Raw genomic sequence first — 72,089 nt, 5'->3', positions numbered from 1 at the left:
CACACACACACACACACACACATGTGGAGGGGGTTGGAAAAAATCACCATTGAAACCAATGGAGACTTTTTTTCTTTCTTTTTTAACAACTCTGCAACTACAGAGGGTGGGATTTCAGGATAAAAATGGGAGGTGAGAAAGCTTAAATCCTCCCTCTTGGAGCACCATGGTCCCGATCCAAATCTTTTATTTACCCAAGCATTTTTTTTAATTTATTCATTTACATAGCTGTTTATTAGTGTTTAAAGTCTGCAGATGTTTATCCCTCTACTACTAGTAGTAGTAGCAGTAGTAATTTCATGCTACAGAGTTGTGTTCCCTAGCTCTCTGTTTTTTAAGTGGTCATTTTTACTCCATGGTGTTTCATTCACTGCATTGCATTGTATTATTTTTATGGTAACTGTGATTATTTTAAGTTTAGGAAGAGCCCGGTTGGATCAAACCAAAGGCCTATCAAGTTCAGCATTCTGTTCCCAGCAGATGCCTATGGGAAGCCCACGAACAGGACATGAAAGCATATCCCACACGTATTCCCCAGAAAATGGTTTTCAGAGGCATACTGCCTCTATTTAGCTGTCATGACTAGCAGCCATTGATAGTCTTATCTTCCATGAATTTGTCTTGTTCTTATCTTGTAAACTGCCCAGACAACATCTGTTATAGGGCAGCCTAGAAATAGCATGTATCTATAAATAAGTTTTAGATCTTGACTGTAATGGTGCTCTCTATTGCAATTCACGACTCTGTTTTAAATTATTATTATTATTTTTATTATTATTATTATTATTATTATTATTATTATTATTATTATTATTTCTTACCTGCCTCTCCCTCTGGATCAAGGCAGGGAACAACATTAAATACAATAATACAACATAAATCAAATGCATAAGACTGATTAAAAAAGCATATAAAACCAATACAATATTAAAATAACAATCAGGACATCTTAAAATTCTTAGGTTTAAAATTCATCTGCGTAGGCCTGCTGGAAGAGATCAGTTTTTATAGTCTTCTTGAATTTGAAAAGACTATTAAGTTGATGAATCTCTCCCAGCAGGCCATTCCAGTCTGGGAGTGGCAGAAGAGAAGGTCCCCTAGGTAACAGTTGTCAGCCTAGGTAACAGTTGGGAATTTCCCAGAGGACCTGAGTGTGTGGTGCAGATTGTACAGGGGAAGGTGATCCCGCAGGTAACCTGGACCCAAACCATGTAGATCTTTGAAGGTAATAACCAACTCTAATTGGCAGCCAGTGGTGTGGTTTTAATGTTGGGGTAATATGCTCACCCCTAGGTGTACCAGTGACCAACCTGGCTGCCATATTTTGAACAAGTTGAAGTTTCCAAACTAGATACAAAGGTAGCCCTATGTGCAGCATATTGCAGAAGATGAGCATCGAAGTTACCAGCATGTGTACTACTGTCTTTAGGTCTTCCAACTCTATGAAAGGGTGCAGCTGGTGTTTCAGGCGAAGCTTATAGTTGGCACTCCTGGCCATCACATCTATCTGAGCTGCCATTTGGAGTGACAGATCCAGAAGCACCCCCAAGCTGTGAATGCAGTCTTTCAGGGGGAGTGTAACACCATCCAGAACTGGTTGACACAGCTCCAAACCCAGGTTAGAGCCCTTACAGTAAGCATCTCCATCTTGTCTGGATTCAGCTTCAACTTGTTTTTCCTCATCCAGCCCATTACCACCCCCAAGCATTCATTCGCTGGAGACACACTATCCTTATCTGACACTGTTATGAAGGTATAGAGAAATATTTTAGGGTGTCATCAGCATACTGATGATCTCTCCCAGTGGTTTCATGTAGATGTTGAACAGCACTGGGGATAGAATGGCACCTTGTGGTATGCCATACAATAGCTCCTTCTTTGATGAGCAGCTATCCCCAAGCATCACCATCTGGAACCTACCCGAGAGGTAGGACTGGAACAACTGGAGCACAGTGCCCTGATTCCCAATCCAGAAGGAAACTATTGTTCCAGAAGGAAACTATTGTTCTAGAAGGAAACTATTGTTGATGGTATCAAAAGCTGCTGATAGGTCCAAAGTAATAGGAGGGACACAGTCCCTCTTTCAATACTCAAGCGAAGATCACCCACTAAGGCGACCATAGCAGACTCAACTCCATATCCTGCTCTGAAGTTGGTTTGAAATGAGTCTAGAAAATCTGTATCATCCAAGACTGCTTGGAGTTGGAAGGCAACTGCCCTCTCGATTACCTTGCCCAGAAACTGAACATTTGATACTGGTATGTAATTATTAAGGTCCAAGGGGCCCAGGGAGGACATTTTCAGAAGCGACCGTACCACCGTTTCTTTTAAATATGGTGGAAAACTCCCCTCCCTGAGAGATACGTTGTAGTTGTAGTCTAACTGTATCTCCTCCCTGAGTGACCAGCCAAGAAGGACAGGAATCGAGAGGGCAAGTTGTTCTCTCACTCATCCGAGCAGCTTTAAAATGTCCTCAGTACTCACTAACTGAAACTGATCCAGTGTAATCCTACTTGCAGAGTTACTGGACACTCCATTGTCAGCTTCTGCTATAATGACAGCATCTAAGTTGGCTCTTATCTGAGAGATTTTATCTGTGAAATGATCGTTAAAGGCATCACAGTGAGCTACCAAAGGCTCTAGAATCAAGTTATAGGGGGAAGGTGTCTGAATTAGACCCCTCACCACCCTGAACAGTTCTGCTGGATGTGAATTCACAGATGCAATGTGTGCAGAGAAGAAAGCTTTCTTCACTGCGCATATTGCCACCCCATAGGAACGAAGATGTTCTCTGTGTCATGTCTTGTTGGATATAAGTTGAGTTGTCTGCCATCAGTGCTACAGTCATCATCCTTCCAACTTCAACTCCCTCAGATCTTCTGTATACCAAGGTGCCCAGTTAGAAGTAGTCGGAGAGGATGTTTGGGGGCAATTGTGTTGATGGCCCTAGTTAAGTCTTGATTCCATCTATTGAACAGGGCTTCAACAGGATTGTCGACGATACTCTTAGAAAACCCTCTAAAGCTATCTGGAATCCAAGAGGATCTATCAGCCTTCAGGGGCAGACCATCTTAATAGGTTTGCCACCCCTGAAGGGGTGGATAGTAGCCATGATACTAACCCTGACCAGAAAATGACCTGTCAGTGACAACACGGAGTTATTTATCACCTCCACCCACAGATCCATCTGTTTGGAACTGAAAACAGCATTGAGAATGTGACCTGCTGAATGTGTGGGTTCAGAGACCAGTTGGGATAGCCCCATGTTTATCATGGATGCCATGAATTCACAAACCACTGACAAACTGGTCTTGAATGGGATGTTGAAGATGGAACAAAAGCGTGATAGGTAGCAGAGTGGCTGGTATGCTAGCAGAATCCCCAGTCTATCCCTTGGTCTTCAGACGCAGAAACACACATTCAATGTTATTCAATTCCCAGACAGGAAGTCTGGTCAGGTTAAGATTGTCTTTGTCCCACCCCCCACTGCCCACTTTCCCTCGCCTGCTTGCTCATGCAGTACCCAGCTGGGAGGGTCTGGGCCTATACTGGGATATACTCAGGGCTAATACTCAGGCTTATGGGATCCATTTTGTTTTTGTCATTTCCCAGCCAGGCCTCTGTTATTTATTTTTATTGGTTACTATAGATTATTGATTATTATTCATTTTATTGGTTTTATGTAAGCCACTCAGGGAGCTCTTTAGACTAAAGAATGGGGTAAAATATGTTAAATAAAATAAAATAATCCTTGGTATCTGTAGTACGTTTCCCACCCAAAGCTCCCCTGTGTCTATGGATTGTTATCAGCAAATGGAGGAAATCAGCAATTTACCAACACATTGGTGTCAACTGCTGGCCTCCTTTCTCACCTTCCTTTGCACTGCAGCATAAAGAAATGGAAATAGCATAAGGGAATAACCTTGTGTCCCCTTGCTCTTTAAAGATTACAGTAAGATCAGAATACTTCACTGTTGTGCGGCTGCTAAATTAAGTCCATCTGTATCCAGGACATTTTGTCATAGGTCAGAGAGAGTAGGCTCAGCTTTGACAAGAGTTCAAATGCTGGGTTCCAAATTAAGAAACTTATAGCCCAGTGCTGGTGGCTCCAATGTCAGTGGGGCGATGAATCCACTTCCAGTGTTCAATACCGCCAACATTACATGGAAAGCACAGAGTGGCGGAGTTTTGCCAAAGCTGTATTTTAATCTTATAACAATTTTGCTGTGTGGTTTTATCCTGGTTGTGCTTTTTATACTGTATTTTGTATTTGTGTTTTTAACCTGTTGGTTGTTTTATTATGGTTTTCAATTTTGTGAACCACCAAGAGAGCTTCGGCTGTTGGGCGGTATAAAAATGTAATAAATAAATAAGCCCTTGAAGAATGCAAAAGGTAACTGGCAGAGAAACAACCCTACCAAGCTTCTTACATGCACTCCAATACAGGCTGCTTCATTTCAATTCACATGCACAAAGACATGTACACATAGAAATGATGTTTCCATTGAAAGTAATTGAGCAATCCTTGAAAGAGGAGGAGATCTATATGCTAATTGGTGTTCCTGCACTATTAAGAAATCAGTGACGTGGGGCCATAGTTTTTTGCAATTATTCCCTATGACAGGAGTGGGCAGAGCTCAGGCTTATGGGATCCATTTTGTTTTTTACTAAAAGCCTGAATTCTACCAACTGGAGCCTCCTACAAAAGGCAAATACTTAAATTTAGACAGGGATTTGTTTTGAGTACCAGAACAGAGGTCACAAAAATCCATTAGTATTTCTCCCAAGCTTTCTTATTTCCACACTACTCCTTCCAGAGTGGAAGGAGTAATTTTGTCACTGCTATTGTTAAAGAATTTGCAATCAGAAATTTTTGCAGATCTACTGCAAATATATTGGGATAGTGAAGGCAGGAAACCATATTTTTAAAAAGGTGCAAGCTCAGAATTGATTTGTCCTTTGAACTTTAAGACAGTAGGAACAATGACAAGGGCAATTGGTGGGAGATTCAGGAAAAATAAAAAGGAAGTTCTTCTTCACACAGTACATAAATAATGGAACTCACTGTGATGAAAGTGCCAGGCTTGACTCAGCGATTCCCCTGGCCAGCCCAGACACATGCCCCTTTGCTGCCACATTTTAACCCTTTGGGAGTCTAGGTTCTCAAGGAACGAAACCACACAGGAGATAGGGACCAAACACTTTTATTCTTCACACAAACACACTTCCTTAAGGGTCCACACATTAAGGTAAACATATAAGAGGTTTGGGGGAAAAACATGGACAAAGGAATGACACATTCCAGACAGCAGGGACTAATACCTCACCCTCACCCTTTTTGCACACTCAAACCAATTGGATTTGCACTCACTCCCCACTAACCACCCACCAGCCGAAACTCCAGCAAGGTCCCTTGCCCACTTGTACCCAAACCTATTCTAAAACAAAACAAACACTTAACACTGCAATTCAACCTCTGTTGCTCACTTCAACTCGGCTCTACGCCACTCAAACTAGGTTCCTTCCCTCAGCGGCCATGTGGGGCTTCTGCCATCCAGCCACCCCGGCCTGGATGCTCTTGCTCACCACACACACACTGGACTCCTGACACCCACAAGAAAGAGACTGGACCCTTGGGTGACCAAGCTTTTATCTCTTTCTGACACCCCCTTGTCACCAGACCCACCCTGACCAATTGAAAACCCCTAGCAACCCACACCTCACCCGAAGGGAGGGGGAATGCTCCCAGACATTGCACAGCTGCAACTTGTTACTCTCCCCCTGTACCAGCCCGGGGAGGCTTTATCAGATGCCAGGTGCTTCTCGTGAAAGCAGGCCTTGGCATTTAGCTTGCTACTTCCCTCTGGACACAAAGAAACCCATCTCCTTCTCTCTGGGATAATACAAAGATGTTTTCTTAAAGGGACCATGGGCCCAGCCCATGACACTCACTACCACAAGATGTAGTGATGGCCACAAATTTGGATGGCTTTAAAAGGGGGTTGGATAAATTCCTGGAGGAGAAGGCTATCAATGGCTAACAGCCCTGATGGTTATGTGCTACCTCCAATATCCAAGGCAGTAAGCCAGTGTGCACCAATTGATGGGGAACATGGGTGGGAGGGTGCTGTCCTGCTTTGTTGGTCCCTGGTCGACAGCTGGTTGGCCACTGTGTGAACAGAGTGCTGGACTAGATGGACCCTCAATCTGATCCAGCATGACACTTCTTATGTTCTTATGGTCACTCAGGGTGCTGAGATTATCATCTCTGGATGCATCAGAGGGTTTTTGGTGCAATCAGGGGTCACAAGGGAGGTGTTGCCTAGTAGACAAAAATACATTTCCCTTTTTTCCTGGGTTTCTTGTGCATAAGAAAAAACCTAGTATGTTCACTGTGTTCTTTGGTAGTATTAGTAGTGGTGATGGTTTCATTCTGTGAGAAGCCTGGCCTGATTTACTCTGCTGCTTTATAGCTCAGTAAACTCTGCCAAGACTTTCACTTTCTGGATTCAAGCCAGATCTACACGTTGTGTGAAATCATTATAAATGTGGAATAAAAAGCAGGAAATAATACTATGGAAGCCATATATGGAATTTGGATTGTGCCCCTACAGTTAACAGTGCACTTCAATACCACTATAAAGCAGTAGTGTAGATCTAGCCTGGGGCCGTAGCTAGACCTAAGGTTTATCCCAGGATCATCCTGGGTTCATCCCTGCCTGAGCGCTGGATGCCCTGTGTGGCACTTAGATGAACAGGTTTGACCCCAGGACAATTCTGGGATAAACCTTAGGTCTAGCTACGGCCTAAGTCTGCTTTATTCAGCCACATCTGTTAACAAAATCAACCGGAGATCTACCAATAGATCCAGATCTACCTTCTGCCCACCCCAGCCCTGTGTTTATCCATAATTAGGAAAGCATGGGATTGAATCCATACTCCTTTGCAAGTGTTCCTTATATTATCCATAGAAAGGATTCTCTGAACTGTTTGTAAAATATGATCTTTGGCTGTTACATTACTGCTATATCCAACCATAGCACAGTCTGTGCATTGTCTGTGATTCTCACCTACTATAAACCAGTAACTCTCCTACATCAATTTAAATCCCTGCCAGTGTAAACTGGTGCCTAGAACATGGGCAAATGAAGACTAAAATAAACTCAGTACTCAAAGGATTTCAGTTTGAAAAACAAATGCCACCAAGTTAAATTACTCATATGGCAGACAGCTCACATTTTGTGTTTAGCCCTTCTGTCTGTTTCTTTAAATGCAATATCTGTGATTTAATGTATATCGGCGGTATGGCCATAAAAGTAAAAGAAGTGTACTATTTTCCCCCATTTAAAAAGATTATGCTTCAATAACTGTGTTTTTCCTCAGGAAGAAACTAAAGTAAACTAAATGCTGTTAAAAGAAAACACACATACAGCAAATGTGAAGGCATGAAAAACAGAGCAGATAACCCTGGAAAACAACAGGTGTCATATTAAATCCTTTGACAAACACTGCTGAGATATTTTAAATCCATCCTGTGTATTCTAAGCAGTAGATTTGGTTGGGAAAGCAAGCAAGATTACATTGGGGATAAGAGCAAAGAGCATTCAAAGGTTTCAGAATTGTTAACAAACAGCCTTTAACAATCCTACTTCTTCATTCAGCTGTATGCTCTGACCTCAGAACATTGCACAACTTACCTGCGAAGGCAAAGGAACATTTAGAATAAAATTTTAAATCAATCTTTATGGGATTGATTTAAACTGTTTCCAACAGTTTATTTTTTAATCATGTACACTGCCTTGAACTCCTTGGGAGGAAACATAGGACAGAAATGTAATATCCTGTCTTTCCTCCAAGGTGTTCAAGACAGTGTGGTGAACGCACAGTCATTTTATCCTCACAACAACCCTGTGAAGTAGGTTAGGCTGAGATATAATCTGGCCTAATGTCACCCAGTGAGTTTCATGGCTGAGGTAGATTTACCTGGGTCTCCATCATCTTAGAGGATTCTCTTATTGTAAGACTCTAGAATTCCCTCCCCGAATAAACAATCACTTTAAAGTGAAGACATTTTTAGCGCATTGGTCTAATACTATAACCACTACACCACACTGACTCTCCCAGTGTAAGCATTCATGTAATTGCTGACATATTTAAAATTGTGTTTCCAACCATAGAAGCAATGTAATTCAGCACAGGAGGATTTCACTGGCAGGGGGTTGTTGCCTCTACCCATTCCTTAGCATACACATGAGTCATTCAGGGGTTTCTAATACTTAATCACTGCTTCGTCACTGAAGGATCCTCTGCTACCAGTGCAGGGTTAAATCTGACTGAGGAAACTAGCCAACATTCTGTAGGGTCTAGTGGTTGTCTGCTCTTGACATGTAAAAATCTGGGCCAGATCTACAAGCAGGATATAGCACTATGAAAGTGATATGAAAGCAGTATATAAAAGGCAAGAGCCACACCAAGCAAGATATAGCACTATGGAAGCAGTATATGGTATGTGTCAATGGGCCCCAACAGTTGACAGTGCACTTCAATACCGCTATAAAGCAGTAGTGTGGCTCCTGCCTCTTATGTACTGCTTTCATACCGCTTTCATAGTGGAATATCCTGCTTGGTGTAGATCTGGCCTAAGTAGAACCTGTGTGCTTTTATTATTTATTTATTTATTTATTTATTTAGCACCATCAATGTACATGGTGCTGTACAGAGTAAAACAATAAATAGCAAGACCCTGCCACATAGGCTTACATTCTAATAAAATCATAATAAAGTGGCAAGGACTTCACCTGGGCATGGCACCAGTGTATGCCTATGAGCACAGCACACAGAACATGCTCTGCTTGTCTAAGATGTAGACAGTGGAGTCTGGTGGCTCCAATTTTGTGAACCTATTCCAGGTTTCAGTCAGAGCCAGCCAGAATTCTAAGGGTGATATCTATGGTGGTGTGCCCTATCCCCAAAAATGGGTTCAGCACCTTGGTTAACTTGTCTAGACTTCTGGATGGTTCTGACTGAAACTAGAATGGATTCACATCCGCACCGAAATTGGAGCCACCAGTCTCCACTGGATGTAGTCCTGTTGCATGTGCTTACAAGTCCCCTACCATGAAGCATTACCATCCACTCCTGATATCAAGCACCCACATAACATAATTCAGACTACAACTGTGCCACAGTGTCAGAATTCCCCGTGGGGATTCCTCATTAGAGGAAGAGCTGGAACCGTCGGAACCATATGTCTCCAGGGAACAGGTTGCCTCAGGAGACTTTGGCACTATCCAAGATGGCCCTGGCCCTTCAGGGCTGATACTTTCAGCTCTGCCTTCTCAAGAAGCAGAAAGCTCAGTTTCTGAGGCGCAGAGGGATGCCAAGCAACCACCTAGTTCCTGAGCACATCATCACCTCAAGAGACACAGGTTATTAGGGCTCCTTAAAGAAGAAGTGCTCAGCTCCCAAAGAGGACTCCTCAAGAGAAAGGCACTCCATGGAAGCAAGGTGTGTAGCATGATGCAGCTGAGCCCTGGGTGGGGCTCTAGTAGCTCTAACTATATCAGTTCTCACTTGTAAGTTGAGAGCTGCTGGAAACAACATTTGATCTTTAGCTCTAGTCTTTGTATCCTGTTTTCTCCCTGACCTTCCTATGTGTTTGGAGCTCCATGCAATGGATCCCTGGATGTCTATCTGACCTGTCTTTTTGATTGCATTTTTACTTGATTGATCTCCTGGCTTTTGGCTATGCCTCAGACCTTGCTCTGAAAAAGAAAAGAAAAAGAAAAAACACTGGTATGTGCCTGTTGAAACTGTGCTTGACTTTTTGCTTGCTAAGTTGATTACTCTATTGCATGTGTCCCTGAGTTTGCTTAACAAAGAACCTAGACTCAATTTAGAGCAGGACACAGTCAGACTTTTGGGGAGAAAATGGGACATTTTTTGACATATTTGGAACTATGTGCAAATGAACCAATAATTAGCCTTTTAGGCTTATGTTAAAGATATCATTTGAAACAAATTGTGTAATAAGTAGAAAACTAAGGGTGCAATCCAATGGGGGTGGCCATAAATCTCCAAACCTAGAAGTTTACAGAAATCCAATGCAGAGCAGGAGGACTAACAGAGGCGATCTTCACCTTTGCACTCCTCCTGCTGCTCTACATTCTACCTGGATGAGTATTTTTGCCTTTCCAGATGAATTTATTTATTTATTTATTTATTACATTTCTATACCGCCCAATAGCCGGAGCTCTCTGGGCGGTTCACAAAAATTAAAACCATTCAAAGTATAAAACAACAGTATAAAACCATAATATAAAATACAATATAAAAGCTCAACCAGATAAAAACAGCAGCAATGCAAAATTACAAATTTAAAACCATGTTATTTAAAATTTATAGATTGTTAAAATGTTGGGAGAATAAAAAGGTCTTCACCTGGCGTCTAAAAGCATATAATGTAGGTGCCAAGCGAACCTCCTTAGGGAGCTCATTCCACAGGCAGGGTGCCACAGCAGAGAAGGCCCTCCTCCTGGTAGCCACCTGCCTCACTTCCTTTGGCAGGGGCTCACGGAGAAGGACCCCTGAAGATGACCTTAGGGTCCGGGCAGGTACATATGGGAGGAGGCGTTCCTTCAGATAACCTGGCCCCAAGCCGTTTAGGGCTTTAAATGTTAATACCAGCACTTTGAATCGGGCCCGGACCTGGACTGGCAGCCAATGAAGCTGGAAAAGGACTGGCATAATGTGGTCTCGTCGGCCAGTCCCTGTTAGTAAGCATGCTGCCCTGTTTTGCACCAGTTGAAGTTTCCGGACCGTTTTCAAAGGCAGCCCCACGTATAACGCATTGCAGTAATCCAAACGAGAGGTTATCAGAGCATGGATAACTGTAGCTAAGCTATCTCTGTCCAGATGAGGGCGTAGTTGGTATATCAACCTGAGCTGATAAAAGTGGCTCTTTGCCACTGAGTTCACCTGTGCCTCAAGTGACAGTTCTGGATCCAAGAGCGCCCCCAAACTACGGACCCGATGAAGCCTCGGAGAGGGAAGGAAAGAAAGTGGGGTTAACTTGTATCCTCCAGTTCCGCAGTCCTCTCTCTGCCCTCTTTCTGAGGTCTTCTCTGAGGTCACCAGTGCAGTTCTCTCTGCAGTGGCTGCCAGGGAGAGGGGGTGTGATCGCGGACTCATGGGTCTGAGGTTGGAGTGCTGTCTCTGACCTCAGATCCAGGAATCTGAAGCATCCATCCCCCCCCCTTCCAGACTCTCTCTAGGATTGCTAGATTAGATGTGTTATAAAATCTGTCTTACATCTGGAGAAATGTGAAGTTATTTCTGCTCACGCATGGAAACTTTTCAGCTACCCTCTTCCAGTGGTAGCCCTTTGCATACCCACACATACACCCTTTAAGTTAGGATCCCTCCAGAGCAACACCCAACATAGTGCATCAGTCTGTCATCAGAATCACTTCCCTGTGTGCACATGGAAGTCCACTGTGTGTGTTCTGGATTCAAGCCAATGTTTACCTCTTCTAAATTTTTAATGTTACAAAGCTGACAAAAATCAACTTTCAATCACACAGTGGTTATTTAAAAGTAATTACAAGCTTGCTGCTTGGAACGCAGACCAGACGAAGACTAAAATAAATCTACTAGTAATAGATTTTTGGTTTGAAAAACTAAGGCACAGAGTCAAATCAGTCATATGGCAGGCAGCTCATATTTTGCATCCAGCCCTGCTGACTGTTTCTTTAGATGCAATATCTGTGATTTAATATATACAGGTGGTATGCTTGCAAAAAAAAAATTAAAAAGCACATGATGTTGTTTTCCTCTTAAAAAGTTTGTTTCAATCGATAGTCAGGTTTCCTCAGGAAGAAATTCAAATAAGCTGCATGCGGTTAAAAGAAAATAATGAAAGCAAATGTGGACGTTTTCCCTCATAATACCTGGTGTATGAATTAACACTGTGAATTAAAATTAGAGTGGTAGTGTATATGGGATCTGTTAGATAATTGGCTACCATTTGTGAATTTTGGGGGAAAGTTATTAGGGAAAGGGAACAATTTTAGATATACCAGTATGGATAAATATTTGCCGGTGAACAAGTTATCTCCGGTCTTTTTCTTGATATATAAAATATTATAAAACCCATAAAAATCATACATCCATAACATGCATACAAATCTCATGGGATCCTATGCTCAAAACAAATTTGCAGTGGGCTTATAAAAAAAATAATCTCCCTGTAACTACACCAGATACATGGAAATCTAATCTTTTAGAATAGCAATAAGAGAGCCTTAGGTGCACAGCTGCCTGTTTTAAAATACGGATTCGTATAGCAAATAGAGAGTCCAAAGTTTTTCAAAGATTTCACAGCATTGCTTCTCATTTAGTAAGTGCACAAATGGCATACGTTTTGCCATCAGGGCTAAATGCCAAGTCTCATGAAGCCGCTCAATCATGGATCTTACAACCAGAAGTTGTTTAGAGGCAACTAACATTGCTGCAACAGTTAACAAACTGAATTCTCTAAGTATCCACATAATATATAAAGAAGTTTGATTGCAAAGGATATCCAGCCAAGCATACAGTGGAGGCTGGTGGCTCTGGGTTTGGTGGGGCTGTGAATCCATTCTGGGTTTCATTCAGAAACATTCAAAACTGTAAAGTGTACTGAACCATATCTCACAAATAGTTTAAGCATCTTGGATAGCTCCTTTGAAGTTCTGGCTGCTTCTGATTGAAACAAGAATGGATTCACATCACCACCAAAATCAGAACCACCAGCCTCCACTGCAGTCATATCACTGTAACATATTTCTAAAAGGAACCCATCTTCCCACCTGCTCACCACTTTTGCTTGAAGTCATCCTCTTCCTTACTGCACTTCCAGCATATTAGAATCTACTTTGGCCAATTGCTGTAGTGGCAAATACCAACAGTGCAGCATTTCAAATAGTTTGCATTTATGTTATCACAAGGCAAATCTACAGATGTAAATGCAACTTTCCAACAATCTTCAACCTTTTCATCTTGAAACAGCTTTATGTTTGATGTGGCTGCCTAGAAATGAGGAATGAAATCTTTTAACAATGCAGCACAACTGGTCTCAAATTAGTTCCACTGAGTTCAGTAAGACTTACTCCATAGTAAGTACATTTAGGATCACCTAAGAGAACTCCTAGCGCTACCAATCAATATTATTATTATTAATAATAATAATAATTAATTAATTACATTTATATATAGTCCCATAGCTGAAGTTCTCTGGGCAGTTTACAAAGATTAAAAAGAGTGAACATTAAAAACAAATATACAAATTTTAAAACTATAAAATGCATAAAAACAGACAATATCCATTTAAAACAATTATTCTGGGGTCAGTTAAGAAAAATGTTGTTAAATGCCTGGGAAAAGAGAAAAGTCTTGACCTGGCACCAAAAAGAGAACAATGTTGGTGCCAGCCAAGCCTCGTCAGGGAGATAATTCCATAATTGGGGGCCACCACTGAAAAGGACCTCTCCCTTGTTGTCATCCTCCGAGCTTCCCTCGGAGTAGGCACTCGGAGGAGGACCTTAGATGTTGAGCGTAGTGTACGGGTAGGTTCATGTTGGGAGAGGCATTCCATCAGGTATGGTGATCCCAAGCCATGTAAGGTTTAATAAGTTAAAACCAGCACCTTGAATCGGGCTCAGAAACGTACAGGTAGCCAGTGCAAGCAGGCCAGAGTCAGTCTTATATGTTCGAACCTTCTGGTTCTGGTTATCAATCTGGCCACTGCACTTTGCACAAGCTGCAGCTTCTGAACCATCTTCAAAGGCAGCCCCATGTAGAGCACATTGCAGTAATCTAATTTGGAGGTTACCAAAGAGTTTGGGGTGTAGCTGGGCCACCATCTGAAGTTGGTAGAAGGCACTCTGTGCCACTGAAGAGCTTTTTTCTTTTTTTGCCTTTCCCTCCTTAACAGATTTTCTGTTAAGATTAATGAAGCCATGGGAAAACAGGGGACAGTCAAAAATGGAAGAAAATCACACACACACACACACACACACACACACACACACACACACACACACCATTTAGTGAATGAAGTGATTGCATCCCTCATCTGGAAGCAACCTTAGGCAAAGTGCCCCCCCCACAAATTCCAATAGCGAATCACATGAAAATCTGTAGATACAAATGAACTTCAGTGAGCACCATTCACAGCCCTATATATGTTTGAAATTCCACTGTGCTCTGAAATTTACTCCCTCGCAAGTGAGGTCACTGAAATCATTGGAGGGAATGCTCCAGGTGGTTCCACGTGGACCTAGTGCACGATTGGAGTCCACCAGGAGAAGAGCCTTTAGTGTGTGGCCCCTTCTCTTTAGAACTCTCTTCCCTGGTGGTTAAACAAGCACTCTCTGCCCCTGGCAGGAAGGCAAGCTGTTTTCAGTACCTCCTGAAAATAGCTCTTTTCCAGAAAGCATTTCTCAACTGACCAGCCACCGTTTTTCCTTGTATTTTGTGTTAAGTTGAATAATTTTAATATGCTATCTTAATCTTTTTATCATTTTACTGTTTTTTTCCCCTATGTTCACCATTCCAGAATCTATTTTGGATATGGAGAGGTATTTAAATATTGCATATAAATAAACAGAGTTTAAGATTACAGCCTTTGCTTATCTTTTCTGATGGCCATGCTATTACAGTCCTGAGGTCTAGCTAACAAATACTGCACAGTAATGATGGCTGTGGATCCTGAATCCTTCTCTGCAAATATACCTAAAGGTTAAGAGATTAGCTCCTGATTGGCAGAGGTTCACTATTACTTTGACAGAGAATCATATTGCTGCTCCAGGCAAAGGCCTCAGCTGGTTTTACGTCAATGCCAATTAGATCTTCCAAGGAACTATTAAATGGAACAATTTACAGACATGCCACAGGAAAGCCACTTGAGTGTCAAGGATGTACATGTTTCCTGTATGTCAGGAAATCCTGTGCTTCTTTCGGTTTTCCAACACACAAAGGCCAATGTTTGCTCGTACGTTTGTTTGCTTATATGCAAATCTATATCCCACCCTTCTCATGTGCATGCACTCACAACAACAATTTAATACCAGATAAAATGCAAGATAGAGTCATAGAACAGTAGAGTTGGAAGGGGCCTATGAGGTCATCAAGTCCAACCCAAAATACATTAGAAATACAGAGGCAATTAAAATACAGAGGTGGAAACCACAGTTAAAATGAGATACAGAAACAGTGAATGCAAGTGCACTGAATTCAATGGGAAGAAGTAGCCAGGTTTCGCCCTTTATGTCAACAGGAGAATCCATACGGATATTACACAATTTTTTTCTTTAAACAAATTTCTATTGAGTTCCAACCTCTGTGTACCGTTGCCTGCAAATTTTGTTATAATTGGAATTTTGTTCTTTTCACAAGAGTACTGCAAAAAAAAATGACAAGAGTTGAAGAAACTTTTGTTCTCAGTAAAACTCCTGCTGGCGACTTAGGCCATAGCTAGACTTAAGGTTTATCCCTGGATTGTCCAGGGGTCAAACCTGTTCATCTAGGTGACACACAGGGGATCCAGTGCTCAGGCAGGGGTGAACCCTGGATGATCCCAGGATAAACCTTAGGTCTAGCTGTGGCCTGAGGAAGGCATGTGGAAGGTGTTTTCATACACTGCAAACTCAGTTAAATAGACAGTTCTTCTGACTTAGTTCAGGTGATGTCTAAAAAAAAAGTCTCCTCCAAAAATGTAGTGCACTTACTCAGTTGGCCCTGATGAATTTCTCCATGCATTTTTAGAGTGATTGCTTAACTTCATCCTGAACTTGGAAGCACACCGGTAAAGTGCAGTTGGTGCAGTATAGGCACTGACGGTGTTCAGACGATATGCTAAGCCATGGTGGTTACGCATTTTGAGCTAAACATGGCTTAGCGTGTCATGTGAACCATGACTTAGCATGTGGTGTGAACCAAACCTAACCATGGTAGCTACATAACCACAGTTTAACACTCTCACTAGCTATTTGCTGAAAATGAGTTAGCAGCCTAACCATGGCTTAGTGTGTTGTCTGACTCACCCCCCACCAATACTCAGGCAGCTACATTCTACACAAGCTGAAGTTTCTCAACCATCTTCAAAGGCAGCCCCACATACAGTGCATTACAGTAGTACAGCCAAGATGTGACTGTCTTGTTAGCCACCATAGGCACTTTGCAAGGAAGGACAGGTTATACACCTAACAATAATAATCTTGTGAGTTATCCCACATACCTTCTTTTAATTTTGTCCTGTTTAGCTTCAGGACCTAAACCAACTGGGTTCAAGATACCCCAATATGTCACCAACACAAGCCCAAGGAGATAAACATCACCACAATCTCAGAAGTAAATTGAAATGCATTAAATGTATTAAACACTTTAAGAAAATTGCAACAACAACAAATCAGTCATCTACCCCATTTACACTTCTTCCCTACCCTTTTTTGTGTTCTTTATTATGACTTCCCAAACCAACAGACGTTGAGTAAGGACATTCTCAACATCCCTTATCATTCCAGAGCATGCGTCAACTCCCCTCTCCATTGGTTGTTATCACTAGCTCTGCAAGATACAGGTCACAATGTCCTTACTTTCAGTTTAGCCAAAAAAAGGCATTTGCCAAAAGAGATTGCTTTTCTTTTCTTTTCAAAGCTAGTTCTTTGAAGTCTAGATTACAGGTATGACATAATGTTATGTCATAATATTAATTGGCATAAAATCACAATTCCCGGGTCTTCTTGCCCATGAGCCATGCATCTGGAATATAAGTCTGGTGTCTTCTTTATTATGAGTCTGGGACTTTTAGAAGGGGTTCTTGTAGGTCTCCCCAAAACCATCACTAGGACCATCCAACCATTCCAGATCAAATTAGCCACCTGCAATTTGAAGTAGCCCCCTCAGTCTTCTGTTCGGTTACTGACCAAGAAAGAGATCTTGGGGTTGTGGTGGACAGCTCAATGAAAATGTCAAGAAGCTGCTGTCAAGAAGGCAAACTGCATGCTACATATTATTTAAAAATGGAATTGAGACTAGAACTGCCAGTATCATATTGCCTCTATACAAATCTATGGTGAGACTACACTTAGAATTCCCTGTTCAGTTTTGGTCACCTAAAAAAATAATATTGTAGAGCCAGAAAAAGTGTAGAAAAGAGCAACTAAAATGATCAAGGGACTGGAGCATCTCCCCTGTGAAGGAAGGGTACAACAGTGCATAAACTATGGAATTCACTACCACAAGATGTGGTGATGGCCACCAATTTGGATGGCTTTAAAAGGGGTTTGGGCATATTCCTGGAGGAGAATGCTGCTAGTCCTGATGGCTAAATGCAACCTCCAGGATCAGAGGCAGTAAGCTTAAAATGCACCAGTTTGTGGGAACATGGGTGGGAGGCTGCTGTTGCACCCATGTCCTGCTAGATGGACCCTTAGTCTGATCTACCATTGCTCTTCTTATGTTCTTATTTAACCCTTTCAGTGACCTTGTACATTTTTATTTGGTGGAACTGGAGAAATTCACAATATGAGGTGGCTACATCACATGGTGGATGCTCCTAGATGTTACAGTAGGGACAAGGAAAACTCATGAAGAAAGCATCATTTTTTATGATATTCACATTATGGACATGATGTGCAGCTAAGCTTAGAATGACTGTTAGAGATTGCCATGTGTGACCCTGAGGAAGGGCAGATTGCAAATGTGACAAATTTTCTGGATGTAAAACCTGATTAATGTGTCACATTGGATAATATGTTTTACCCTATAACATGTTTTTAAAATCCATTTTTCTGTTGAACACTTGGTACCATAATTGTATCTTACATTGTGCTTGTTACACATAGATAAACCCCTCCTAAGCCTGATTTCATTTATCAGTAGGAACTTACCTTGGGAATTCAGAATGTCCTTTAGCCATGTTGTAATTCTCCGAAATAGAACTTTTCATTTAAATATCCAAGCACTGCTGATGTCTCATGATTGCATTTGCTTGTTAACAGAAACAATGTTGGTGTCTCAGATGCTGTCATGCCAACTGCTTTAATATGTCTCATCATGATCTTCACCATGTTTGTTGTCTTGAGAGAGGAATGGTTTAACAGCTGGGGGTGGGTATTACGTGATATTAATTAAACCTCTGTTCAGCTAAGCAGGTTATTCAAGACTTATAATCATCTCTAGAAATTCAGAAACAGGAAATGGCAAAAGTAGGCAAGGAAAAACAAGAGACCTGGAGACTTCTGTTGTAGATGGCAAAAAAAGTGCAATGTTCTCCCCTATATTTGATATTTTGAGTCACGGGTTCAAATACTTAAAAGAAGGGCAGAACTCCTACAGTCTCAGGTATGCTTAAGGTGGATTCCTGCATTGAGCAGGGGGTTGGACTCGATGGAATTATAGGCCCCTTCCAACTCTATGATAAGCTAGTGGCAAGAGTTATTGCCTCAGAGGCATGCATGGGGTTTTGGTTTCAATGACAGTTAAGGGCCTGGTGATTATCTTTATGTGGTGAAGAACATTTCATTTCATTTATTATATTTCTGTACTGCCCCATAGCAAAAGCTCTCTGGGTGGTTCACAAAAATGAAATGAAGAGGCCTGTGTCCCTTCCCGCCCCCATCCCCAACATTATGTAATGTGTAAGATGGACGCTCCATGGTGAAGCTTTTACTTTCATACGTCAGATTTGCATAATCTCTTCTTCCTGTGCTTTATTGGAGTGGGAGGGGCATCGCACAAATGATTCTTTGATGCAGAACAGCCTCCTAAATGGAACTCAGACAGTGTCGGCTATTAGGCAGTATAAAAATGTAATAAATAGATGAATAAATAACACACACACCCCATCTCACATGATAGAAAGAAGGATGTGCCACACAAAAACAAATTGTGAGCCTTGTATGATCCAGGCCAAGGAATCCCGGGGGGCTGTCTATACATTGTCTTTGCCCCCAGCTGGCTCCAAAACCACACTGCATTGGTTATATGACGTAGCTGTAGATTCGGAGCCACCCTGGGGCAAAGAGCCAAAGATGCGGAGCACAAAAGACGGGGACTTAACCCAACTTTTCCTGCCCAAGCAAGGTCAACGATCTCTTCCCCATCTGTCCAATCTTGGGCACTGCTCCGGGGGCATTCCTGGGCAGAAGGTAACCTGGCATTAGACACCAGAAGGTAGAGGAAGGAGGCCCAGCAAGCCTAATGGCCACCCGAAAGCCCAGACTGCCTCCCTTCATCTGTTTGGCAGCGGAGCGGTGCCAACCCAGTGCCATGAAGTCAGCCCCCTGGTTACAAGTTAAGAAAGAACTGGATCCAAGATCTGAATCCAAGACACATGTTCGACACTTTGGGGCACTATTGAGTGTGACAGACTATTGAGTGTGACAGACTATACATAGAGTTGGGTCCAGGATCTGTCAGATGGGCTCTGTTTATGGAATGCACCTTTACCCCATTTTCAGGGAGCCCCCTTACTTTGCACCACAGCTCTCTTCATTCTCTAGTATCCCCTGAAGTGTTTTCAGGGGGTTGGAGAGACTGCCATAGAGACAGGAGAAATCCCACTTCTATCAACCAAGTTCCATGCTCTAAATCTGGATCCAACCCATTAAGATGATATTTTATTGGCACCTAATAATCTGAATCCACTCTTCATTATTTATAGCAGCATAACCCTACATATTTCTGGATTCCCAGACATTTTGGATGTTCTCCCAAACTCTTATAATAAATGACATGCACTTATATCTTTAGAACTAGGACAGCACTGGTGCTACTGTTTAACTTTTATTTAGTGCCGGCAGGGGCTAGGCACTGTACAATCCCTTCTGCTTAATTGACTGCTTTCCTGTTGTGTTTCTTCTATCTGCACAACTCATTAACATCTGAGGTGCGGACTTGTGCGTCTTCCCTGCAGAGAGGAACATATGGTGTAACTACATCTCCCATGGGAGAGATGGGAGAGTTCCCATTGGGGCTTCAATGACTTGCTCATGCTTCCTGTATTTGCACATATCACTATGTCCAAGGTCATCTGCAAATTTGTTTCCACTTAGCTACTTCACAATCCCATCTCAATGTTTCTCCTGACCCCATTTTTGTCATTCTCTCTTAGATGTATTAGTGGAGTTACAATTGTGTAAAATCATACCTTATTGGAGGGCAGGAGGATTAAACTCTTCCAGAAAGAATAAATACGGATGAATATGAAACAAAGAGATTAAGACCACAATAGCAGGGGGAAGGAGAGAAAAATAGAAGTATGTATTATAGTGATTTAACAAACATTTATTTTCCCCAGCAATCCCCAGAAATAGCATTTTTGTGATGGGAGGGAATTTCAAATGAAGAATTTCACATTTCCTCATCAACTTACAATTCCCAGAATTCTCTGGAGAAACCCATAACAGTTCCACTCACCTAGAAGCAGTCATTCCATCAGGTTGCAACAGAGGGAGAGCAGGGACCCATTGCCACTCCATCAGCTCTACTGAGACACAAGCTGATTTCAGATCCTCCTCCCCCCTAAACTTTTTCCATCCCTGATGGTTGCTATAAGAATTTTGTAACTTGATGCCTGTTTTTTTCCCCTCTTCCTTCCCCATCCGTTTTCCCTTTCCTTCCTCATGGCAGGAACTGTCTTGTTGTTTTTTACTGATCTGTAAGCAACTTGGGAGCCTTTGCACACCTAAAGAAATAATAATAATAATAATAATAATAATAATAATAATAATAATAATAATAATAATAATAATAATAATACATTTGTAGTGTAGATGATCCCAGAAAAGTAATCAACATTTCCAAATCAACTTGTGATAGTTCTTCTGGGGGGTTTGTACCGACCATCACTGTAAGTTGAGGTTCAGTGTGCAATCATTCTCACTTTATCCCAAAGGCATCGAAACTATTCAGGGAATCAATATATGGAAAAACAACAAAAAGGAGCACTATTTTCAAAGGGTCACAATGTCATAGGACAACTTGTAATTTGAAAACAAGACATGGCTGAGGTATGCCTAACGGATGTCGCTCTCCGGCTCCGGGCAAGGGTTTTCAGCACATTCTCCACATCGAACAGGTGTTGCTCAAACCCGTCTTCTTATCCCCGGAACATCATCATCACATCATAAAACTCACATGTATTTTAATTTAGGAGACAGCTGCAGCAGCAACTTGAAAACTTGATAAAGAGGTAATTCAAACAGGAAATTAAGAATTGGGAGAAGGTGAGGAGATCAGTCTAATCTTGCAGCTAGACATTTCATATTGATTCTCGGAATTTAACAAGTCATGATAGCATATAGAAGAGGAAGGCGTCAGGTGGAAAAGGTAAAAGATAAGAGCAAAATGCAAGGGGGAAAGGGATGATAGTTCTGCACTGAAGAGATGCCTGTCCATCAAAGACAAGGAACAAAACAGTGGCTGAGAGAATAGGGCAATTCCTTTCATGCCAGCCAGCTTCTCTGTCATTTCAACATGGAACTAATGTTGTCATAACATTGTGCATTTGAGAAGTAGGCTCTTGCCTTTGATGGGTCAGGCCACAATTAGGTTTTTTAAAAAAAGTATTACAGCTTCCATTTTCACATCCAACATTTACTTTCTCCCACTTTCGATGAGAGCTAGAAACATGGCCATTTAAGAAAAAATCTAACTGTAGGATAAAATGATTGGACCAAGTCTGAACTTTCCTTACTTTTCTGCTGGAACGGGGGGGTGGAAACCAAGTGGAACCCTGTCAGTATGCACTGACTTGGAGAATCCATACAGGGAAATGCCTTTGAGGAGGAGCAGGAGTCTGACAAGATTTCTGTAGGTAAACAGGCTGGGGAATGCAGCATTAATGAGAAAGGACCCAATAAAGGATTAACCCCTCCCACAGTGTGCTGGGTTCCTAATCCATAAGAGACAAGCGATGCTATATAAAATGTAAAGAGGTCCTTAGCGAGCAATGCAGACAAAAGGTAGCTCAGGGCTTTTAAACTGTGTTTGAGACAATTACTATTGGTGCTTCCAGATGGAGGGTTTCTAGGGCTACCAATCAAAAGACATTGTGGAACTATTCTGCCTTTTCTTCCCTAAGAGTTTTTTTTTTCCTGGTAAGAAAAGAGACAAAAGAAACAGTAGAAAAACTCAAGAGGGTTCAAACTGAAGATGATGACATCTGGATAACGGGCTCAAGTTAAAGGAAGCCAGATTCCAGCTGGACATCAGGAAAAACTTCCTGACTGTTAGAGCAGTGCGACAATGGAATCAGTTACCTAGGGAGGTTGTGGGCTCTCCCACACTAGAGGCCTTCAAGAGGCAGCTGGACAAGCATCTGTCAGGGATGCTTTAGGGTGGATTCCTGCATTGAGCAGGGGGTTGGACTCGATGGCCTTGTAGGCCCCTTCCAATTCTGCTATTCTCTGATTCTATGAGACAGACAGACAGACAGATGTAAAATTCCATGTGTGAGGAAGTGTTATTTCAGGATTAAAACCTCACCTAAAAGTTCCCTATGTAAAAACAAGGAGTGGAACAATTATTTGTAGCATTTCATCAGCCTTCTTAAACCACCACCAGATGGCACTGTAGCAGTCTGTAAAAGCTGTTGGATACAGTTCTCACCAAAATCTTTAATGATGGGCCCAGTATACACTGCCAAATAGTGAAAACTAACAACACAGCTTATCAGTGTTTGATAACAAATTATGCAGGCATAGCTGACATGCATCACTGCCTAGGACTCAGACTCAAAATCAATTTGCAGCTGAAAAAAAGTGTCCCAGGACTTCAAGGACCCTCGCAATGGGGGAGAACTTCTGTTTAGACTATCTCAGGAAGCACCACTGAGGCAATGTCTCTTGCAGATATTTGCACAGAAGCAGAGGCAGAATGTTTCCCTGTCAACATCCACAGGTTCTTACCTTAGCCTTAGTCTTGCCTCAAACTTCCACAGCGTGCTCTCTCATGTTCTGATGCTGGGCTACCACTGTGTGTCCCTTTCTATCACTTGTGGAGCTAACGTAGACCACCTAGGGCCAGGACTACAGGTACCCTCCAATGGTCAGGCCTACAGGTACTCCTTGGCCTCCCACCACCAGTGAGCTTTAGTCATGAACAAACACATACACAAAGTTCAGAGGCTCATGGGCATCTCAACAAGAATGCACCCTAAGCCTGAAGTGCTGTGCCCCTGGAATTGCTCACCACTAGGTGAAATTAGGCAAGTGTAGCCATTTTGTTATATAGGCATGCAAACCTAGTGAGGTTTTGTTATTTTAGATTTCTAGAAAAAGAAAAAGAAAGAAAATGCATCCTTTAATCTTAAAGATTTTTTTAGAAATCGCAATTTATCTTTTCTGAAAGCTGCAGTCCCCTAGTAAAAATTTATTGAAACAAGACTTGACACGAATTCTGGTCCGTGCCCATCTTGATCTACAACATAGCATGTGGGTTCACTTATTTTGCTTGACTAATACCATTCACTGCTTCCCTAGACTTTTCTACCATGAAGTCTGGAATTAATTTCCTTATTAGGACATTGCAATATTGCTCCATTTAACACAGATTCTTTAAGTCTAAAGCTTTGGGGGGGGGGGAGAAGCATCATTTTGTATTTGCTCAGTTTGGGTCACATTTGTTCAGAAAGCTTACTGACAAATCTAGTAAACAAATTAAATGGGCATTTTCATGGCTCAAAGAGCAATTCTTGCTAGCATTTGGACTGATGCTAGGAAAGAAAAAAATATGTGCTAGACTAATATATAGTCAAACAAATTTAAGCTTAAACCAGACAAGAGAGGCATGCTTTTTGTCAGTTGAAAGGCAGATCAGTTGGAGTACACTCCCTGAAGGTGCATTTGGGGAGTACTTCTGGACTCTGCCTTGAAGCTGGATGCCCAGATTTCAGTGATGTCCAGGAATGTGTTTGTGCAGCTGAGGCTGGTGTGCCAACTGTGCCTATTCCTAGAGATGTCTGATCTGGCCATGATCAGACATGCTCAAGTTGCATCCCATTTGGACTATTGTAAAATGCTGTACATGGGCCTGCCTTTGAAAACTGTTCAGAAACTTCAACTGGTCCAGAATGCTGTGGCCAGACTGTGACCAGGGCCAGTTACAGGGAGTACATGTTTCTCTTGTTATAGCAGCATCACTGACTGCCAGTCTGTTTCCTGGCAGAAGTAAAATTGTTGGTTATGACCTATAAAGCCCTATATGACTTGGGACCAGGCTTCCTGATAGACCACCCTCCCATATGAACCTACCTGGTCCTTAAGATCTTCTGTAGTGGCCGTTCTTTTAAGACTGCCACCTTCACAGGCATGTTTGGTGGCGACCCAAGAGAAGACCTTTTCAGTGGTTGCTCCCAGGCTGTGGAACTCCTTCCCAAGGGAGGCTAGGTTACCTATTGTCCTTCTGCCAGCAAAGATCACTTCGTTCAAAAAGGCCTTTGGCTTGTAAGTGGGTCTGTTATTTTATATGATGGTGGTGGTGGTGGTGGTGGTGGTGGTGGTGATGATGATGATGATGATGATGATGATGATGATGATGATGCTTTAATTTTGTAATTGTAATGTGTGTGTGTGTGTGTGTGTGTGTTATTTTATTTTAATGAATTGTTTTGATCAATTTTAATTGTGCCTGTAAGCTACCTTGGGTGTCATTTTTGGGTACAAAGGCAAAGTACAAAGTGGGGAGGGAGGGAGAGAGAGAATTCAGATAAATGAGTACTTTTACCAGATGAAATCCCAGAGAAAATAAGTGAATAGAGATGTGTGCTGGATACAAAATGGTGCCTTAATGGGGTTCTGTACATTTGTGAATCCCACCAAAACATGAAAATGGACATACAAATAACATTGTCCAGAAAATGTGAGGTGGCGTCTCCTACCAGATGAACTACATTGCAGTGCTTCTCTTAATCATGTGATTGGGAGCTATAGACAACTCCTGTGTGATACAGGTTCCACGTTTTAGCCATTTCGGTAGCTACTATATGGTTCCTGGTTGTATGAATCCGTCAGATTCTTTCATAGTTGTTGCATGTAATATTGCTGTTTTATGTGATTTGGGGGAGGGGGTTCCATTCCTTGTTCCATCTCAGGCAGCAAATCGTCTTGGGCCAGTCTTGTCCCTCCTAAAATGGGGGCAGTAGAAACCAGGAGGCCATCTGTTCTGGGGTGGCCAGATAGAAAAGTAGACCTGTACTTTGGGAGTTGCATGGAAGATAGGAGTTTTGGAGGGTCAGAAAAGCTGCCCAAATCCCCTCTTCAAGGCAATTAGTAAAATGCAGACTCTGCTTACTCTAACTTACAGAATCAGACAAAGATCAGAGTACAGCCCTCCAGAGAAGCTGAACATTGATGAAATATCATGGAAGCTGAAGTTCCACATTGACCATAACTGTGGAATGTTATCTAGGGGGCAACCCTATGCATATTTAGACAGAAAAAAGCCCTACAACTCCCACCATGCCCGAGGGAACCATGCTGGCTGGGGAATTATAGGGAGTTGTAGGACTTTTTCCCCCTATCTAAACATGCATAGATTACAACCTAAGGGGTTAATCTAGATGGTCTACATTATGATCCTAAACATGCTTTCTTAGACTTCTGGTTTAAGTATCTGTTGTTCTTTTCTTCTTCTATAGAAAGATGTTCCACATAACAATAATTAACATTGAGTTCAATTTGACCACTTCTGAATGATGTGGTAATTTACCCCCACAGAATAATACTCCTGAGGATAAAACCCACAATGATTTGCAAACAAGCAGCTATATTGCTGCCTGCTCCACTCAGGGTTCTTTCCTAAAAATCCACATAGGTTTTTTTTTTACTTTCTGATGTTACGGACCCTGTGTGTATTCCTCCACAGAGGAAAAACATTGCATTGGCCATCCCTTAGGTAGATTTCCAATGGGTGTGCCATGCAAAGAAGCAGTTAAAATGCTCAGATTACCCCTACAGCAGGCTATTCAAAGATGGTCTTATTGATTTACTCATTTGTGGATCAGAAAAGACTTCTGGTTTAAGTATCTGTTGTTCTTTTCTTCTTTTATAGAAAGATATTCCGCATAACAAATGGTAGAAATCACTAAGTAAAACATTTCCCACCCCTGTGTCTCTATGCTAGGAGCCATTTGACCTGTTTGTTTCTACTTGTTATGCAGCATTTTGGAGTCACAGTGCTTCTACCCATACAATGGTACTATAAGATGCTGTCACCATTGTGGTAAATAAGCTTCACCCAATTGCATGATTTCATAGCGACAGAGGCCTAGGGGGAGTTGAATATGCTGAATACACCAGGTGCTGGGGAACATGGGTGGTTGACAGCTCATTGACCACTGTGTTAGAATGCTGGACTAAATGGACCCTTCATCTGATCCAGCATGGTCCAGGACAAATAAAAGGAAGTACTTCTTCACACAGCGCATAGTTAAATTATGGAACTCACTACCACAAGATGAAGTGATGGCCACCAATTTGGATAGCTTTAAAAGGGGGTTGGATAAATTCCTGGAGGTGAAGGCTATCAATGGCTACTAGCCCTGATGGTTGAGTGCTATCTCCAGTATTCGAGGCAGTAAGCCTGTGTGCACCAGTTGCTGGGGAACATGGGTGGGAGGGTACTATTGCACCATGCCCTGCTTGTTCATCCCTGGCCAATGGCTGGTTGACCACTGTGTGAACAGAGTGCTGGACTAGATGGACCCTTGGTCTGATCCAGCATGGCTCTTCATGTGTTCTTATGTTGTTCTTGTGTTCTAAAAAGTCACTAGGTGGCAGCAGTGGTACATTTAGGCTACTATGTAAGGCTTATGGGTTGAATTCCCACAGTGTGCCCAGGCCTATTCAAGATTTCCACCATTAGCACCTCAACATGTTTCTAAACATGGTTACTTATTAGTAAGTTCAACTGACTTCAATGAACTTTACTTTGAAGTAAAGCTCATTGTGTCATCACCATCATTTATTTGTATCCCACTTTTCCCTCCAAAAGAAGCCTAAAGTGGCTAACAATACCATCATACAGAAACAAATACAGTGGTATCAAATAAAATATCCAACAAAAATAATATATACAATTCTCTAACAAAAACAGAACAATCAACCTCTAAACGTAGTTACAATTCAAGTCTTAGCACACCAAGTCAGACAATCAATGCAAGTTTCATGAATACATGAAACAAACAATGGGGTAATAAAATACAATCCAGATTTTTACCACTTAGGGTGCAATGCTATGCATGTTTAGACAGAAAAAAAGTGTCCTACAACTCCCAGCATTTCTCAGCCAGCTGAGTGGAGAACACTGGAAGTTGTGGGAATGCTGGGTGTTGTGGGACATTTTTTTCTGTCTAAACATGCATAGCATTGCGCCCCTAGGGTTATATCCACCAGCAGAGGCCACAGAGGGGAGGAAAGTACACAGAATTTCTGTAATAGGAACGGAAGAGCCAACCCTCATACCATACTTCAGCAGTCAGTATATTTAAAATCATTTGGATGAACCATTAAAATAGACAAATCCACCCTGGAACTAACAGATGCCAAGAGAGAGAGAAAATATTTATCAAATAAATTAACACAATAATTTCATAGAATCCAAGGAGACGCCATATTCTGATGTTAAATATCGCCATATCCCCTCATGTTAAACCTGCCCTCTCACCACAGGCTAACACAAGTGGTGAAAGAGGAAGTGACCTGCCACTACCCTCACACAAATCACCAGGGACCTGCCTCTGTTGATAGTTACGACTTTATAGCTGAGCCTGGAGCATGCTCACAAGGCACCAATGACATATTTTCTCCAGGTTGGGGTTCCCCAGTATTGGCTTCCATAGGTCCAACACAGGGCAAAATCTCATCTCATACTTTTCTAAAGACAAATGGTGTGGACTGGAATGCCCTCGCAGTAGAACCATTCCTGACAAAAGATTACCACCAGTGTGTGTACACCACTCCTGTGTATTGATCACACAATTATAAATGATGCCTTACCTAAAGCAACGTTTAATTTGACATGGCAGAAGTGTTTTGCCTTGTTTTTTTCAGATCAGGATACATCTCAGATAGATAGATAGATAGATAGATAGATAGATAGATAGATAGATAGACCACTTTTCCTTTATGAAGCTTAAGGCAGCATACTATTTTCCATTATAATCTCACCACCACAAAAATAACCCTGTAATGCAGATTAGGAACTTCTCTACACACAGGAAAAATCTGGCATCCTTACTGGGCTTTAGTCTTCTGCAGTCTTCCCATCATGACATGGTCCTTTACACATGACCATGTGATTTTGGATTGAAAACTTCCCTTCTCGGAAAGCCTCCATTGAGCTTAACAAAACAGTGCCATCCAGGAGTGGAATTACAGTGAAATGCTAAGTTTACACATGGGGAGATCCCACAACCTCCCAGATAATACCACAGTATCTTTGTTTTTCTTAAAGAGATTTCCAGGGGATAGTGCAGGAGACATCCTGGACATTGACAACATGGTATAATAGACCCACAAACTTCCAGGAGTGGCCAATCACGAACATGCAATATATCACTCATTTAGGGAAGCTCTAGGATGGGAGAAAGTAGTCATTCTCAGACATTCTATTTTTAAATTTAATAAGCATGGGAGGACTAGAATGCTAGGTCTATCCTACTTCCATTCCCATCCTCATCACCCTCCACATATTGACCTGGTTTAAGCCATGGTGGGTGGCGGCGCCCCTGGATGCCAAATTACCGATTCAAGCCCTGCCGTGGTTTCTCATGTCATCCCACAACAGACCATAAGTTCAGGTGGTTTTTTAACCACCCCAGCAACCCTAACCATCACCAGGTTTGGATAACATGAGAAATCACGACAATGTGGCTAATTATGTAAATTGGGCCAGCCTGCGACCAGCACATGCAGGATGACTAACAAGCCACTGTGGCTTATTAGCCACCCTCGTGTCATGCAAACCGGCCCGTTGAGGGTGAACTTCTGCAACAGGGAGCCTTTTCTCTTGAATGATGTGGAGCCTTGGAAAATCAGGGTCCTACATCAAAAGCGGATATAAAAGTCTTCCCACTGAAGACGTTCACCATGGGCTCATAGAGGGCAATGACGACAGCGACAGAGGGGATAGGGCTAGCTTTCTCATCCTTGCTCTTCCCCTTCAGATGTTAGTTAACAATAGAATGCCTCATTAGGGGCTAGTGACTTGCCTAAGCCTGTGCCATGAACTGCACAGCTGTCTTCTTCCAAATTGTACTCTTTAACCAAGAGATCATTGATGGGCAACATACTGTTTTACTGGCCGTACGCAGCCTCCACCACAGCTGTGCCACCAAAATTTGCAGTGGCAAAAACATTGGCAGTTTGCCACCAAAGTTCAGTGGCAAATGGATACAGAAGGCAAAAACAAATTTAGCCTGAAAACAACTGTGTTTTGTGTGTGTGTTGCCATCACCAAGTCTGCCAGAGCTACAGTGGCAGGAGTACAGCCTCTGGAGTCATCTGGGAGGGGGGCAAAAGTGGCCCCTGGACACATACACCCCAAGTTGCCCATCCCTGCACCACACTATCCTGGTTCTCCTGAGCATAGTGTTCCCAATTTAGGGTATGACATTTTCATTCCCCTGCACTGCATGGAAATTTAATAGAGCGTATATTTATTTATTTTTTCAAAATCCACATGAATGCCCTAAGCCACATTTTCAATGAGGAACAGCTTTCAAATACAGACACTATTCAATTTACCCAGAAACATATCAATTTAACAAGATCCAAAACACGAAGCATTGCAGCAATCATAAATCTCTAAGGTCTCAAAACAAATCCCAGGATAGTTGGTTTTTAATATCCTAAGAAGTTAGAGCTAATATGAAGTTTGAAGAAATTGGCAATAATATTACATTACTTTGTATTAAGCTTTGTGCCTATACTACCTGAATAACAAACACACCATCTTGCCATACATACTGAGAGTTAGAACTGAGCACCTCTCATTAAAGCTGTTACCACAATACACCATGTGTTTAGCCATTTCGGAACTACTGCAGAGCTTGAGGCTTGCCTTCTGAACCTATAAAAACAAAGAAGTCAAATAAAAATAAGTCTGAAAAGTTTCCATCTGTAAAACACATGATTTTTCAAACCAGGTTCATTACTTCAGGAGAGCCAACATAATTTACTGAATGTTCAAAGTTACAACAAGATGGTAGCATTGACCAATGTGGCACAGATTAGTACAGAATCATTGGGTAATAAAATAGGAACCGCTTTGCTACTCTTGGATTAACAATCTGATGGAAGTTCAGCAGTGATCCATTGATCTTTTTTAAATTTTTGTTTATTTGGAATGTTTTCATTCCCTGTATTTCTACCTTCTTTTTGATTATCTTATTGGCAAAGGGACAACTCTCTCTTGTGGGTTTTTTTTTCTTTACAATATGTTTGAAGCTATGAAGGGGGAAAGCTGCAGTTGATCAGAGGCGGAAAGGACTGGCCAGACCTACACCAAGCAGGATATGACACTTTGAAAATGGTTTGAAAACTGTATAGGGAGCGTGTCCTGAGCCCCAACAGTTGTCACTACTGTTATAAACCATTTTAAAGCAATAGTGTAGATCCTGCCAGTGTTGCAATGGACATCAGTCATTAAAGTTAAATTCCTACTTTATCAGATGCCTTTTAGGAAATCCTTCCCACTCAGTCTCCTTTTCCATTTATGACATGGGAATGGTGGCAGTCTAAACAGCATGACAATTATCAGGCCAAAAATCATGGGACAAAATGCTTCAAAAACTCTGGAAATGAGACTTCGAGAGATCATAACCTGATCTGAGGGACTTCCTGAGATTAATAGTGCCCTCAGCTTGGTGAAATTCTGCAGAGGGTCCATTTCCAGCTCTAGATTTGCAGTGGGGGGGGGGCTATGTTTGGGGGCACCACCTCAGTATTCCCAGCAAATCAATGGGAGTCCTTCTCATTGCCATCAGCTGGCTCCACCTCACCATTTTTATCATGTTTCCTTGCCAAAGAGCCAATGAGCAAACAGATGATGGCAGCTGCTGTTCTGCCTTCTCACCATCACCATCATTCACTTGCTCCTTCGGGGCCAGAGGGAGAGGGCAAGTGAGCAAATAGGTGGGAATGGTGATGTCCAGGGCATTCTAGACGGTGTGGCCCTGGCTGGTGCATAAGCCTCAGCAGGCCCACCACAGGGCAGCCCTCTCTTTGAAGGGCTTTCCCAAAGCCATCCTATATTTGAAGGTGCGCTTTATATGAAGGGACTCCCCTGTCCAAGGCTGCTTTAAAAATAAAAAAAAAAAGAAGAAGAAGAAGAAGAAGAAGAAGAAGAAGAAGAAGAAGAAGAAGAAGAAGAAGAAGAAATTACAACAAATAGCCCCTGAATAGCAGACTGAGCAGGCACACAGCTCACCTGGGCTAGATCTACACTATTCATTTATAGCAGTACTGAAGTGCACTGATAACTCTTGGGGCATGTTATACATTCCATATACTGCTTTCATAGTGTTACTTCCTGCTTTTTATTCCACATTATCCAAAATACCACAAGATATGTCATTGTGTGTCCTACAAGATAAAAACGTGAAAGAGGGATACAGTGTTACCATGATGAGATTGTAAGGATTTGACACAAGGTATAGATCTGGCCCTGGATCACAGTCTTTGCCACTGAAATGTGTGTTATTTATATGTAAATTAAGCCATAATCTACACCAAGCAGGATAATTGCACTATGAAAATGGTATAAAAGGCAGGAGCCACACTACAGCTTTAAAGCAGTATTGAAGTGCACTAACAACTGTTGGGGCCCATTGACACATACCATATACCACTTTCATACTGCCTTCATAGTGCTATATCCTGCTTGGTGTAGATTAGGCCTAAATCATCATCTCTAATGTTGCATCTATGCATATTCATTAGCATATGCACATTTTATTCAGATCTGTGTCCTCTTTTGGGATGTTGCCTTTCCTCTGTTGGGATGATAGGAGTGGCCACCCTAGCTCTGCATGGATCATGAGTTTAGGAAACATCCCGGCCCATTTGCCCAAGGGTGTTGATATTCCTGCTGCCTCCACACTACAGATGACTCAAAAATTAGTGTGACAGTCATTCCTTCTCTCTACCGAATCTTGGGAACTGTAGTGCTATGAGTAAGAATGTCTACTTCGATTGTAAGATGCCATTGATTGTAAGACGCACACTAATTTCAGTACCACCAACAGAAAAAAAAAACCTAAGACACACCCGCGATTCTAAGACGCACCCCATTTTTAGAGATGTTTATATGGGGGGAAAAGTGTGTCTTAGAATCGAAGAAATAGGGTAGTAGGGAATTTAGGCATCCATACAATTCCCAGCATACTTGTGCAGGAGGTGGGGCAAGGCATGCCAGTTTAACTAGTCCAAGACTGAAATTAGTCTAAAGTTGTAAAAATGCTAATTGTGTTTTATGTAAGTGTGTAGTGTGGATATATCATTTGTCTCTCCAGGGGGGAAGTGCATTGATCCTAGGAAGGGGTGGAGAGATTGGGGGGGACGACCACAGAGGGCAGCAAAGGAGAACACGGAGCAAAATGTTGCAAGCTAATGTAAGGAGAAAGTAAACGAAGGCTAAATGTACTGGTATCTGCCTGTCTTTCATAGCAAGGCAATGCTGTGATGAACAGCAACAGGGGAGAGGTGAGCTAGAGGAGATAATGATTTGATTCCTCAGAGCATGCATCCACTTAACAATAGGCAGTCGAGTATCAATTAGGTTTCCAAGACAAAAGGTTGGTGTATATTCACTGCTAGCTCAGAAACAAGGCTACTGAAGCATTTCACAGTTCTTCTGCTTGGAAGCAGAGATTGGGAGCAGCCCTGCAAGTGCTCTCTTCTGTGGGTCCCAAGCAGTAATAGGTGGGTGTGATTGCTTAACTGGGTACAACAATGGCAGTGCAGCCAAAGCTGGGAAATCCAAGACAACAAGGCGGATAAGGAAAGATTTGAAAAGACTGCAAGGAACCTTTTAACAGTGAGAAACAGCAGACTCGGGGGCCCACGTTATATGGTTTCTATGGAATGGGACACGAACATTACATTCCTCTGATACCGTCTTTCCAAAAGAGACAGCAGGGGCAGGATCCCCTTTCTAGGAGAAAATGGTCGTCATTCAGTTTGTTGATTTACATCACCAGAGTTACTCATTCACAAGCAAGGCCTTCTGACTTATCCAGCATGGCTTCCTTGAAGAACTGTCACCAAAAACATGCGCTTAATTTTGGCTAACTTAACCCACCATTTGTTAGTATTAGAAATTTGTTAGTATTAGCAAGATATATTTGTTATGTCCCTTGAGATTCTGTGGCTGGGCACTAAGAATTATAAGAAAGAATTGTGTGTGTGGCTTTCCCTCAGAATAGTACTGGTATTGCTGGGAATCTGGCACAAGAATGCTAATTAGTTCTTATTAACTAGTTTTGTTATCTCCAGCAGCTTATTCACATAAGCCATTTGGGGCCTTGTTTTTAAAATGGAGTTGAGTTTTTCTCACCAATTCTGTTTCCACATGTGTAGAGGGAAATTATTGTCAGAGGGAGCTCAATGACAGTTTGGGCTTATGGAGAACCAGTCAGATGAATATTTTATCAAGCACCAATTCAGACCTGCCTCAGGCTCCATGCTTCAACAGCACAAGAGTAAGACATGGATACACCTCCCCACCACCACCATGGAGGGATGTAAACAGGGCGGTCTGAGAGGGATCAGTATTGGGACCAATGCTTTTCAACTTATGCATAAATGATCTGGAATTAGGAGAGAGCAGTGAAGTAGCCAAGTTTGCTGAAGATACAAAATTATTTAGGTTAGTTAAAACAAAAAGGGATTGCAAGGATCTCTCCAAACTGGAAGAATGGGCATCAAAATGGTAAATGTGGTTCAATGTAAGCAAGGGTAAAGTGATGCATCTTAGGGCAAAAAAAATGTCAATTGCAAGTACAAGGTGATGGGATCTGAGCTAGCAGTGACTGACCAAGAAAGAGATCTTGGGGCTGTGGTGAACAACTCAAGAAAGAGGAGCAGTAGATGCCACTGCCTACTTGCTCACTGGCTCTCTGCCAGTCAAGCCAGCAAGTGGTAGCAATAATGAGGAAAAGAGATGTGGAATGATACCAGCTGGTGACAATGGCAGTGAGAAAGTAGACTCACAAGACAGAACAGGAAACAAATTGTGGGGGGCAGGGGTAGAACAAATATTACATGGCAACTTATGATGATGAAAAGCTGCCAGAGGCATCAGTGCAACGCTTTCAAAGACAGTTGGGTAATGTCACCATTTGCACCACCACATTCAGAAGCAGGAGAGAATAATGCTAGTGACACTATCTGATCCAGGTTGGACTTGATGGCCTGATAGGCCCCTTCCAACTCTACTATTCTATGATCCTATGGCCTAAAATGTAACAATTTCTATTCATCAGGCATTCTACTATGGGGAAAGCATGGTTAAGCTATGTACTTATTTTGTCTTTGTGAACTGGCAAGAGAAATGGAATTGGGGACACTGGTGGCACCAGGAAAAAAATTCGGGGGGGGGGGGTGACACAGAAGGGGCAAAGCATATTTCTTGGTGGGTGAACCGTGTCCCACATGTTAAGATCTCTGAAAGAAAAAAACCCTGCATATCTCACACTAAAATTGCCATACTGTAAGGAAAAAAGGCTTTCAAACAAAGTACAGTCACTATGCAAGCATTAGTGTGAAAAAATGGTTTCTAACACTAATACTGTTAGTGTGAAAAATGGTTCCTAACACTAGAAAAAAAGCCTTGAATGGGCAGTGTCAAGGCCGAGAATGCTGCACAAACCTAACAGTCAGCCAAAATGGAAATGAACAGGCAATGAATAAGGCAAAGCACAACCACCCAAACTCCCCCAGACGCATTTTGCCTGCTCCACAGGCAATCACCAAAGCAGGACACCCAAGGCAACGCTTAGCTTGGTCAGACGAAAATGAAACATAACGTTATGCGCTGTTACTACAAAAGCACACAACTTGAAACAATAGCATCAGGATACTGAACAGAACTTCATAGACTAGTTCTGCAAATATACCCCCACCTAACGGACGCTGTAACAGAACAAAGACTAATAGATCAAAAAAGAGTTATAATCAACAACAAAATGCTAACAGAACATGAAATTCCAAAAATCAAAGAAGAAATAGCACAACAGAATACCAATATTGAAAGCACGGATGTACCAACAACAAGCACATGAACATCCATAGAAGGAACAGCAACCCTATCAAAAAAACTATACAGAAAACCTTCAGAAACTCCTGAATCTGTAAAAGACAGCATGATTTGGCAAAGCCTGTCATGTTCATCTAGAAAAACCGCCATGAATGAGAAAGTCATCATCATCATCATCATCATCATCATCATCATCTGTAGGCAAATAATAATGACCCATGGAGCTTAAGCCCCAGGCAAGAGCATGTAGACCAAGGCCTATTCCACACCAAGCAGGATATTGCACTATGAAAGCAGTATATAAAAGGCAGGAGCCACACTACTGCTTTATAGCAGTATTGAAGTGCACTGACAATTGTTGGGACCCATTAACACATACCATATACTGCTTTCACAGTGCTATAATCTGCTTGGTGTGGCTTCTATGTCTTATATACTGCTTTAATATAACTTTCATAGTGCAATATCCTTCTTGGTGTAGATTAGGCCTAAGATGGGACAGACAGGCACCTACATTCAGTACACCTCTCGGTCCTTCAGAACACCTCTCAATGTCCAAGTCATTGTCCATGGTTAGCATAGCATAGGCTCTACCCACCTGGTGCCCTCCAGATGCTTTGGACTTCAACTCTCATAAGCACCAGCCAGCATAGCCAATGATCAGGAATGCTGGGAGTTGTAGTCCAAAACATTTGGAGGGCATCAGGTTGGGATAGGCTGTGGTAGGCTTTATTGCATTATAATATTGCTGATAAAAAAAACTATTACAAAATTTAACAAGCCACAAGTCAGTTCCTTCTGGTGAAATTCTTAACTGTTATTTGGAATTCAACACCATTATTCATGGCCATCTTTTTACAAGGTTTTATCTCACTGTCTGGCTAAATATTTGTTCTCTCTCATCAGGATTTAAACTAATGCCATTTATCTTAATACCCTGCAAATCCTCCAGGTGTAAGTTACATCTGATTTTGTATAAAAGGACAATGTGAGGCTTTCCTCTCTCCACAACTAATTCCAGCAAGGCAAATCTAATTCAGGTAACTTTTCATCAGATTCTTAATAAAGACTGTTTGGGAAATGACAAGGACTTTGTAAAACTTTAGATACAAAAACTTCATTTTAAAAAGAAAAAATAGTAATAATCTTTTGCTGCCTCTTTTAATGCATTTATTCTGTTTTCCTTTTTGATAACATAAAATAACTTATTTGTAAGAGCAATAGAGGTCTATTCAGTGGAAATGTGTTTGATTATTTCTTTATTTTCTCTCAAGTATAATCAGATTAACACACACACAAACACAAATTAAAGAAATCCCTTATCTTCTAACAATAACGCTAAAGATCTATTTTGTTGATGATACTCTGTGTTTATCCATCCTCTCTCTCCTTTTAAATGTTGGACTTTGTATCAGTGTACAAAGAATACTAATGTTATTTGCTCCTAAAGGTATGTAGAACCATAAGCAATGCTGCTCCTGTGCCTCTGAATTCTCTGATTTGCACTACAGGATGAAGACAATTAATTTCTATGTCCTGTTACTTTGCTGGAAAACAATCTGCTGTAATCACTGTGAGCTGTCCAATGTCACAATAGTGGTGGAGAATGAAGAGTGTGGCTTTTGCATTAGCGTGAATGCAACTTGGTGCTCTGGCTATTGCTTCACAAAGGTAAGGATCCATCAGTCTAAGTGAGTAATGAAGTATTTCCAAAATAATACCATTTAAGCCATGGTTCTAGTTTCTGACAAACACTTTAGCAAAATATATTTTTAAAATAATAATTCTATCCTTGCCAGTTGAGATCATTGACAGGAATCATTCTGGAACCCTGTGATCTTAAGTACATGTAAGCAGAAGAAAGTTTGTAGAATGTACTTCCAAATAAATACGCCAACAGAGTAATTATATGCATGTTTATTCAGACATAAGAGCAGTTGTGTTACAGTGCACATTGGGATTTCAGCCTTGAGATTGGAGTTTCACACTCCAGTTTCCTGGAAGGACTTACTTCCAAATAACAGTTGTCTCCCCAGACACATACGGATAACTCCAATTCATAGATCTCACAAATCATCCTGCATTTAGGCTGGCCCTGCTGGCACAGTGGTATGAAGTTCCAGGGGATTTGCAAGTCAAACTCCTTGTTGAAGATCCCATCATGTATGTAACAGAAAGTGTGATTTTATATAATTTATGTAATTCACACCATGATACCTTGCACATTTAAGGATAACTTCTGCATCAGACAGCAGGCTGTGGTCAAGGATTTCATTAGCAGATAGTTGAATTCTATACACTAAGTACCATGTAAGGCTGAACCCCAAAGCACCATGGACTCCATCTTGAAGTTTTTGTCCAAAGCAATAAGCAAATGATCACTTGCTTGGGAAGACATTGTGCACTTTAAAATTTGTTCCAGTTTATAGAGTTGCCTGTTTTGCTGTTGAGCAACATGTGTACGGTGTTGCCCACTGGATACCGAACATGTTATCCTGTAACAAGTGTTTCAGATATGACAGATCCTAAAATAGGAATTGAATTTAGTTTAGTGAGTTGTTCAAAGTTCACTGAAATCATGAGAGAATATAATCAGTATAATTTTTGATTGAGTTCTTAAAAATAATAGAAAGCTATGGTTAATCACTGCTAAAAGGCCAACATTAGCAAATGCATTTAATATCCAGTCTGTCTTTATTTTGTCATCCTTAGGATCCTATTGATAAGTACCTCCTACTAAAGAAATATGTCCAGAAAGTCTGCACATTCAAGGCAATTATGTATGAGACTGTAAAGATCCCAGGCTGTGCTGGTCACACGGAATCGTTTTATTCCTACCCAGTGGCAACAGAATGCCACTGTGAGACTTGTGACATGGACATTACTGACTGTACCAGGAGAGGATTGGAGCCAAGTTATTGTTCCTATGGTCAGAATCAGATCAGGGAGTGAGAATTCATGGAGTTCTTCCTTGTATTGCATGCCTTGTTTTCGTGTTGTTGTTTTTTTAAAAAAAACCCAGTAATGAACGTAAAGGAAAGGAACAGAGTGTGGAGCTAATACTGCCAACTTTAATACAATTCTATGTGCAAAGAATATTACTAGTTTCATTCATCTTCACTGTGGCTTTATTGCGATGTCTGAAGTAAAAATGTTTTCTCATTTAAAGCTTTTTAAAGTCAGTTCCTCCACATTCTGCTCCCAGTCCACCGTCCTTTCTTTCCAGTGCTGAATCTCTCTCTTTCCCTCTCTCTCTCTCTCTCTCTCCTACTACCATCTTCTCTTTATTACCCATTTAATATTTCTAGGTGTTTCCCTACTGGCAAGCAACACCTCCCCACATGTTCTTCATTACATGTTATCCTGCTTATTATAAGTTGTCTAAGCATGCAGTCTGGTCTACGGTCCCATGTCGATAGATCACTTTGATTTCAGCGGGAGTCAGCCGTGCATAACTGTGTGCAGGTTTGCAGACTAAGGAATGTTCAGTGGGGAAGCCTCTGATGTCTGTTTTAGACAGCACTCTGAGGGCATGGCTAGACCAGTGGGGTGGAGGGAAATGATCTCGCAATATGATGATTGTGAGATCCTCCCCCTCCGTCTACATGCGGCACGCAACGTCCCGGGAGGATGGAGGATGTCGCGCCCGCCACTTTTAAAAACAAACACAGGAGCTGGAGTACACAAGTGCTCCAGCGAAAAAGTAAGCAAAAAAAAAGAAGCCCCAACCCCACTACCCCCACCCCCAATGGGCAGGGAGCGTTTGAAGAGCGCTGTGCCCTGTGCTTGCTTCCTGGCACCTCACGGTTACTCGCGAGGAGCCAGGAAGAAACCAGGAAGGCTGTCCACATGTCCCGCTGTCTCAGGACAATCCCGAGACTGGGGGGAAAGCCAGGATTAAAACCATCCCAGCTATCCTGGGGCAAGGGAGGGATCATGCACAGGGATGATCCTGGGGTGATTCCCAGGATATCACTTCATCTAGACATGCCATAAGCGTATGTCTCTTGTACCAGGTTCTGGTTGGTGCATCTCAGAGTTTTACTAAAAAAACAAAGTAGAAGCCTAAAGTCTGCCCACCTCTGTTATAACTAAAATACAGTTTTCTCATATATGTTAATCATACACCGCACTTCTGGTACGGAGTATAATAGTCTAAATTATATATGTATTAATTTAGAGATAGGCTGTTCTCTTATTTTGGGTATCTCTGTTAAGTAATGTTTCTCTTTAACTTGAAAATTACTTTACTGGAAAAAATATGGCTCCAAAAATATTTTGAAAGGGAAAAGCATAGGGCAGGGATATTTTCTCTGTATTTTCAGCCCAATCGCAACTGTCCTTCCACACTTCTAATTTCATACTTGCAGTAAGTCAGAGACATTGAATTTTGAGGGGCCATTGATCTGTCAAAGACACTTCGTACAAGCAAGGACTTGTGATGAAAGGATGCAATTTAGTGTATGTTCTAAAATGTTTCTGTAAATAAATGTGTTCCTTTGAAATAATAAAAAAGTTTTATTTTGTTGCAGTTAGACTTCTTGGTGTTTTTTTAAATGAATTTGTAAATTTGCAACAAGCCATCTACTCCTGTCTTTGTGAAAACACGTTTTTCATGCTTTTTTCCCTAAGCAATCTCTTTCGTTGATAGACTTTAAAGCCGGAATGGGAAACTTGTGGTCCTCCAGTTTTTCTTGGGACTATAACTCCCATCATCCCTGACCATTGGCCAGAGCTATTGGGAACTAGAGCTCAACCACATCTGGAGGGCCACACATTGCCCACCTCTATTTAAAGGAAAGGCTCATTTACTCAGTCTGTCCCTTTCATACGCTGCTTGAACTGTAAAACAGGGCATGCCAACCTGTTGTGATATGAATGGAATCCTCCTGGTGTATCAGTTGCTTCTGCCTGGGTTTCCTTGCTCTTTTCCAAAGGAAGCACTGAGGATAAACAGCAGAAAGGACAAAATGGCTTCATTCACATCTGTCCAGATGGATCCCAAGTGGTGCAAAGGTATGCAAATGTCTGTGGACGAACCATGGAAGTTAAGGGCAGATTTACACAGAGCATCTGTGTTCAACCATCATATGATAATGAACAGACAGTCCTGTTGTCCTGCCATTGAGGGGATCAATCCCCAATGGCTATTCCCTCCTACTAATACAGAACTGAGCCCCAGAGTGACAATAGCTTTGCAGCAAAAGCAGGGCCACTGAGAACAAAAGGAAGGTATCTACCTGCAAAGGGGACACAGAAATACAAAATATCTTTACAGAAGTACAGGCTTAAGGAAGTACAAAACATCTTTCAAAAATCAGAGTGGGGGCAATGCAGGGGAGAGACCACAAAACACTCCAATGAGGACTATGCATGCTCTGAGCTATGGGAGTGGCTCCCTTCCCTCCTGCTCCTCTTCCTCCTGCTATGGATCCCTTTCTTCCTGCTCTGGATCTTCCCTGCTTAGGAGCTGGTTGAAAAGAAGCGAGGAGGCAGGCAGGAAAAGCTAGCTGGGAGATAAGTCAAGGGGACAAGAGGAGTTAAGTAGAAAATCCTTTGCTCCATTTCTCTCCTGTCCTGAGAGAAATGGAGCAAAGGACACAGAAGAAGACATATAAAAAGAGTAGAAAGAACCATCTCATTGTCTTTATAGGTCATTTCCTGGTTTACATTGAGAAGCTATTTTTAAATGTTCCCCCAGTGATGACAAAGACAGCTGCCCACAGAAATCAATGGAGAAGCCCAGGATTTTCATGTAGCCAGGACAGAGCACCACTCCACTTATCCACCCATTTTTTAAAAAAAACCCAAAATGTAGCATCAAAGAAAAGAATTTCTGATCTTTCTATCTCAGTTCTTAGTGCGAAACGTTTAAAAATAACCCTGCTGATGTAAATCCCAAAGCAAATGCAGTTCATTGTTCCAATATTGCAAACTGGAAGGGTGGTGGCTGGGAAAGAGTGCTTTATGACAGCCCTGCAGTGTAGTTCACGCTGAAGATTGGTCAGGAGCCAGGCCCTGGGTGCAGTATTCTATAAGTATAGATGATAGACACAAAACTGGAATAGCACCTACTGGGCAGGCGGGTGGGGGGAAGCAAGAGAAAAACTCTGGATACTAGAAAAAAAATGTATTCTATGCCCATCACATTTTAGGGGGAAATCCATTCTCAGGGATACGGTTATGTACATAAACAATATACATAGAAAATGGGATAGTAAGAATAAATTGTAATTAAATAGAATACACTTTCATAATCTACCACTAACTGAACAAACAAAAAATAAAATATAGACCGCTATTCTAAACACTTACTTTACAGGGTGATAAGCTCAGAGGACCTGACACCAGCCATACAAAGCAGGCCAGAACTGGGGCTGAAGGTGGTTTGGAGTCCCAGTCAAAAGTCCACCATACTTGTCAGGTTGCAACAATGGTCAGTCTACTTAAATTGCCTCCTTAGACCTCCTTCCAAGTCGAATCCAGCTGTCCATTGCACGCAGAAGCATCATGCTACACTGACTTCCATACAAACTGATAGTGCAGCAAGGATTCCAATCTTTGATACTTTCTATTATTTTTTCAATCTTCTCAGCCACAGGCTCAGGAAACACACAAAGACACACTGGTGATTCACTACAACATTTTGTTGCAGGGCCCCACCCTTTTACTTTTTTACAAATAGGACTAAATTACTGAAAGCCAGTGATCTCATCTGCAGCATCTACACTAGAGGCCAAACAAAAGTGTTCTGTGTGAGCAGATCAATTTTTATCTAATGGAAGAGGAACAAATTTCTCATTGTTGCTTATAATGGTTAATGCATAAACATCTGTGGATCAGAGCTGTCAAAGAAATTGGCAACGGATCCAAATGAGTTTGGATTTCTATGAATCCGACCTGCAGATTCAGCAGCAGATTGGGGTTTTTTTTCCAAGTCACATGGATTCGGTGCACTTGTGAGCCGAATTAGTTGTGCTAATTCTCATTAGCTAATTTGCATTAGTGAAATTTCACAAGGGTGCATTAGCTCTGATGTGCATGAGCACTAATGTGAATTAGCACAAGTAGAGCCCAATGCTAGTAAAAATAATCTCATTCTGTCAATGAGTGGACGATGTAAAAAAAGAAGCTTGATAATCTGCAAAACACAGACAGAACAGATTTAATAAAATCTGTACCTCCCTAGTATGAACAGAAATCCCCCATTAGCCAGTAGGGTTTGCAACTGCTGGCCCAGCTAATCTATTCTTAAATTATTCCTTTATTTGCTATCCATGACACACAAGTGAGAGGTATGTAAGGCATCCAGGTATCAGCCCATGTTAGCTTCACTCTATTAAACATGGAAACCTGCCATGGCTACATGCTGGTCCCCATTTTACATTTATCCAAAGTTGGTATTCCAAGCCAGATCAATAGGCTTTCCATGTGTAACAAGAAGGATATACTTCCCGGTATCATATAAAAAAGGGTGGGCAACTTGTGTCTCTCCAGAAGTTATTGGACTACAACTCCCATCATCCCTCACCATTGGCTATGCTAGTGATGGCTGATTCAAGTTGAAATTCAACAACATCTGGAGAGCTACAAGTTGCCACTCCTAGTATAAACTGTCCTGGAGCAGCTGCACATTAAGAAGCTTGCATCTAACTCGGGCTGGTTTGGGGCTGTGAAAATCTATATTGTCTGTCTACATTTTATATACTGATCATTAACATATTCCAGAATAATTCCAGTTAATGGGTGATCTGCCATTGGACGTCAGTGTAGGGCCAGCCTTACCATGAAGCAACATGAAGCAGTTTCTCCAGGCAGCATAAGGAATGGATTAGAGTTAGAGGAACTTGTGATGATGTTTCATCCTTATCTCACATTATAGGGGAGAAGAAGAGGAGTCACAAAGCCACTGATTTCAATGGACATAACAGCATCAGCTGCAAAACTCTCTTACTATCTAAGCCTTGGCAATGGGAAAGGAGGCTGGGTGGTCAAAAGAGAAGTGTCTGAGTCTCTGTCACTTCTCTGGCAGAGGTACAAAGGGGAATCAACTGGTTTCACCCACCCCACCTCCATCCCACAATAGGACTTGCCCACATGGGAGACCACTGTTCTCACCCCATGTTCTTACCCCCTCTACCACCAGGACGAGAGACATTGGGACTCACCAATTGGGGGGGGGGAGTGTTTGTTGTCCCCAGCATGGGTTAGTCCCAATGCCCAGGTTGTACCACATCCTTGCTGTTAACTCCAACTGGAGATAACAAGGGGTTCTCTTGCTGGCATGTACCAGCAGGGGACCTCCCCACTGTTACCTCTGATCTCAGATTGGAGATAGCAGCAGGGATGCACTCCAAGGGGATTCCTAAGCCCCGCCCCCTGGAAGAGCCCCAAGAGCTGGTGCAGGCCGGAACTAAGGTCAACAATGAAGTGTGAATCATGGCACATGTCTTTCCTTAAAAAAAGTCTCATGAACTGGAATAAAAATATTACCAGTCTAAAGAATACAGAGAAGATCTTTAATGAAAGTAAAGAGAAGCTTTTATGAGGGAGAAAAAGTTTGTTACATCATTTTCTGTAACATAAATATTATAGGAAAAGGCTAATGTGGGCAATAAAAAAAAGAATAGAATGAAGCTAACATTAAGACTAGAGAGAAACTGTGAAAGGATCCCAAAATTCTCCTTCAAATCTTTATCCCTGAAAAGTGAAACCGCATGAAATAAATGTACACATAACTTTTCGTGCTAGCTGTAATGCTGAAGTTCATTTTAAAACTGTTGATAAACTGTAATGAGCCAAATAGAAAGGGAGAGAAGTCAGCAAAACATTTAAATCTATAGTAATAAATGGCGGAGAAAAGGCAGGAACCAAGAGCTGATTATGGGTTTGGTAGAGTTTTTTCAAATAAACTAGCTACGCTGTTCCACGGAAGAGAATTCTTAACAGAACAAAAGCAGGAGTTCAACTAGCAAGATTATAACCCCAGAAAGCTGTCTTGCCCAAAGTTGGCGAATCTCTAATATTATTTTTATCAGCAGTGCCATGAAGAGGGCAAGCTTGGGGCATTCTATAGCTGAAATTTTGAAGAATATTTTGGAAATTGGGATTGTTGTTTGTCAAAGTTATATAATGATTTACATTTAATCTGAAAATATTATTTCTAGATGATGGCAGGATGTTAAATGGGCTTCCACATTAGTAAATCCCATGGGGAAAAGGCTAAAAATGGTCTATAGTTACCATAGGAATGAGGACCCCTGAATGAAACACCATTTAAAGGAGAGGCCTGGGGAAGTGGAAGAAAACATAACTGTCCCTGCACGCTGAGAGGACAGCTGTCTTTGCTGTGGAAAGGATAGCTAAATTGCAATCCACACCACCACATTGTGACTTAAAATTCCCCTCACAATCAAAAGACAAGCCTGGCATTTGTGAGACAAAGGGTGAAGAAGAAGCAGGACAAAACCGGCAGGGACTGGTAGATCCATGGGCCTCTCTATTGCCTCCCAAGAAAAGAAGCTGGGGGAGAAGGTGGCCACTTATGCATCACCAAAAAGAAAAAGAAAAAAGAAAACAAAAGGAGGCAATGTTGCATAATATTTGCATAATCTAATTTATATGTATAGATGCAAATTTAGAAATGACATGGTTCAAAATAGAACTGAAATAGATCTCACCATAATAAAGAAGGCTGTGACAAGATGACTTATGTGCCTGCTCAGTCTCCTGTCCAGGTGCTCACTGTGGATGGGCAACTTCAAAGCCCCTGGGCTTTCTCTTCTTAGAGCTTTTCTATATGACACACTTATTATGCACTCATCATTTCCTACTCACAGTTATTTACTGGTTCTTTAGAATCATAGAATAGTAGAGTTGGATGGGGCCTATAAGGCCATTGAGTCCAACCCCCTGCTCAATGCAGGAATTCACCTTAAAGCATCCCTGAAAGATGGTTGTCATGACCCTCCAGTTTTGCTTCTGTGTTTAAAGAGCACTTTCAGTGAGTTTTTTTTTTTCACATTGAGTGAAAGGAAATGCTTTTTCCATTTGTGAAATTGTGCTATTCTGCTACCCCACAGTGCCACCTAGAGATCATGCACTGGAAAAGTAGAAAGGAAATGCTCTTCATGTAGTGCTCAAATCTCTATTCAGTGATAAAACCAAAAGTAGATACAGCAGATAAAAGGTCTTGTGTAGAAAAGCTCTTAGGGCTCTTTCTTTTTAAACAGGCCTTGGTCTGGGCATCCCTTCAAATGGAGGACAGTCCTCTGTAAAGTAGGACACATGGTCACCTGAGGTAGTGTTAAAATTTGAAGCAGGAGTGCTCTACAGTGTACACACTCCTGTTTGAATGTTCTGTGAACAAAAGTGAGGGAGGCATAAAGCCTGCAGTAAGTAGGCCCTCTTGATTCTGTTCACACACTAATTTTCTCCTCTGCTTATTACCGTGTTCCCTTCCTAAGTGCGGGGGAGGGGGATTTCACCTTGGGAATGGGAATCAAGATAGCAGGCAGCAGAGTGCTCTATTGAAGGTGGGAGAGGCCAACAAACATACACGCCCCAGGTGTCCTCTTTTACAAATGCCAGTCCTCTCTTTGAAGATGTCCTCTATTTGAAAGGTTGTGTTGGTCAATTCAATAAAGAATCATAAGAACTGTTGCCCATCAAGAGTTAGCAGACTAAACAGGCAGGCACAAAGGTTTCCTGGTCACCGCCTTCTGCATTTTGGTGAGATGTTCTTAATTTCTATTAAAGTTATAATAACTATTTCTAAATTTGTATCTCTCTATATCAACATACACAAATTTTATGCAAACCAGTGTCCTTTTCCTACTCTTTTTTTGGAGATACATTTCCTATTTAAAGCAGACTTATTAAAATGAATGGGACTTAAAGTTAGTTATGACTAATTTAAGTTCCATTCATTTCAATGGGTCTACTGTAAGAAGGACTTACATTGCATTTTGCCCATAAGTGGCCACCCTGCTGTTGAGCCTCTCTCTTTCCCAGGATTAAGTGATACTGGTAGTGCATTTGCTACCACAGATTATAGAAAATGCTGTCAACATTGCTGATTTTACTTCCTCCTGGGAAGGGGAGGGTATTTTTAGTATATATCGCATTGTGGCATGACTGGAGATATTAGGTTCTGAACGGCAACGGTATTACACGATCTAATAATATTGACCATGTCATCAGGGGCTCATCCTCCAATGTGATATATGCCATCACCTGCCAACAGTGCCCTCCTGATGTTTTCCTTGTAGCTTGATTTCTATCTGACTATATACTCAGTAGCTGGTGGGTGTGCAGAGTGCAGACTATCAGAGGACACATATGTTCTCTTTAATAGATTGGCTGTCATTAGGATTATCCAGTTCAATCTGTGTGTCTGTGGGTGTCGTATCTTCTTTTTCACTTCTTGCCTGGGCAACTTGGCCTTGATCTTATAACTGACTCTACCAATTACGATTAATGCTCCCCAGACATCTGGATGAGAACTTGATGTAACAGTCATAACACATCTAATTAAATTGTTGGCTTAATCCTAACCTTCTTGTATATAGAAAATGCACACGAAACAACCTTCATTTGATTCTCCTTCCCACGCTGCAAGAATGGATGAGATTAATATATTTAACAGTGATGGGAGAGCCTCCTTCTATTCAATTCTGAACTGGGCAGGTATTTATGAGCTCTCATAGCAAACAATTGGGGGGGAAATGCTGTTTTTTCTGAGAATTCTGCCCCACTTGTAATGTTGTTTCATGTGTGTTGATGGTGCACCATTACCAGTCATGGCAGAGGACCATTTGGAGATTCAGTTGTCCAGTTCGCAGGAAAAATAGAGGGTTTAAAATCTAGATGGGGACAGCAACCACATAAAACCTTTGCAAGAAAGCTAGATAACCGATACTTGCAAAGCAAAAAAATAAATAAACCTGTTTGGTGAAATGGTCTGGTTACATAGTACACAGCGAACAAGCAGAGTTTCATAAATTCTTTCCGCACATGTGCCTACAGAGCAGTAGGCTTTATCATTCATGTAGTTTCATAGGAATCAATGAGACGTTTGGTGAGAAAAAAGTCAGAGCCATTGTGGTGTAGTGGTGAGAGTGTTGGACTGGCAACTGAGAGATCTGGTTTCTAGTTCCCACTCGGCCATGAAGCTTGCTGGGTGAATATGTGCCAGTCATTGAATCTCAACCTAACTTAGCTCACAGGGTTGTTGTGAGGATAAAATAAGAGAGGAGGAGGAGGAGAGAGGACTGTGTAAGCTGCCTTTGGTTCCTTGCAAGGAGAAAATGAGCAGGAAATAATAGATAATAAATAATAATGTACTCCACGGGAAGCACTACAACATAGACTGTCGTGATCAAAAGCACATGAAGAAATCTCCTGAAATATTTAGACAGCTGAATATGCCCTAAATCATTTTAGAGATAAGTAGTGTTGCTGCATGCAAAATTTGCATGGGCTTTATTCAACTATCAAAAGATTTAAGGGAAGTGGATACTTTTACACTTTCGCTGCTTAGAGAATTGCATTGTCAGGCAGGGTTATTTTACCTTGCGATCTGAAACTTTTTCAGTGTTAGGTATTTGGGTTGTTCACATATCTCAGCAAACTGAATATTCTGGAAAGAATAAAACTCACATTCTGGCAGATGTACATTGACCTAAGTACATCAGCAAATAAAACCAATAAGTTCAATACAACACGAATTCTTACTCTGATTTTTCCTTCCTGTCCCAAGTACTGCATGCAAACAAGCTACACAAAGATTTGCCCAAAGCATAACAATGAGCTCCATCACACGTACCTTTTTTTTCCTGGTATGCACTTGCAATTTTGACCTCTGTTTCATTAGCAGGGCAAGCACTGGTCCCTTTCACTTCTTTTCACTTGTTTGCGCTTCTGCTATTGCGCCAGCACCACCCCGCCCGTTCTCCTCCCCCCTCCAGTTCATTGTTTTTTGTTGGGTATTGGATATGGGTGCCTCCACTCAGGACCTGATTTATTTATTTATTTATTTATTTATTTACACAGAGCTTTCCTGACACCGGAGAGATCACAATGGTTAAAGTTTGGGAGTCACAGGCTGGACTTCCTTATGTCACAGAAGTCCACAAAGTGTTTGGGAAGTGCTATGGGGGGAGCAAGGAGGACTTTCAGCCAGGTGTGCAGTCCTTCTGACAGCACAGGGGGACTTACTTCACCACCTCTTTGCTTAATGTCAAGCCAGCTTCCCAACTTTCACACACTCTTTTCCCCATGCCTTGTTGGAAAAGCATCGCCAAGGCTGCCCCCGCCCCTTCTTCAGCATTTAAAGATCTCAGTGCGTCCCCCGTTTTCATGCTCCACACCCCAGTTATTTTATCCCCCCTCTCCAAATCCCAATTAATAATACTTAACAATATAGGATCAGTGCATCTGTTCTTCCCAGCCAAAATCCCAAACAAAACAATCAACAACTTTGTAGGTAACTGGAAAATCCCAGATCCATCAGCCAATGTGATGGATGTAACCAAAATGCTTACAGCTCCCTCATTTTTAAAGATAAAGAGATGAAACTTGGCACCATGATAGCGCTTAAGTACAACTTTAAACACGCCAAGTTTGAATGAGATCCCTTTTATTGGTTGATTTTTTAACAATGTTTTACAATTGTTTCCCTCAAACCATTCACCCGCATAAACACAAACACATACACACACCTCTGATTCTGCTTTAATCCACCCCTGCACATTTATGGAGGGAAATTTTATCCTCCATAAATGTTTTGCATGCAAAATGTCCCAGGTTCAATCCTTGGCATCTATGGGCAAGGCTGAGAAAAGTCTCCTGACAGCAATTACTGCCAGTTAATATAGACAATTCTGACTGACATATTCAATGGCTTGACTTAAGTCTAAGGGAATTTATGATCCAATTCTTGTCAATCAGATTATTCCAAGCATAAGTGAAGATGCATGTCCCTGTTCATTTAAGGTATTGCACATACTTTGCATGCAGAAAGTGCCAGGTCCGGTCCCTGGTATTTTTGGCTTGATCATATTGAGACCACCACACACCAGGAGGGGAAGATTAAACCTTCTCATCACCATCACACACTTGCAAATAATATTTATTTATTTATTTATTTATTTATTTATTTATTTATTACATTTTTATACCGCCCAATAGCCAAAGCTGTCTGGGTGGTTCACAAAAATTAAAATCATGAAGAGCATAAAAACAACCAACAATCTAAGAGTTTGGGAGTTGCAACAATCTCATAGGAAAGAACTGCTATCAGTTTGAGTAAACAATGCTGGTCAAGATGATGGACAAAATAATCTGAATTGGTATAAGGCAGCTTTCTTCGTCCCTGTAATTTGAAGCACTTTGCCTCTTCAACCATGTGGATTGATGAGATTTAAGTAATGAAAAAGAGAAAATGGGAGCACCTCAGCCTTAAGAGATCCCGGAACATACATCTCAGATACCCCTGGGTGACACAAATACCAGCCTTTGTCTCTTTTCTCTCTTTCTAGATGTTTCTCATTACCTTGAAATGCCTCTTATTCTCTGCCTGTGCTGATGTTCTTTTGGATTTGCATGCGATGGTGTCTAATGAATCCAGAACCTCTTATGGTGCTCATTAAACTAACACTTAAGAGGGTCTAATGCAGCTGCTTTATCCACTCAAATCCCTCACATCCAAATTCTTCGAAAGGATTCCACTCCACTCAAAATTTCCACAAATATCCTTTGTTCTCCATAACATATTATTTCACATCCCTGCAATTTAGTGGATTGATGATAGAAGAAATGGTAACCTGTGGGTTTTATTTACTTAATACATTTATCATTTTCCCTTCCACATAATAGACTCTTGGGGCCATTTATGTGAGGCAGGTGGCTACCAGGAGGAGGGCCTTCTCTGCTGTGGCACCCCGGCTGTGGAATGAGCTCCCTAAAGAGGTTCGCTTGGCACCTACATTATATGCTTTTAGACGCCAGGTGAAGACCTTTTTATTCTCCCAACATTTTAACAATCTATAAATACATTTTAACATGGTGTTTTAAATTTGTAATTTTGCATTGCTGCTGTTTTTATCTGGTTGAGCTTTTTTATTGTATTTTATATTATGGTTATATATATTTATACTGTTGTTTTATATTATGAATGGTTTTAATTTTTGTGAACCGCCCAGAGAGCTCTGGCTATTGGGCGGTATAGAAATGTAATAAATAAATAAATAAATAAATTTATAATAAAACAATAATAAAACTCAAACCATCATAAAATCACAAACAAACAAACAAAACACTCATCAGTTTCCTTTGCTAGACCAGGGGTTATCCTGGGATGATACCCGGGATCGCCCCTGTGCATCCAGATGACACACAGGATCCCGGGCTCAGGCAGAGATCAACCCTCCCTGGCCCCGGGATAAAGCCTATCCCTTTGGGTCTGCTTTTTCTCACAGTCTCAGGCTGAGCCCGAGACCGCGAGCGTGTGGCCCATTTTCGCGGCTTTTCCCAACTCCGCACAATTACTTGCGAGGAGCCAGGAGAAGCGCAAAGGGCGCAGCACTCCCCAGGATCGCTGCACCCATCAGGGCAGGGTGGGGGAGCGGGAAAACCCAATTTAAAAAAAACAAAACCTTACCTTGGCGCTTTGTGCGCTTTGATCCTTTTTTTAAAATGGCAGACGCGATGGCTCTCTACTTGAGTCGCCTCGTGTTACCTGTAGACGAGGGCGGGATCTCGTGTTATTGACAACACGAGATCACCACTCCTCCATTCTGGGATATCCAGTAGGTCTAGCAAAGGCCTAATTTGCTTTTGCCCCAGAGTGCCAATTTAGAAATACCAAATGTGGTTTTTGAAATGATCCTAGAAAATCACACGAATATGGCACATTGGAAATGTTACTCTCCCCAGATGGATTTATGAGCAGGAGCTAAGATCCTGGTGAGCTCAAATTGTGGAATTGGCTCTGGAAAAAAAATGAATCTCAGCAACCAATCCCTTTGTCATAGGGATGTGCTCCGCTTCTAATCGGACTGGAGAAGCAGGAGCGGAGCAGGGGGCTTCACCTGCCCTTAAGGCGGAGGCGAAGAGGATTGGGGGGGGCCGGCGGAGTGTGGCGAAGAGGATCGAGGTGAAGGCGGATCCTTCGCCTCGATCCGGAGCTCTGCCGGAAAGGTAAGTGGGGTTTACCGGGCCCTGCTGCTGTTGCTGTCACCCATGCGGCGACAGTGGCAGGGCCCGGTAACACACACCCCCGCCCTCCTCTCCCTTACCTGCCTCCGTCCGCAGTCCGTCAGTGTCTTCAATTGAGCCCACAGTTCAACCAGGAAGTCTGGGCCGCTTGCGGCCCAGACTTCCTGTTTGAACCACGGGCTCAATTGAAGACGGCGACGGACCACGGACAGAGCCAGGTAAGGCCCCCCTCTCCCTTGGTCCCTTACCGGGCTCTGCCGCCATCGCCGCATGGGCGGCGATGGCGGCAGGACCCGCTAAACCCCCCGCCCACCTCTCCCGGCCTTACCTGGCGCCACTCCCCTCCACTGCGTTGCTCCGATTCGGAGCCGGAGCTCCACGGCGAAGAGGAGCGGAGTATAGGCAGAGTGGCGCGGAGCGGAGCGGGCCAATCCGAATTTTTCCGATTGGTCCGCGGGGCGGAGCGGGGGGTCCGTGCACACCCCTACTTTGTCATGTCTCCATTTGTAAGTACTTGTGTGATCTTCAACAGCAAAACTTGAATTTGTAGTAAATGCTGCATCTAAAGAAAGTCTAAGTAAAGTGAAAATGAATGGGTCAGAGGGAATCTCTAGCAAATTCTCCTATCTTGTAATTGCTTGGAAACAAAATCTAATTCATATTTTTCCTAATTGGAATTTTGCTTAACTCATTAGGATTCAGAGATTTGGAGGAGGTGCAGAACAAGGTGTAAAAGTATGTAAATTCATACTTAACATTATTCCCTTAAAATGCAACAACGTGCTTTCAGAATTATTTTTTAATATCCCTCAAAGACAAAATTCAAAAGCAAAACTTGAATAGTTTGCAATTCTAAAGGTAGAATTCCAACTCTGAAATTTTGTTCCAAGCTGTGTTTCACCTCTAGCCCTGTCAGTCATTCCATAACATGGTTTATTGATAATTACTGAATTCACACCAAGTTCAACCATAGCTGTTAGCTGAGTTTCTAACAAGGCAATTATAAGCCACAAGACCTCGGTGTTTTCATATATTTGGATTATTATGTCTAAAACCTGACACCATGCTGTACCTGATGTTGCCTGATTCATGGTCACAGCAAAATATAATGGAGGAAAAGACTTATTTTCCTCCTTAAAGTCACCCCGTGGGATCCATATACATTATCAAGCACATGGAACCTTGGCTTTTTCATAAATGTCAACGTTAGATTATCAGCCTCTTACGTTTGCCTGGATTTTGTGTGTGTGTGTGTGTGTGTGTGTGTGTGTGTGTGTGTGAGAGAGAGAGAGAGAGAGAGAGAGAGAGAGAGAGAGAGAGAGAGAGATGCCTATGTATTATTGGAAGAGCCTACCACATGTACCTTTGACATAACCAGTGTTCTGCTTTTGTTTGATATTTTTCTGAGCGTCTGTCTGCTGAATGTTTAGACCAAACAAATCATTGTTGTCCTATTGTTGCATTACAAAAATTAGGCATGTGCTCCGCTCCGATTAGAAGCGCAGAAGCAGGAGCAAATTGGCCTGCTCCGCCTTGCCCAGAGTAGCAAGTAGAAGCGGACAGCGGACCCCTAGAAGCAAGGCGAAGAGAAGCGCCCATTTTCGGAGCGCTCCGGTTTCCGCGTTCCGCTTCTATCGCCATCTTGAAACATTTTGCCCATAGGATTACATTGTGGAAAAGAATCGCAGATAACTGTGTTGTTTTTGAAGCTATCTTTCTAAAAATTCTTGTGCTTGGAGAGTCGTGGATGGGGGTCATTTTGAGACTACTCTCAGCTCTCTGCGTGGTGCGGGTCGCGCGCTAGAATTTTTTAAAAAACCGGCGGGAAAAATACCTTTTCCGAAGGGCTGAGGGGCAGAGTCAACTCCTGGTCATGATCACATGATCCCAAAGTTGGAGGAGGGGATAGGCAAAACGGGTAACTTGGGATTCTGGGAACTTCTCTTTCTTAGTCTGAACGGACTTTTCCCAGTGTTTTTTAAAACAGTAGCCTCACCAAATGCACAAACACAACCTGTGAAATCATATACTAAGCCAATAATAAGAGATAGAAACACAGCACTGCTACCCACCCTAACTTTGGGGAACAACTGAAAAGATGTGGTGCAAGGGGATGAGCTCCCCTAGGGCATGCCATGTGGACGTGCCCCCACTCTCTCCTGTACTTGGAAGGCCAACAGAGCCTTCCAAAGAGAGTCACCCGGTGGAGCAATGCCTATCATGAGTTGAAGTGACAGTTCTACTTCTTAGTGGTGGAGCAATGTCTTTCATGAGTTGAACTGACAGCCTTGCTTCTTAAAAGACTGGTTGACCACCAGTCAAATCGGCAGCTGCTGCTTCCCCCTCCCCCGGGCACGTCCCCCTATTGCTGGTAAAAGACAGATATAGCCTTTTTAAAAAAGTTCTTGTTGTTTATTCAGCAACACTGCTGCTTTTAATTCCATCCCTCCTTTGTTTATTTATTTATTTATTCCATTTTATATGCATTACTGGCTTATCCTTGGCTCACTTCCTTATGCCCCCAGAAAAGTCTGCTGCCTGCCTGCCTGCCTTCCCTCTCTCCTCCCCTGCCCGCCTCGCAGGGATGTTTTGTGTGTCTGGCTTTGACTCAGGGGAGAAGTCCTTCCTGCGCTCACTTGGAGTTTTGGAAGTTCCAAATCCATTTTTCAAGTGTGGAAGAAGATTCATACTCCCCAATTCATGGCATGTTGGGATTTCCTTTGAAATGGCCCCATTGAGATGTCTGCAGGTTTAAGCCCCGCCAAAAAACAGGGGATGATGGGACTGCCTTGAGTCTGGGCATGCATCTGTATCCCTGGATAAGCTATCATGGTGGTGAGTTTGAGATTTCTAACGTTCAAATTGACGGAGCTATCGAAAGGGGTGTGAATGGGGTGCCCGATTTTCATAAATTCCCCAAAAATCAGGGGATGATGGGACTGCCTTGAGTCTTGGCGTGCATGTGTATCCCTGGATAAGCTGTCATGGTGGTGAGTTTGAGGTTTCTAACATGCAAATTGACGGAGCTATGGAAAGGGGTGTGAATGGGGTGCCCAATTTTCATAAATTCCCCAAAAATCAGGGGATGATGGGACTGCCTTGAGTCTTGGCATGCATGTGTATCCCTGGATAAGCTGTCATGGTGGTGAGTTTGAGGTTTCTAACATGCAAATTGACGGAGCTATGGAAAGGGGTGTGAATGGGGTGCCCGATTTTCATAAATTCCCCAAAAATCAGGGGATGATGGGATTGCCTTGAGCCTTGGCGTGCGTGTGTATACCTCCATGAGGTGTCATGGTGCCAAACTTGAGGTTTCTAACTTTCACAGAAAAAAAGTTGTATACTTTTTTAGCTTAATGCAAGCCTGTGGGGGGGGAAACGGAGCTCCGATCCGGATCCGGAGCTCCGAGCGGAGCGGAGCGGACATGGGCGGAGCGGGGGCGGAGCGAAGCAGGCCGATCCGAAAATCACAGATCTGGAAGTGAAGCGGAGCGGGGGGTCCGTGCACACCCCTAACAAAAATATATCTTACCACATGGCTAGAACCTACAAGCAAGAACATGAAAGGCAACTTAAATCAGCATTCATGCAGAAAATAATGACATATGCTTCTAGTTACTTTCTTTTGTAAAGTGAGATATTGACCTGGTTTGCACAATCAAACCCTGTTGTTTGAGGTTTGTTTCTCCCTCAAACAAGCCATGCTTCCTGGGTCTGGATGCACAACCAGCTGTGCAAAGGTGGGTAATTAGGGAAATGCACATGATGTGGATTGTTTTATACTGTTGTTTTTATATTTTTGATGGTTTTAAATTGTGTATACTTTTTAATGTTCACTGTTTTTAACTTTTGTAAACTGCCCAGAGAGCTTCGGCTATGGGGCAGTATATAAATTTAATAAATAAATAAATAAAATAAACCACCATAGCTTGTTTGAGTGTGCAAACTGGCCTGTACTGTGATCAAGGACAGAGATTTCTCTGTGGTGATACCACTGCTTTGGAATAGCTTCCGTAAGAAAGCACACAAGGCCGCCTCACTGTTTAGCACTACATGTGCTGTTAAAAAAAATAATCTGGTGTTTTATTGTAATTTAATGCTAATTTGGGATGGTAAATGCAGTGCTGTGCTTTAAAATCAGCATTAAACTTTAACCTCTGTTTGGAGTTTTTGTTGCTCTGGTTTTTCTTGAGCAGAATCCAAGGGTGTGTTAACACACACACACGATTCTCTTCCGCCTAGCAAATTCCACTGCACAAGCAGCCTCATTTTCAGAAGGAGGCAGTTTGGTGGAGCTCGCATAAGAGAGCTGGCCTGCCTGCTTGTTTCAGGGCTTGCCCTAAAGACGCACTAAATCTCCCTTGAAAAACGGAAGCTCCCATTTGTGCAACAGAATTGGCAGGACCCACCATTTCCAGAAGGAAATTGGTGGGAAGGAAGGGGCGTAAGCACCTCTTTGAATTCTGCCTAATGTTTTCAATACCGGTTGCCTGTGACCTTCTGTGTCTTTGGAAAAAGCGGAGGGAGGTGAGCATCCAAAGCGGTTCACAAAGCAAGGAAACTGGTTCTCAGGATGCGCTGCCAGTAGAATAATATGGGAAACAATCCTTTGACTGTGAGAAAGTCTGCAGACATTTTTCTCTACCCCCTGAAGAAGGCCTCAGAATAAGAAAACACATTGGGCTTTTTCTTAATAAATTTATTTTTGCCTCCTGAGAACCTGCTTCTTTTTTTTGCCCAGAGAGCTCCGCCCAGAGAGCTCCGGCTATTGGGCGGTAAAGAAATGTAATAAATAAATAAATAAGTAAACAAATAAATAAATAAATAAATTTGCAACCCACTTGGGTGTCTTTGAACAGAAAGGTGATAATTAAAATGTAATAAATAAATAAACACCACTTCTTCTGGCAAACCTTTGTGTGATTCTTTAGCTGGAGTCTTACTGCTGTCTAAAATCCAGATGAGTGTTGGGGTTTCCCACATCATTCTAGAAATGAGAGCTGCACCAATCTTAGGATACGTTCCCTCTGCTTTTCACTGATTGGTGGGTGTTTTTTGTTACATCACCTGCTTATAGACAGATTTTTTTTTCTCAATTTCCTGAACTTGCGTTCATGCACACTTACACGTTTTTAGTTGGGATTCCTTTTTTCATATTTTTCTGTGACTAAATTTGTGTCAAATTCCAGAAAGTGAAAAGCTGGACTGCAAGTCCACAGAACCCATGTGACTTGGGAAAAGCTCATCCACTGCAAAATCCATGAGATGGATTCATAGAAATCCGAACTCATTTGAATCTGTGATGGATTTCTCCAATATCTCAAACCAATCCCCAATAGAAGCCTAAAGACATATCCAAAGGTGCTATAGAACATTTCTTTAAATGGCCTGATGTGTTTCACTGCCTTTACCCACAGGCATTTTCTATTTTCAGCTCTTTCAAAGAAAACTATATTAGTTTTTCCCCATTTACTTACTGGCCATTCCCCAACTTCATAAACCAGGATCCTGGTTTATTAACCTGGCTTGCTAACTGCAATTAAGGCAGAGTTCAGACACGACAGAGAACTCTGGCTTCATACAGGCCAGGAATGAAACACTGGAACCAGTGCACTAAGGGAGGAGCATGAGATCCTAACACTCAGTTAGAGGTTCATAAATCATGAATTTATGAAACCAAACCCTGAGTATCCAAATCTCTCTATATTAGACCAGGAGAACATGAAGCAATTCTGCTGTAGCATTCCTCAAAGAGTGAATGGGAGGTTGGGACTGGAGAAAGCAACAGTTAAGAAATCACCTGAGGAATTCATGGTGAAATGCATGGTGGCGTGATGTGTGGTTGTGTGATAATATTGTGCAATATACTGCTCACTTCTGGAAACATCTTGCTTGCAATTTTGGTGGCAATATCAATTTAGGGCAACCATAAATTGGTATTGAGTTGCCAGCATTATGTGGCAATGTCAGTTTTGGCCCTGAGAATTTCACTGAGGTTTCAGCCTGTTCCCCTAAATGTTAGGCTGAAACCACAGTGAAATTCTCCAGGCTTCTGTATAGCAACGTGTAACTCAGATGATCATGGGAGTGAATGAGAAGACACTCCCCAAGGCTAGAGAAACGGGGTATGACATAATGAGGACACTAGGAATGTCCTAGATGTCACAAATGATACTATAAAAGCAATGTGGAGGCAAGGTGAGAGGTCCAGTCAAGAAGATGAGGAACTGCAAGGCAGCAAATATTTCTGCACACAGAGAACTTAGTCATATCTATAAATCCATCAGCATATCTAGCAGACTCGTCAGCTCCAGCACAGTTTAAGATTGATCCTGAAGTCTACTTAAGGTGGAAATTGGCTCACAATTTGCACTACCATTCAAGTGGAACAGAGTGACAAAAGAGTGGGCAGTTTTTTAAAAATAATAATAATAATCTGTAATTTCTAGTCAATTCTACAGCAAGTTAGCCAGAGGACCTTCTCTGCTGCTGCTCCCAGACTATGGAATGGCCTGCTGGGAAAGATCCACCAACTCAATAGTCTTTCTGAATATAAAAAAGCAATAAAGACTGATCTCTTCCAGCAGGCCTACCAAGTCAAATTTTAAGATGGCTGGCTGGTATTTTAATAATGTATTAATTTTTATATGTTTTAATCAGTTTTATGTATTTTACAATATTTTGTATTCCACGTTGTTCCCCGCCTCGATCCAGAGGGAGAGGAGGGTAATAAATAAATATATTATTTTTATTATTATCATTATTATTAATTTATTTTGTTTAAGGTAACTATTTAGCACATAAAATAAGTTAATGAATGTAGGGAGAATAGGTATGTTTTCCTCTGTGGTTACTATTTAAATCTCCCTTCTAATGATAAACAGCAGCCATTTCTGTGCATTAAATGCATGCAGCAACTATCTTTGTGTGTGAAGCATTTTATTCCCAGGATCAGGGAGGGATGATCCCTCCATTTCCCCAGGATAATTTATATCAGTTCCTTCCTTTGTCCAGCTGAGCCCTTATATCAGGAGTGTGGACCTCCAGCCAAATCCATCCTGCCTGTAGTCCCAATTCAGTCCCCTGGGGTTCCCCTAGTGACCACACCCATTCCCTTGGCCCCACTGCCTTTCCCCCAACTAGCACTCATGTAGTGGTTTTCCAGCTTTTCCCCATTTTTTTCCCATTTTAAAAGGTTGAACTGTCTCTCCTAAGGCTTAGTTCTTGGCAGTAAGAGCTTTGAGCTAAAATATGCTGGGAGGTGTTTTGTTCTGTTTGCATTTTGGCTCCACTCACCACTGGAAAGCATCCCCTGATAACTTCTCCAGAATTGAATTTGGCCCTCAGACCAAAAGAGATTCAACAGCCCTGCCTTATATCCTCCCCGGTCTGGCTACATTTCCACTTCTACTGGGCTCCCCTGCATCAACTCTCTATTTGACTCTGGCCCCGTCTAACTCCAGGGGGCTTCTTGATGTCATCTTTGCCCTGGGATGGCTCCAAATCCACACTGCATCAGTTAGACGACGCAGTTGCAGATTCGAAGCCACCCTGGGATAAAGAGGCAAAGATGTGTGGTTGAAAAGTCAGGGACTTACTCCAATGTTTCCAGCCAGAGCAAGGTCAGCCCAGCTCTTCTGCCAGTCTGTCCTCACAAAGAGCCACTCCGAGGGCATTCCTGGGTGGAAGGCGGCCTCCTATTGGTTGCCAGAAGACACAGGAGGAGGATGGGTGGGCCCAGCGAGCATAATTGCTGCCGGAAAGCCCTCACTGCCTCCCCTCATTAGGTCAAGTTGCCACCACCATGACCCAGTGAGAATGCAGGGTTTGGCAATGGAGAGGGATTAACCCAGCACCATGAAGACAGCCCCCAGGTAGTTGCTCCAGTGTTCAGTCAGGCCTTGGTGGCTGAAATACAGACATTAGAAATTGGGATATTATAAGCAAGATATATAGGGGTTTTTTTTTTTTGTTTTTTTTTTTTAAAAAAACTATTATATGGGATGCTGTAGAGCTGTGCAAGAAACCACTTTAGACCTTATTGAAGTGAAACATTCCTTAAAAAGAATGCATTCTCACTTCCCTAAAATACTGAGTTCCTAGTTGGTTAATATTATCCTCCTCAGATGGTCAGATCTCCCTTTTGTCCCAACAGAGCCCAATGAAGGCACTTAGCATGCAATGCTGATCAACTGTTGATCAAATTTTCCAGGAACCAGGGGTCTGTGGATTTTGGCCCTCAAGTTTCAGAATAAAAGAGGTTATATATACCAGAGTTTGGGCTTCACTTAAATAATTCAATCTAGGTCCTCTTGGCAGACGTTTGATCTATTAAATATTCACTAATGCTTTCAAGGTTGGGATGGGTGTCATATCTCAAATTAGAAGAAAAAGAAAGAAAAAACTGTCCTTTTAATGTCACTAATTTCTATCATATCATTTCAGGTTATTTGCAGCACATCAAGTCAGGATATTAATAGCACATAGAAAATGACATTACTGTTTGCAAGCGGAGCAATTATGCTAACCAGCAGTAAAAAGATAAGCAGATCTGTTCCTGGTCACACCCATGCCACCCTGTGCAGACTTCGTTATTGTGAAATGCGACATAAAGAGGTCAAATGACTCGCTCAAGGCTGCGCCTCCAAAGCTTAGAGTTCAGAAGCATGTGGCTTTTTAGCAGAGACTGGTAGATCTTAGAAAGAGGCTTGACCGCCTTATTCTCTTTGGCACTGATTCCTGATAAGTTTCACTTACCGGCATTAAGCCTTAATTAATGTTGAGTGAAGTGTACGCAAAATAGTAAAGAACTAATAACTAATTTATTAACAGCAACCAGATTAATAATTGCCAGGAATTGGAAGGAACAAAGGGATTATCAATTGGAAGAATGGCATAAAGAAGTCTGGGATATAGCTATTAATGACAAGCTCACAAGTAGTATTAAAGTTAAGAAAGGAGTGATGAAGCGAAATGATTTTGAAGAGATATGGAGAGCATTTGTTAAATGTGTATTAGGAAAAGGGAAAGGGAGTAAACCATGGCAGGATATGTTACCATTTTGGAAAGGAGAATAATTTTCCCGGGGGGTGGGGTGCACGAGATATTATTATATTATTTTATTAAGTTTTTAAGTTTTATTATTGCGGGATATTGAGTTGAAGTAGTGTGATTATTGTATGTGTTTAAAAAAATAATAAAAATTATATATAAAAAAATGTTGAGTGAAGTGAGGCTACTTCTAAATAATATTATGCTTTGGCTTTTGCCAAATGCCTTCTGTGGATGTTTGTGAAATCTGAAATGAACAGAAAGTTGCCATTGCAGCCAAGGGACAGATCTACACCAAGCAGGGTATTGCACTATGAAAATGGTATGAAAGCGGTATATGGGATGTGTCAACAGGGCCCAACAATTGTCAGCGCATTTCAGTACCGCTGTAAAGCATTAGTGTGGCTCCTGCCTCTTATGTACCGCTTTCATACCGCTTTCATAGCGCTATACCCTACTTGGTGTAGTTCTGGCCCTGCTCCCATTGGATGCAGCCAAGGATTCTTCAGCATCGCTACCCCACTCCACCCCCAAAGCTAGAGCCAAACTACAAGTTTAGCTAATTGTGTAGCTGAGGGGTTGCGTTTTCTTTACTCTAGTGCAGGAGTGAGCAATTATGGGAGATCCAGGGTGCATTTTTGTCCCTTGTACTCCCCCTCCCATCACCATTGCAGGCAAGAAGGGTGTTTTTTTTAAAAAAAAATTAAATTGAAATGGACAAATTTGGCTTGTTTGCAAACTATTTTTTTCCCAATTTTAGCACTCTGTAGCTACTGCACAGCAACATTTTGGAGGTTAGTTTTGTTTTTATTCCATTTCAGGCTGTATCAGGGGAAAACAGCGGTGGCGGGTGCAGCTCCAGGTGGGTGATGGGGGGCCATACACAGCCTATCAAATTTGCCAGGAACCAATGCCCACCCCAACTCCAGTGTAAGCGTGCACAGTCCAATTCAGATTGGGACCACTGCACATCAGGAGAGGAGTGTTAAAACTTCTCCCTCCCCCACATAAAAAATTCTGACCCTCCACTCCCCCACATGGGATTAACAAAAGGGGATGCTAAAAAAAAAGTTAATTTCCCTTATGGGGGGTGGGGAGCTGGAAGCAAAGATGGGGGAAGATTTGATCTGCCCCTTCCACTGTGCTGTGGTCATGGTCCAAATTGGAGCCACATGCGCTTACGCTACAGTCGCCCTCAGCTACATGCGATATGGTTCAGCGCAACATGAAGTTTGGCTCATAGTTTATATAGCTGACTGGGCAAATACTGAAACGTACTGCCATGTGCCTTTCTCAGAGATACTAATTAGCAAAAAAAAAAAAAAGATTTCTCTCTCTGTCTGTCTTTCTGTGTCTCTCTCTTAGTGCCAGCATAAGTCTTGTATTATTTATTTATTACATTTTTATAGCACCCCAAAGCCAAATCTCTCTGTGCAGTTCACAAAAATTAAAACCTCAAGGTACAGCATAAAATAGTAGGGCTGTGCTTCGTTCCCTTTCAGATCCCTGAATCCGGAGCGGAGCAACCCGATCCGGACCCTCTAAATTCAGATCCGGATCAGGTCTAGGGACCTCCAGATTGAAGCAAAATGGTTCGCTTTGATTTGGATTGCTTCGCCTTGATCCGGAGCTCCGGACACCATTTTGGACGGTTTTTTGTATTGAATTGTATTGGGTGAAAAAACACCTATATAACTTCTTTATTTTTAAAGATAGAGCCCTGAAAATTATTGAGCTTAGAGATTGCTCATTGAGGGTCATTTGTGTAGATTTTCAGAAACATCTGTTCAGCGGTTGGGTTGCAATGAATTTTTATTAAATGGGTAAAAGTGGGAGGGGAAAATAAGCTTTTTTTGGCGTTGATAGACAGCTTCATCTCCCAGTTGTGCTGATAAGTGATCACCCTATGTGAAGCATCCTCCAATCCCAATGTTGGAGGGGGGACTAAGCCAGAGACATACAGAGAAACTTTTCTTTCTCTGTCTTTGTGGGGTAGGACTTTGGTCTTAAAACTACAAAATAAAAGTACAAAAAGAATAGTACATCTGAGGCAACTGAGTAAAACACACAATATTTGAGAGGGTTAGCCTACTATTTACTTACTTGATTTATTTAAGGAATTTATATCCGACTTTCCCCCTCCCAAAAAGGAGTCACTAAAGGAGTCACTTACAAAATATAAAATGCATAAAAATGACAGCCAGTCATTAACACATATTAATAACACACTGAAAGCAGCAGCAAAGGCAAAAACACAAAGGGTGCTTCGAGGTGAGGTTTTTGTCTTGCCATCACCCTGCGTCGATCATGGAATTTGGGAGATGGGCGCAGACAATGTGGTCTTCTACTCATAACCCTCCCATGTTTTTCCACAGCTTCTCCTGTCTTTTCTCTTGCCATGGAAAATTCATTAAGGAGAAACCAATAGAATAGCTGCACAATGCCTTTGGATACATAGCACTAGGAGCCTTCCATCTGGAAATACCCATAGAGCAGAAACTGACAGTAAATTAATACAAATTATACCAGTCTTGTAGCAGTTACCAGGAAGAGGGAATTTACTGTTAGATTCTTGTTTTGTTTAATGAACATGGTAGGTTTGGTGTACACTAATGGATAGAGGAAGCAAACAGCCTAGAACTAAATATTATAAAAGCGAGGGCTAAGAAATTCACAAAATGGAGGTTCATTGCTTGAGGAGGAAGAGGAGCTACAACCAGAGTTGTGTTGTGTTGTTTACAATTTTTAATAACTACATAAGCATCCCTGCAGACATGGTGGAAGACTGGGTTCAGCATCAGTCTTACTGCTGAACTGATACTAGAGTGGAAATCACTGAGCTCTAAATCTCAGAGCACTAAACTTGAAAATTATAATTTTTTCAGGCATTTTCTAACCCATGGCATGGGAGGAATTGGTATATCTCCATTCACCGTAGTGTTTATGCCCCCTTACAAATAGGCATCCATGACAGTCATGTAACGATATTCACATTTGCAAAAATAAAATATTGTCATTTATTGCTGGAGAAATGCAATTTCTCTGTGCTAATTGGAAGAAAGATATTTGCATTCCCTGCAACAATTACTAACTATGCATTTATTGTGCAAGTTAATGCTTTGTAGACAGGTCTAGAAGGAAGGGGATCTGCCCTCCCTCTTTGAAATGCAGAGCAGCAACACAGCAGTTCTTCCTGTAATCTAGGGGTAGCCCTCCAGATGTTTTTCAACTACAACTCCTATCAGTCATAACCAGCATAGCCAATGGTAAGGAATGATGGAAGTTGTAGTCTATATAACATCTGGAGGGCCACAACTTGCCCCCCTCCCCAGCTCTACCCTACTCTGCTTGTTTTGTATGTGATGCTGGTGAGCAAATAAAGCAGAAAATATGGTAAAATAGAAATGACAAGATCCCCCAGGTTTTATTCTTTGCAAAGGATAATGTAGTTCTACCAGATTTTGAAGAAAGGTGCTGAGGGAGTGAATGATTTTTTCCATTACACTAATGAGGAGAAATACAGTGTGAGGTGAGACTTTGTCTGTTTTTCTCCCAAAAGAACGACTAACCTACTGTATCTAACTGACAAATAATGGCAGAAGGAAATACTTTACAGAGATGCTGGTCAACTTTGCAAAATAAATGGGGCGGGGGAATTCCTATCGTAAATTTCAAAATCAAAACTGAAATGCAGGATGATAACAATGTTAGAATTCAATTGAAGCTGGTATCACCATAAGTAATAGTAGTCTAAAATGTGATTGGGTCAATAGACAAAAATGCCACAATCATGGAACTCAACACAGAATTCAAGACAGCTTGTGGAAACACTGGGAACATTCAGCAGGCTTTTTGCAGGATGCAAAACTGCAGCCAAGGCACAAGAGTGACTCCATTTCTCTTAAATTGCTATTGTTGTTGTTGAGAGAGCGAATTACACAATTCTTTATATGAGACTGTCAATCAGAGTGGGGGTTATATAAAAGGAAGTACTTCTTCACATAGCACATAGTGAAACTATCCAATTCACTGCCCTAAAATATACATGAGTTCCACCACCTTGGATGGCTATAAAAGAGGATTAGATAAATTCCTAGAGAAGGATTAAGTGTTTGTGTTAGCCCACCTAATCAGTGAGGGACCCATTTTTTTCTTTTTCTTTTTTTTTTTTCATTCTTGAATGGACAGCCAGACTGGACTGGCTGAAATGAACAAATTATCCTAGTAATTTGCCATCTTCACTAGCTGCTAGTCCATTCCCAAGCTCAATTCAAAGTGATGATTTTAAACTTTAAAGTAGGGATGTGCTCCGCTCCGATTAGGAGCGTAGAAGCAGTAGCGGATTGGCCTGCTCCGCCTTACCCAGAGGCGGAGTAGGAGCGGACCGCGGACCCCCTAGAAGCAAGGCGAAGAGAAGCGACCATTTTTCGGAGCTCCGAGTTCAGTCGGAGCGCTCCGGTCGCCATCTTGAAAACATTTCGCCATAGGATTGCATTGCGGCAAATAATCGCGCATAACTACGTTGTTTTTGAAGCTATCGTTCTGGAAATTCTTGTGCACAGAGAGTCGTGGATGGGGGTCATTTTGAGACCACTCTCACCTCTCTGCGTGCTGTGGTTCACGTGCAATATTTTTTTAAAAATCGGGTCAACCGCGGGGCTCAAACTGCGTTTCGGCTTTTCGCCCATAGGATTGCATTGAGGGAAAGAATCGGGGATAACTGGGGGGGGTTTAAGCTATCGTTCTGAAAATTCTTGTGCACAGAGAGTCGTGGATGGGGGTCATTTTGAGACCACTCTCAACTTTCTGCATCGTACGGGTCGCGGGCTAGAAGTTTTTTAAAAATAGGGTCAACCGCGGGGCTCCGTTTCGGCTTTTCGCCCATAGGATTGCATTGAGGGAAAGAATCGGGGATAACTGGGGGGGGGTTTAAGCTATCGTTCTGAAAATTCTTGTGCACAGAGAGTCGTGGATGGGGGTCATTTTGAGACCACTCTCAACTTTCTGCGTGCTGTGGTTCACGTGCAATATTTTTTTAAAAATCGGGGTTTGGGTTTTTTTTTTTTATTATTATTATTTTTTTGGAAGCGATGACAGGCACATTCAACTCCCAATCCTGATGAGAATTCATCTCCTCAGAAAGCATCCTCCTCCAATCCCAGCGTTGGAGGGGGGACTAAGGCAGACCCACCCTGAGAACTTTCTGTTTTGTGTCTCTTTGTGGGTTGGCGTTCGTGGAGGGAACACTTACTTAGCTAGTGCTCCTGCTTTGGAGATAGATTAATTTAATATAGGTTTAGTTTGGCGCGTGTGTGTGTTTGTTTGCTTCTTTCTGACTTGTAGCTTAGTTTGCCCTGTGTTTTCCCCTTACTTTGATTTAATATAAACTTTATTTTTGAATTTTGGAGTGTGTGGTTGGGTTGGTTGCCCCCCCCCTTCCCTGTATTAAAGCCTGACTGTTCTGCTTTTGTGAAAGCTTTCTTTTGAAAGCATACACACACTTTTTGTCCCATTTCCCTACATTTATATTCTTAAACATATTTTATTATATTCTTTCACATAGTCCATTAGTATATATTCTCATACATATTATATTAGTATTCATATTTTGTTCTTCTTATAGTAGTGGTTGGTTCTTTTTCCCCCTCCCCTCTCTTAAATCCTGATTGTGTTTCCTTCTATCTTCTATATACCAAATATACCAAAAAAATTGGATTCTCTTTTTCTTCTCTGTGTAACTTCGACGGAGTGGGCTGCTTTTGTCAAGTTCAACAGGCAGCCACAGATTGAGCATTTTGGGGAAAGCATACGCACACCATTTCCCTATTCTTAAACATATTATTATTATATTCTTTGACATAGTCTTAGTAGTCTATTAGTATACATTCTCATACATATTAGTAGTAGTATTCATATTTTGTTCTTCTTATAGTAGTGGTTGTCCCATTTCTTGTCCCATTTCCCTACATTTATTAGTAATATTCTAAAACATATTATTATATTCTTGTAGATATTCTTAGTAGTATATTCTCATACATATTAGTAGTAGTATATTTTATTGTTCTTGTCCCATTTCCCTACATTTAAACATATTATATTCTTCTTATACATATTCTTAGTAGTACCTTATACATAGTATTAGTAGTATTAATATTTTGTTAGTCATCATGAAAAGAGAAAGCAGGCGTGCTGAAAGCAGCAAGGCTCAGTCTGCCAGCAGGGCTTCCTCTCCTCCTGTGAAACTCAAACGGGCAACTCCTTGGCTGACTGCTCCAAAACAGAAGCAGGACAAGCAGCAGGCAGAGCCACTCTCTTCTGCAACTTGTGCCCGGCGTTCTCTTTTTGAGGGTGGGAATGGGAAAAGTGCCCGTTTGCAAGAGGCACGTGGCAGCAGTGCCATTAGAGGAGGAGGAGTATCCCCAACTCCTTCATTCTCCTTTCAGCCCACGAGCCCGCTGATGGACCTAGACGAGGTCCTCAGCACAGTGGAGGGGGGGGAGGAGGAGGAGGCGGTGGGCCTCCAGGATGTGGGGGCTGAGGAGGAGCAGCAGCAGGCCGAGGCTCTCTCCCCAGTCTCATCCCACACCCCTGTTTCTGTGGCAACACCAGAGAGCTCAGGCGGGCAATTGGTGGTGTCACCACAGAAACGAAAGACAAGCATCGTGTGGGACCACTTTGAGTTGGGAGCGGATCCCCGCTTTGCTGTCTGTCGCCACTGCAAACTCAGCCTAAGCAGGGGTTCATCGACAGGGCATTATGGAACCAGCAGCATGAAGATGCATCTTCATAGGCAGCACCAGGCGATCTTGCTGGGGAAAGAGGCGGGCAAGGCGACTGGTTCCAGGGGAAAGCCGAAGGCTGCTGCTGGCACTGCCACTCTAAGCTCTCCATCTCCCATCCCCACAAGGGTTAGGCAGGCAACCCTGCAGGACATGGGGTGGGGGAAGTATTGACCCACAAGATGGCGTTTTCCAATGCCCACCCAGGGTGCTACTGTGTTGGGGCATCTGCCGGGACTGACTCCTCCCCAATACTAGATCTATGACATGTCACTCTGCCTGCCCCTCTGCTAGCCTGTCCTCCTCGGTGACCGACTCGCTGGGATGGTTTGCGTTTGCAATGCGTGACTAACTGCAATGCTGGCTTAGAAACCAGCCATCACTTCCTTGTGCCCCCAGAAATGCCCGCAGCCTGCCTGCCTGCCTGCCCGCCTCCCCCGGGGTGCTGCTGTGGTGGGGCATCTGCCAGGACTGACTCCTCGCCTACTCTGCCTGCCTCTCTGCCCGCCTGGTGCCTGGTTTGCTCCCAATCGTCCTCCTCTGTGCCCCTCAAGGCGTAACTGCTGGCTTAGAAAGAAACAACCAGCCATCTTTGCCTCACTTTGCGCCCACTTATGGGTTGGTTTGCTATGCGTTAGTGCTCAAGCCATCCTTGCGGCACTACAATGCATGCTGCCTGCCTGCTTTCCATTGATGGTGCTATATAAATAAATAATAATAATAATAATAATTCTCCCCTTCCCGCCTTGCAGCGATGGTGTATGTGTCTTGCTTTGACTAAGGGGAGAAGTCCTTCCTGCGCTCACTTAGACTTTATCAAATTCAATAATCCCTTTTTCAAATGTGCCAGAAGATTTAGGGTTATCTCGTGGCATGTTGGGATTGCCTTGGAACTGGCCCCATTGAGCTGTCTGCAATTGCAACTTTAAATCCCTGACATACTGGAGTGTTCAAATTTCAAAAGTTCCCCTAACATCAGGGGATGATGGGATTGCCTTGAAACTTGGTGTCCATGGGGACACATGGGTAAGCTGTCATGGGACCAAAGGATAGGTTTCTAACGTGCAAATTGACGTAGTTGTAGAATGGGACTTGATTTGGGGTGAGTTAAAAAGTTTAAGCCGCGCCAAAAATCAGGGGATGATGGGATTTGCTTGCAACTTGGCGTGCATGTGGACACATGGATAAGCTCTCCTGGTGCCGAGTTTGAGGTTTCTAACATGCAAATTGACGGAGCTATCCCAAGGGGTGTGAATGGGGTGCCCGATTTTCATAAATTCCCCAAAAATCAGGGGATGATGGGATTGCCTTGAAACTTGGCGTGCATGTGGACACGTGGATAAGCTATCATGGTGCTGAGTTTGAGGTTTCTAACGTGCAAATTGACGTAGTTGTAGAATGGGACAATTTGGGGTGAGTTAAGCCATGCCAAAAATCAGGGGATGATGGGATTTGCTTGCAACTTGGCGTGCATGTGGACACATGGATAAGCTCTCCTGGTGCCGAGTTTGAGGTTTCTAACATGCAAATTGACGGAGCTATCCCAAGGGGTGTGAATGGGGTGCCCGATTTTCATAAATTCCCCAAAAATCAGGGGATGATGGGATTGCCTTGAAACTTGGCGTGCATGTGGACACGTGGATAAGCTATCATGGTGCTGAGTTTGAGGTTTCTAACGTGCAAATTGACGGAGCTATCTAAAGGGGTGTGAATTAGGGTTATGGGAGGTGCGTTAGAGGGTAGAGCCGCGCCAAAAATCAGGGGATGATGGGATTTGCTTGCAACTTGGCGTGCATGTGGACACATGGATAAGCTGCCCTGGTGCCGAGTTTGAGGTTTGTAACATGCAAATTGACGGAGCTATCCCAAGGGGTGTGAATGGGGTGCCCGATTTTCAAAAATTCGCCAAAAATCAGGGGATGATGGGATTGCCTTGAAACTTGGCGTGTGTGTGTATACGCCCATGAGGTGTCATGGTGCCAAACGTGAGGTTTCTAACTTCAACGGAAAAAAAGTTGTTTACTTTTTTAGCTTTCAATGCAAGCCTATGGGGGGGCAAAAACGGAGCTCCGGATCCGATCCGGAGCTCCGGGCGGAGCGGAGCGGAAGTGGGCGGAGCGGGGGCGGGGCGGAGCGACCCGCTCCGAAAAATGGCGGATCTGCAAGTGAAGCGGAGCGGGGGGTCCGTGCACACCCCTACTTTAAAGCCCTAAATGGCCCGGAGTCAGATTACCTGAAGGAGCATCCCATCCCTTATCTACCTCCACCACCCAAACTCGAAGATCATCATCAGAGGCCAAACAAGGCTACAAGAGGGAAGGCCTTTTCAGTGATGGCACCCTGGTTGTGGAGATAGGCTCACCTGGCATTTACATCATAGTCTTTTTGGCAATAGGTAAAGGCCTTTTTCTCACCTCCCCCCAACAGCATTTTAAGAACTGTTTTGGTGTTTTTAGAATTGTTGTATTTTTGCTGTTGATTTTACTGTTTTATAATATGCTGCATTATTCTTAGCCCTTGCTACTAGATTTACTCTGGTTTCATTATATTGTTATCATTTCTTTAGTATTGTGTTGTATTTTTATGTTTCTAATTTACCTGTACATACTACCCAAGGATCTCTGGTTATTGGTCAATCTAAAAGTGTATGAAGGAAAGAAAATAAATAAATATAAAATCATGCAGGCCACAGAGAAAGTAGACAGAGAGAAGATTTTCTCCTCTCATAAGCGCTCAAACTTGTTGTCATCCAATGAAATTGATTGGAGGGAAATTTAGGATAAGTGAAAGGAGAGGGTCTTTAAAAATCATGTATTCTTCCTGACTTTTAATTGAAAAATAATATGTTAGTCATTGCAACTGTTTTATTTTGTTTTATTTAAAAAATATTTAATATAATTTGGTTAATATGTTTATACTTTTTATACTGTAAGCTGTCTTGGTTAGAACATGGTCTTGAAGGATAGTGATGAAATGCTTTAAATTAAATAAATGTTTTCTACCACTGTCAAGTGATGTCCACCAGTAAAGACATGGGCTTCCATAATATTGGAAGACATGAAGCTACCTTATACCAAGTCAGACCATTGGTCCCATTAGTTTAGTATTGTCTACACTGGCTGGCAGAAGCTCTCCGAGGTTATTGGCAGGAGTTTTCCAGACCTACCTAGAGACACTAGAAATTGAACCTCAGACCTTTAGCTTGCAAAGCAGATGCTCCAACAGTGAGCAATAGTCCTTCCCCTTCCCTAAGAATGTAAGAAGAACCATGCTGGACCAGACCAAAGGTCTATATAGTCCAACTTTCTGCTCCCATAGTGCCAACAGATTAATCTGGGAAGCCCACCTTGGTTGTTGCTCAGAAGTGGTTGCTGCTTCCTGCCTCCAGCTCAACCACACAACCATAACATTCCACTGAAAAGTATTCCTGTTGCCAGGAAAGTTTTATCTGTGCTGTTGTGGTTTTCTGCAATGGCTCATTCAATGCTTAATGCTACAATCAATGGTCAATGCTTAATGCTACAATCAAGTGATGGTCAAGCATGTGTGAAAGGGAAAGGAAAGGAACCTCTCATGCAAGCACTTGAGTAATTACTGACTCCTAGAGGGACGCCTGCTTTTGCTGACATTTTCTTGGCAGACTTTGTAGCGGGGTGGTTTGTCATTGCCTTCCCCAGTCATGGCTACTTTTCCCCCAGCTAGCTGGGTAGTCATTTTACCAACCTCGGAAGGATGGAAGGCTGAGTCAACCTGAGCCGGCTGCCTGAGAACCAGCTTCTGCTGGGATCGAACTCAGGCCGTGGGGAGAGTTTCGGCTGCAGTAACTGCCGCTTACCACTCTGCGCCACACGAGGCTCTCAAGCATGTGTGAACCCCCTCTAAATTCCAGCAGTCCTTCTGAGAAGCCCCATGCCCATTCTGATCTGTCTTCTCCAAATCCTTGACACATTTATTCTTGCCACAAACAGTCATCTTTTCATCCCCTTCACCGAGCAGGGCTTTGGCTGCTGCTCCATATTTCCATTTCAAGTGGTCTGAGAATCTTCACAGATGATGTGGCAGCACACACACAAATCACTCTGTTCCTACACTGTGTTCTTTGCTCTTGGGCTGAGATGAACGTGCTTTGCAGCAGGGACGTGTGTGCTAGCTTTGGCAATCTGTACAGCTCCAATCTGCTTGCTGTACCCCATTCTAAATTTTAAAGCTTCCATGTTAAAAGAAAGAAAGAAATGAAATGAAAAGAAAAACCTCGCTGCAGTGTTACATTTTCTCTGTTAATATGTGCATCAGATTGCATTGATTTTTCATGCTAGCACTCCATCTGTTTTGTGAATTCTTTTACACATGCCAAGCACAGCAACCCAAGGAATTCATTGATATCTTTTCTTTTCAATTGCATTTTTACCTTCATTCAATGTTTTTCTTAATTTGGCTCTGATCTTAACATTTGTTGAGTGAACTAATTTCTATTAAGCTACCAATTCATTTTAATAGCATCAATGGACAATACATTGCAACAAAATGAACCTGTCCTGAAAGGTCAAAGGAATTAAAATAAGCAAAAGCTATTGAACTTCCCCTCTCCACCAAGACATTTTGCCACCAGTATTTTAGAGTTTAAGATGGGACCCAGGGTCCTGACTATGGATGTGCATTTGTTTCAAGATGAATGAAAAACTTAACTAAATGGGGCCCATTTCACTTCGTTTCCATTAATTCCAATGTGAATGCAGAGGA

The 72,089-nt window shown here is 42.2% G+C and overlaps 1 protein-coding gene across 1 annotated transcript; it reads left to right on the top strand.

Annotated features, from left to right (window-relative positions):
• Positions 1-36,813: 36,813 nt before the first annotated feature.
• Positions 36,814-38,253, top strand: FSHB (follicle stimulating hormone subunit beta). The gene is made up of 2 exons (XM_063118787.1): positions 36,814-36,972; positions 38,014-38,253. The coding sequence occupies exons 1-2, from the start codon at positions 36,814-36,816 to the stop codon at positions 38,251-38,253; spliced, it is 399 nt and encodes a 132-aa protein (XP_062974857.1).
• Positions 38,254-72,089: the final 33,836 nt, after the last annotated feature.

This window comes from Elgaria multicarinata, chromosome 2, assembly GCF_023053635.1.
Source record: "Elgaria multicarinata webbii isolate HBS135686 ecotype San Diego chromosome 2, rElgMul1.1.pri, whole genome shotgun sequence".
In the NCBI taxonomy this organism is placed as follows: Eukaryota; Metazoa; Chordata; class Lepidosauria; order Squamata; family Anguidae; genus Elgaria; species Elgaria multicarinata.
The sequence above is the reverse complement of the archived record's forward strand: the minus strand, read 5'-3'. Positions and strand labels throughout refer to the sequence as shown.

Coding starts and splice junctions, on each gene's coding strand:
- FSHB (XM_063118787.1), top strand. CDS start 36,814: ATGAAGACAATTAATTTCTATGTCCTGTTACTTTGCTGGAAAACAATC. Junction 36,973..38,013: donor CTGGCTATTGCTTCACAAAG/GTAAGGATCCAT, acceptor TGTCATCCTTAG/GATCCTATTGATAAGTACCT.